Genomic DNA, 72,089 nt, shown 5'->3' with positions numbered 1-72,089 from the left:
AAGACCTGAGGTGCCCCCCACCCCAGCTTTCAGATAATTACAGCCTCACAGGAGTCCCTGAGCCAGAAGCAGTGAGGTGTCCCCAGACTTCTACCCTCCACACTGTAGAACATAAGGCTTGGTCGTTGTTTTAAACCAACAAGTTTGAAGGTAATTTGGTGTGCTTCAGTGGCAGACTTATCCAAACACCTAAACACCCTGGGCATCGTGACGTCCACCATAGGAGCTGGGTAGCCACCTGTTCTGGCACCATTTTGCAGGGGGAAAGGCTTCTGCTGAAGTGCTCACTGGGAGGCAATTTAGAGTCTTGCCATCCCTAAGCGTAGGTACTTAGAGCGCACAGCTGGGAGAGGAGGGTGGTTTGAGACCCACGTGACCGGATGACAGTTTGGCATATGGGCGCAGGAGTCAGTTTGTGCCATGTGCCCTCTAAAAGAACAAATGGGCCTCCTTGCTGTGTCCTTCGCCCCAAAGGTGACCATAAGCCCAGAATTAGCCATGATGCCTGCTCAGTTTCTGGTTCTTCCTGGTTTTGATTCTCAGCGATACTTCTGTCTGTACAGATTCTACAAAGACTTGTTCTGACTCTACAACAATATTTGGAGAATACCAAAAGTGTTTTCACGCCGAGTCTTCTGGGTTGCGTGCATTGAAAGCACAGGCCTTGGTTGGTTGTAAGTGTGAACAGCATGGGAACTCTCTCCCGAATCTGTGGGAGCCTGATGATGGAGGTTTCGGATGCTCAGTGGAGGAACTAGCCCACGTTCTTGGGCCTGGCTGCTGGTGTTGGACTCTGTAATATAGGTTACAGAAGACACAGGACCTCCGGGCTTTGCCATTTATATACACGGTAGTTGTCTGTTTCCAGAATCTTAGGAGCTAAGTCATTTCTGTTGTGAGAAAGCCCCAGTGACAATCCTGTGCTGTGTGGCTCCTGTTGCCTGAAAAGTAACTTAAAGGCATTTATGATAAGAAATAAACGTGGTTCATTTCTGGGTGCTTATGCCTGTTGAGAGGCGAGAAGTCTGGCGGGAGAGCTCGTCTTATTCCCTTTACCTCCTGTCCCCGCCTGCTGGCTCCTGACTGACAGCCACCTGGGGGAGGCTGGAGTCTCGGTCTCCTCTTCAGCAGCTGATCCTTCCTGCTTCCCAGTACAACCTGGCTCTCTTCCCACGCCTGCGCGTTCTCGTTTTGCAATAAAAGACTATAACCTGCCTTTCTAATCTTGAAGGATGTAGTTTTCTGTTTTTCTACTCAAGGCCAGGACTTTGGCAGCTGTGGACTCCAAATGTGGGGCAGATGCCAAACACTCCAAAACATGTAGATAAGATACCAAGGAGCAAACAATAGGAGTTGGCTATAGCCTGCGGACATTGTACTCTATGTTGAACAGCTGTGCATTGGGTAACTGGGCAGCAGGCCCCCCCTTTTTTTTTTCAATTTATCTGTACCATAATCTATGCAGCTAACTTCAAGGCCAAGGGTGGTGGTTAGAGTGGGTTTTTAGAATTTTTCCTAAGGGAGACTTACATTTGGATATCTAAATACTGGAAACCTACTCAAGAGGTTGGGGTGGTATGGGGTTCAAAGAAAAGTATACGGGTTTTATAGTCATTCAAGTATGGGCATCTCCCAGGGTGTTCAGTCTTAAGGACAGCACATCAGGTGGTTAGGGTGAGGGCATAGTCCCAGTTCCATCACTTTCTCAGTGTCCCAAACTAGGTTAGTAATAGTCCCAGCTTCACAGAGTTACATGGGAGCAAAATGAATTAACATCCATTAAAGCATGTGGAGCGGCGCCCGATCAACACAGCATTTCCTGCCCTTCCTATTACTGTTTTTAATCCCCAGTTCTTAGTAACGGACTCATGGTAGTGACAAGAATTTCAAATACATTACGGAGTTGGACTTGCTGTGTCTAAAACTTCTAGCCCAGTTTTGGGCATGCGGTCGAAGCCTGGTGATGGATATTTTATTTTAATATGTGGTTAGAAACAGCCATGTGGTTTCCCTCCTAATGCTTGGGGCCGTGCAGACTCACATGAAGAGGTATGCTCCCACTGCAGGGGGCCTGATACCGGACACATGGGGCCGGGACACACGGGGCCTCTGCTCTGCAGTGACCTTCACTACCCCAAGGTCCTTTGCATCCTCATCCTCAGCTAGGTTTGGTTTCTGTCCCGGTCTCCTCATAGATCAAGTGTGTCTGACTCCGACTCTTGCTCCTCAGTCTTCAGGATCCTTGAAGAAGACTGGGCCGTTGGGGACCCTGGAGCCCCATGGAGAGATCTGGAAGGCTGCCGCTAAGATCTTGCAGCTGCCTGAACCAGGTGAAGGCCCCGCCCCTTTAGTGCCTATTAACACTCAGCACAGACACCTGGTCATGGTGCGATTAAAGACTCCGTCAGCTCCGGCTGGTTGCTGCTGTCGTTCACAGAGGCCTTGGCACGTCTGTACCCCTTGTTCCCTGCCCTGACTTCTTCCCTCCGTGTGTATTTGATTTACTTCCCATGATCCTGCGTGACTTCGCTGGCTCTTCCTCTGAACAACCTGGGCAGTCTCTGGCTACCCCCAGACGTGCACATTCTGTTGATCCCACGCTGACCCACCCTCCTCTGGTATGTTCCAGATGGCTTTGCACCAAGCAAAGCGTATGTATGACCCTCTTCTCCCCTTCATCACGCTGTGTCCCTTCATTCCTCTGCGGCCGCCCTCCGTTTGATTTGCTGCTGGAGTATTTATTGCTGGGGTGATGCGCATAGTGAACACCCAGGGGCTTTTGTTAAGCGTGGCTTTGAACAGTTACTCTTTTCCCTCCTCATCCTGCATGTCTGACGTGTTTGGTCACTGGCTTACGGAAAGCTCACAGTTTGCCGGCGTTTACCCCATACACGCGCATAACGATCCCTTTTGGAGATGTTGGTTTAGTTTTATTTATTTTTTATTTTTTAAACCTCATGGGATGCTTTTCTAGTGACCTTTGGGATTTCCCGGCCTGAGGATCAGTGAGTCTCCTGGCTGCATTTACATTGCACTTGTCTGGTCTGAGAGATGACACCAGGGAGCGGGTGACTGAGCAGATGGTTCTTGGGGGAGACGAAGCCGTAAGGGCGAATGGTTGTTCGGCCTTCATTTTGTCCTTCTCTTAGAGTCTGGCGTTGGTTTCTTTCCAATTGGCTTCAACAGTAGCCTCAAGGCGGCTTCCCGAGGAAGGCTGAGTTTTGATTTTCTCAGTGACACCTGCACCACCTGTCCCTGCTACTACAATGCCTGTCTCAGCCCTCGTGACTGCGTGGACTCTGCTAAACTGAAGACATGGCGTCCTACCTTGGCCTTGGCGAGGCCGCTCTTCCAGTTTTGGCTTTGGAGCACTGAGACTGACCTTGAAATGTTCATTTTTCTGAGTTTGATCTTTTGGGAAGTCTTCTATAAGCTCTGAAACACCCCAAGACTAACAGCCACATTTAATACACTTATCTATTAGCTCAATTACTCTGCGTCAGGTCCTGAGCTGAGTGAGCCCGGGTTTGGAGGCTGCTGTGTAGATCAGTACTGCCTACCTGGAAGGCATGCAATACGTTTTTGTTGTTGTTAAATTTTCAGTCTATAAACCCGATGATACTATTATTTTAAAGATTTTTGGTGACAGACACTGCCAGACTATTTTTAAGAACTGTTTTAATTTTTAAAGATCGTTGCCTTGCATGTGTACAGGTTTGTTTTTAGAATGTAGGAATTGCCCGTGATCACAGTCCCTGCCAGCCTGCCTTTGCTGTTGAGCTGGCCGTCACTTGTGCTGTTGACAGACGGATGTTTTCAAAGTACCCCTCACACCCTGACAGCAGCTGTGACTACCTTAAGCGGTAGTAGCATCAGGAGGGGGTCCCCAGGATCTGTGGTCATCTGAGTTTGTGCTTTCTTTTAAAAAATGCTGCTGGAACCTTGAGCTCTGTCTCTGGAATTGTAGAGGTGAAAGAAAGTTAAGAAAATCTGTGGGAATAGAGGAAGAACAGGTCAAGAGAAAATGAAATATATGCCTTGGCCTCCTGGCTGAATGCGTCAATTCTCAGGCTTGCACCAAGTGGAGGCTGACTTTGGGTTTCCTGCCCTCATGGACCGCTTGACAGCTAGAGGACAAAGAGCCCCGTCCGGAAGAGGACTAACTTTACCCAGGGCTACAAATCACTGCCCAGGAAACACCGTGCAGAAGGGGACCCAGCTTTCTTTCTCCTTTAGAGTTAAATTTAGAGGAATCAAGTTTCAAAGAGATTGACACCCCACAGCCCCGGATTTCCTGATGGTTTGAGAGGCTCTGGGTCTGAAACTGGCCAGGAGCTAAAGTCTCCTCGGTTCAGCAAGAAGACATCTCCCTAGCAGAAAGCAGTTCGGCCCCCAAGGTCACTTGAGGCTGAGAAGAAAGCAGTGTCAAGGGGCCTGACTGGTCTGTGCTTCAGTGAGAAGCAGGAGAAAGTGGAGGTGGCCATGGTCAGAATAGGCTGGGCTTTCTAGACAATTCTTTTAAGAATTTAAAGAAGAGGGCAGGTCTTGGGGGTGTGATGGGGTCTTTCCAAGGGGTGTACCTAGAAGAAGGTTCTTCCCGGTCTGCACAGTGACCACTGTGCCCATTTCTCTGGTAGTTACATGTTACTTTTAAATTTCAGCTTCAGCAAGGGCTTTGTGTCATTTAGGCTTCATTAAATAAAAGCCATTCACAGTCTGAGCTGGGAGTAGAGAGGTCACGGAAGACCACCCTCTCTCTCCAGAGTCTCCTGTAATGTAGTTACGAGCCCGGCTTTCCCTCTGGAAAAGGCATCCTTGACAATGTTAACAGCTCTGACCTCAGAGTCCTAGCACTTCCCCCAAAAGTCCCTGAAATGCGAAGGCGGGACTGGAAAACTGGTGCCTAAGGCTGAACTTTGACCCTTGAAGAAGAGAAAGCGTTGAATAACTGCAGAGACATGCCAGTGTATGCTACAGAGTAAAGATTAAAAAACTAGCGAACAGAATCCCCCCGCCCCCAAACAAGCCTAAGAATGATCTGCAGTTCTGTGGTCAGCAGAGAGTGGAGGATCCCCCAGCCCCCACCCCCTTGCTGGGGTCCGGAGGGCAGATACACAGTTCTGTAGAATTTAGCCCTGCTTGGCTATTTGCCTGACCCTAGCAGATAATTAGCCAGTTATCTTGGGTCACAATGAGCCTCTCTTGGGAGCCCTCTAAATAGTTCTCCTCACCTCCAAAAGTATAACAGAGCCCATTGGGAAACCTTGGGTGGTAATCTCCTGTAAGAAATCCTGAGATCATCTACAGTTCCCGTTCGCCCGAGGGCTGGAGGCACAGTTGACGTTTCCCTGCCTACCAGCTGATTTAACAGCACCTTCAGACCCCTCTCTTTGTTTACATTCTAGGGACATCATTCCATCACAGAATAAATCACAAGACATTTCAGTCTTTTTCTTTTTTTAATATTCAGAGGCTGGAATAAGGATTGAGGAAGATAAAGCTGGCCAGATTGATACAAATAATTTCAGTCAACCGTTTGAAGGTGTTTTTTAAAATCAAAGCTTTTATTGTTACTATGGAGAGAAAGGAGTTGGCTGGCCAGAGCTGAGCCTCAGGGAAACACTGTCTGTCTAGAAACCTGATGGTGTCTGGCCCTTCCAGCCTTAGCAGGTGAGGTACACCAGCAGCTGCAGGGTAGACTGGAGCCGGCTCTGTCCCCAAAGTGACATTTCCAGGTGAAGTCTTCCGCTTCTCTGCTCGGTGCTCTGTTTGGCACGTGTTCCCGACACCCAGAGGTCCACTTCACCCCGTCTCCATCAGGGATACCCGGATGAGATGACTATGGGGATGCCGATACCTTCTAGTTGAGAATGTCCCCGGAGTCAGAACATTAGAACCAATGGTGCATAGAATATCCTTGTCCCTTCATCTCGGCAACAGCCTTGGGAGGTGGTATTATTATTCTTGGCTTACTGATGGAGCTTGGAGAAGTTGAAGGAATTGCCTAGAATCATGCAGTTAGTAGACTTGCTGGGATCCCAGACCAGATCTACCTGGTTCTTAGATTCATGTCCCTTGATTCTGGGATTTATTGCTGAGTTTTGAAAAAAATGTCTCCTTACTCCCCATTAGGGGCTGTCTCCCTGCCCTGAATCCTGGAGAACTTTGTGAAAGCCTTTCCTAACTTTGGTTGATTATTTTCCCGAGGACAGGGTACCATCATTGGTCAAAACTCCTTCAGACCTAGCAGACCTCCAGGGAGCAAAGCTTGTCCACGTGACTCATTGAAGAAATGACTGCGTGGTCCAGAAGCATCTGCTGCTAAATCTTGTTCTCCAGGGCAGACACCCTGATCTGGGGTAATGTTGCTGGCCTAACTGCTTTTGATGTTGTAATAGGAATGGCAACTCGTCTTGGGAAGGCCAGCCTAGAGTCCTGCTTGAGTTTCAGGCCTCGCCTTCCTGATGTAGTTTCTTCCAAACCCTTCTGGTATTCGGTTTCACTGCAAAAGTCACATGGTTGTAGAAGATTCTGGGCTTTGATGATTCAGAAGCTCAGTTGAAGAAAATCAGTTTTAGAAAAACTGATTTTATCATCTCAGAAAAAAAAACAGCTGTGTGTGGGGTGTTGAATGGGATGGGGGCTAGAAAGATAGCTTAGCAATTCAAAACAATTGCTGTTCTCCCAGAGGACCTGAGTTCGATTTCTAACACCCATATTAGGTGGCTCACACCAACCCATAACTCTAGTTCCAGAGGATCTGATGAACTATTCTGGTGTCTGATGGTGTACTCTGTGTACATGAGCACACACACACACACACACACACACACACACACACACACACACACGTTCACACACAAATAAAAATAATCCTGAAAAATAAAATTAAAAACATCTGAACAAAGATAACACTTTATTATGAAATTTTGTGATTTTCCTTTGGCTTTCTTCAGGGTATTTTTTTCATCTTAGAATCAGAATTCAAAGGAAAGCCAGTCAATCATCAGAAGACATGGCTCAGCCAGCTCAGGATTAGAGCAGAGAGACAGAATTGCCTTAACAGAAACGTCACTCAGACCCTGAAAGAAATGTTCTTGTGCTGAAGCTCTGGGTTCAGTACTTGGTGCTGCCACGTGTGGTCCCCGCAGCCATGGGCAAGGTGTTTGACTTCTCACACCCCTGTTCTGCGGTTAGTAAAGTGGGAGGAAGAATGCTTTCCTCATGACTCACCATGTTAGATCGAGGTTACATGTTGCTTTTCAAGGTGATGAAACCGAGAAACCAGCTCTTCCTGAAATCTCAACCTGACGGTCCCAGATTGGTTCCTCTCTCTCTCTCTCTCTCTCTCTCTCTCTCTCTCTCTCTCTCTCTCTCTCTCTCTCAAATTATTATTTTCTGTATATGGATGTTTTGCCTGCATGCATTTTTTCTGTGTACTATATGTGTGCAAGCACTCACAGAGGTCGGAAGAGGGTGTCAGATCTCCCCCGACTGGAGTTAGAGACAGTTGTGAACCATCATGTATGTGCTGGGAACTGAACCTGGGTCCTCTGGAAGAGCAGACAGTGCTCTTAGCCGCTGAGCTCTCTCCAGCCTCGAGTTGGTGTTTTTCCTCAAGGAAGGACGAGGTTGCTTCATAGGCTTCAATGCCAAGTGAATCTCCTGGGTGGTGTGTGTGTGTGTGTGTGTGTGTGTGTGTGTGTGTGTGTGTGACTCTAAATTGCTAAGCGTCCAGATGAGGCAGGTGCTGCTGGAGCAGGTGGCAAGATTTTGGCAAGTTTCTCTGTTGATGTTTAAGAACCATGTATTTAAAAGTTAGCAGACAAATGTGTGCAGTTCTTTGTACCAATTAAAAGCATTTGTCATTATGCGCCAAATAAACAAGAATGAAGAAAATTTACCATAGCAACTAAATGCAATACCTGATCCTAAACTGAATTGTGTAGTGGAAGAAAATAATTCTGTAAAAGACCATGTAACAAAATTGAAACATGGGTAGCAGATTAGACAAAAATAACTGCATTAACGTTAATTTTTTCAGCCAAATTGATGATGGTATCACGTAGATGGATTATAAATAATAAGGCAATGGAGTGTGCATTAGTTATTTTCTACTTTTTGGGACAAAATGCCTGACCAAACAATTTAAGAAAGAATGGTTGTTTTGGCTCACAGTTGCGGGATGGTCTCTCTGGGGGTGGGGGTGAGGTCTGAGGCAGCTGGTCCATCCTGGGGGCGGGGGAGGGCAGCTGGTCACACTGTAGTCAGGAAGCAGGAAGAGATGAGCACTGGCTTCCTGCCAGCTGTTCCTTCCTATGCATTCTAAAGCCTCAATGGGTGGGGTGGGGCTGCACACATTGAAGGTGGGCCCTCTTGCCTAAATCAAGCTAATTTAGGAAAGCCCTCCCAGGCACTCCCTGAGGCTTGCCCACTTGGTGATTTTTAGATCCAGTCTAGCTATTAAGGTTAACTAGTATGGAGTGTCACATTAGCAGTAGGTAAATTTGTCTAGTGGCATATTGCAGTCTATGCATTATTGCTGCCCGTCAGGGTACATCCTCTATGCATTTCACATTTGAAATGAGAAAAATTGAAAATTAACACACACACACACACATACATATTTCATATTTCCGCACATATATGACTACTTCTAAAATGCCAAATGTCCTGGCTCCCAGTGAGCCCCACTCAGGGACTGTCCCAACTGTTAACTCCCGTGTTCATATCTGTCCTTGGGATAGTACGGCCTTTCTCTCTTGATTCTCCTGCGCTTTCCGGCTGCCCCCGTGAGTCTCCTGCACGCATTCCTTGGGTTTACGGCAAGTTCCTTCACGCGCCTTCTGATCTTTTCCTTTTCTGTAGCATTTCCAGTGAGAACGGTTCCTCACCGTGCCTGGGCTGATTTCATGGATCCCCCCCTCCCCACTTTCTTGCACCCCACTGCCGGATTCATTCAGCAAGTTTAGCTTTGGTTGCGCCGCATCATTGCACATTTATTTTCTTGTAGCCCGTGACTTCCTTTCTGAGAGTGGAGAGTGCTGTTTTCCATTTTTGTCTCCTCTGTGCCTAGCACAGTGCTTAGGTTCTAGAAATGTCTGAGGAACGAGGAGAGAACCCACACGCTGAGCAGACACCACACCCAGCCATCCAAGCAGACCAGATGGCAAACGTTGGTATTTGAACACCCTGTAGAAACACAAAAACCTACTGAAATTCTGTCGTGTGTGCATATGTTTATGTGAATTACCCTCTGGATGGTCTCGGGATACCAATAGCATCTGGGAAAGACACCTGAGCCAAATTTCCTCTGTAAATTATTTCTGGCCTTTTTGCCCCATCAGACTTAAACAATAGGCTGTCAAGTTGTTAAAAAGAGGAAGCATGCTTCTTATGGGGGAAAATTATCATGCTATTATTCTGCTGTAATAAAACAAGGCAACCTCTTCCAGAGAAGGAAGCATTTAAGAAACTGTGGCCTCCAAGAACAGCGTCACCATAGTCACCCTCTAAGAGGATCAAGAGCGGATGAGTGGCAGTGATGAGGGGAGAGAGATGTCCTTAGCCTAAATAGGCTTGGATTCAGTGCAGTTCAGCAACTGAATCCAACTTCGTGTGGGGTTTTCTCCGGGTCAGGATGGAAAGATGTAGAAAAGAGATGGTTTCTGACCTCAGAGAGCTCACAGTCCAGTCAAGACAAACGAAGGGACTAAACTGAGGAGCCGCAGGACCTGGCTATTTCTCAGCACATTCTGGCTGTACCCCTTCCAGTTTGGAGACGACTCCATGCTCACTGGTTTCCCTTGAGGGCACACGATGGCCACCATAATTTCCAGCTTTATATCTTTCTTGATTAAGACACCAGGCCAGATTGAACTAGGATCCAAGTCTAGTCTTGCATCTAAATTATGTAACAATTATACATATTTACAGAATACACTGTAAATATATACAGTCTCTGACCTCAGGCATTTGTTATTTCTCCGTAGTGGGAACATTTAAAATCCTTTCACCTAGGTAATTTGAAGTGCATGTTAAATCGTTTGCTGTTTTTCTGTGCGATGGAACACTGTAACTTGTGACTCCTGTCTGCCTATATTTTGGTGCCTATGGTCTGTTTTCTTTCTTTCCACATCCTCACCGTCTCAGACACCTCTGACCTCGGTTCTTTTCTTTACTTCTGTGTGACCAGCACCATTTTCAGCGGCTACAGGCTTTCAGCTTCTCTGCGTGAGAGAGAACATGCAGCATTTATGTCATGATGATTTGCCTGACAGAGGGAGCGAGGGGAAGGGTCAAGGTGCCCTGCGTGCTGCACCAGGCTGGCCTGAGGCAGAGTGCAGATTTGTTCTTCTCTTCCCTCTACCAGTTTGAAATCATGGCTCTCAGCCGAGTCTGAGACACGGAAGGAGCTTGTGTAACTGTTCTCATTTCACCTCTCTGGGATCTGATGACAACCAGTGACCCCTGGGCCAGTGTCGGGCTGCTGTGCTGAGACAGTGATGTCAGACAGCTGGACACCGAGCTGTGGAGGACTCACAGCTGAACCTGGAGGACTCACAGCTGAACCTGGAGGACCCACAGCTGAACCTGGAGGATTCACAGCTGAGCCATGGAGGACCCACAGCTGAACCTGGAGGACTCACAGCTGAACCTGGAGGACTCACAGCTGAACCTGGAGGACCCACAGCTGAACCTGGAGGACTCACAGCTGAACCATGGAGGACTCACAGTTGAACCTGGAGGACCCACAGCTGAACCTGGAGGACTCACAGCTGAACCATGGAGGACTCACAGCTGAACCTGGAGGACTCACAGCTGAACCATGGAGGACTCACAGTTGAACCATGGAGGACTCACAGCTGAACCTGGAGGACTCACAGCTGAACCTGGAGGACTCACAGCTGAACCTGGAGGACCCACAGCTGAACCTGGAGGACCCACAGCTGAGCCATGGAGGACTCACAGCCGAACCTGGAGGACTCACAGCTGAACCTGGAGGACCCACAGCTGAACCTGGAGGACCCACAGCTGAACCTGGAGGACTCACAGCTGAACCTGGAGGACTCACAGCTGAACCTGGAGGACTCACAGCTGAACCTGGAGGACCCACAGCTGAACCTGGAGGACTCACAGCTGAACCTGGAGGACTCACAGCTGAACCTGGAGGACCCACAGCTGAGCCATTGAGGACTCACAGCTGAACCTGGAGGACTCACAGCTGAACCTGGAGGACTCACAACTGAACCTGGAGAATTCACAGCTGAGCCATTGAGGACTCACAGCTGAACCTGGAGGACTCACAGCTGAACCTGGAGGACTCACAGCTGAACCATGGAGGACTCATGCTTTGCTAACACTGAAGGGGGAAAGCGGGCAATCCTTGAGCTAGGAGGGGACATGGCCGTTCCTCTGAAGGAGGACGGGTGGGAAGGAAGTGAAGGGAGCCGCTGGCAAGGGCGGCCTGCGTGTCCGACACTGTTGATTTGTGGGTCTCGAGGTAGACAAAGGAAAGATGTCAGCTTCCTGGCATCTTTGTACCTGTAACCCCAGCACTCGGAGCCTGAGACAGAAATCGGGGTTCCAAGCTAGCCTTGGCTACAAAGGGATACTGCCTCCAAAAAACAAACCAAGCCCAAAACGTGCAAAACATTCCAAGAGAATAAAGTCAAAGCCACTGTCACAGTTAGCATGAGGGGGAGCCCCTGAGGCCTGAGGTCATGAAACGCTCCCCGCACTGAGGGTTCTTCGTGGCCAGCTTCCCTTCATCCTCTCTTAACAAAGATCCCAGCCTCAGAGACGCAGTCTGCTCTCACCTTTCGGATGGCCAGCATCCCTGCCTTACAACTTATAAAAGTGACACAGTTCAGAGCCGCACAGCTGGGTGAACGGCCTTTTATTCCCACCGACATTTGTCGCTCCCTGGGAATAGCTTCACACTTCGTCACAGGATTCAGAGTCCTGTGGCCAGGTAGCAGCACAAGAGCCTGGAATGCCTCATTGGAGGGAACCAGGGGTGGGGAGAGGTCGTGAGGAGGGTAACCTAACCACATTTCTGCGGCGTGAGCTGGTCCAAGCCGACTCAGATTAAAGCAGGCCGCGCGAGAACATTCAGAGATCTGGCTGGCAGGTACTCTGTATGTGGAACACACACCTCGTCTTAGAAGCAACCCGATCCAAAAGTAGCAGGGGAGGGCATCAGGTGGAACACTGGGAAGCCTTTCTCTTCTGACGGGGCAGCAGGCTCTCACTCACGCGCAGACATAAAGGCCGGGGGTGGAGCTGTGCACTTCCAGCTGTTCTGGAAGCATCTCTTGAGAGCCAGAACTTGAGGATGGCCTGAGCTCTAAAAACAGCAAGCAAAGCTGGTCGCTTCCCATGTGCTTTCTGACTGGCCCACCCCTCCCCAGCACCTCTTCCCTACCCAATACAATGAACAACATCCTGAAAGGCCACGGATCGCAGACTCGAGGTCTTGACTTGCAGATTCATACCCGGCTTGGGTTTTGACTCAGGTGATGATGTATGAAAGACTCTGGCCTCACGTTGAAATGGTGGCTTCTGAAGGGGCAGAAGCCTAGTGAGACAAGCAATCTAGATGTCCAATCAAGAACTCAGAGGGTCCAAGCTATGTCGGACATTTATTCCTGTAATGTGGGATGATCACCCCACATGCTTTGAACCTCTGTTTGAGAGAGCACAGCCGGTGAGTCAGGACGGAACCCTTAGCTCTGCTAACTCTGGGGGACAGCAGGGGACAGGTGTCTCCCTTCTCCTTCTCCTAAGCTTTGCAACCTTGGGGATGGAGCACGCAGATTGCCTGCCCATCAGTACTCACAGAGTTGGGCGCAAAGCCCATGGTAAGTGCCAGAAAGCTATAATTGTCTTGAAAGCGAGAGGATGTCTAGTTCTGGCTGGCTAGGGTGCATTACCCTTTAGAATGGATTGTCTACTTAATCAAGATGTGTGCATCCTCTTGGAAGAACACATCTTGTTGGGTCTCTGGATACCTGCTGTGTGACGTATGACTCCTTCTGAGTGGCTGTCAGACTGAGAAGAAATGGATCCCACGTTGAGAGACCCCGCCAGTTTGCATGGTGGGGGCCTGTAGTGTTTTGTGGGTGGCCTGCAACGTGACAGACACTCTTTCCTCCCTTTCTAGCTAACTCTTCTTACGTGAAGAGTTTGAACGAGGAAGCTGAGCTCACAGAAAAAGTCCAAGAGGGGAAAAGAGTCAAACCTATTTGGAATCAGATTCCTGGCATAGACATGCATTCTACTTTGAGCCCAGTTCCTGTGAAATCTTATGATCCATGAAGGCCAATTAAAACAGAGCCCAGGCACAGGAAGAAGCCAAGAGACATGTATAATTATGAGAACCAGAACTTTAGTAGGGGAAGAAAAAAAATAATCCAAGGAGAAGCCAAGGCCAATTATCAGAACTGCTAATTTTACCAACCTAATCATTAATGAACACCATGTTTCTGAAAAGAATGCTAAGAGAGTAATTGTATTTCAAGGGCTTGGAAACTGCTAAACTCTGAAGTTGTACAATTTGTGCAAATTAATATGATAAAAAGAGACAATTAAGGTTTATAATTAACAGATAAATACAAATGATCTGGTGAAGACAATCTCAAGTTTCTGCTCTGTCTTATGAAGCAGTGTAATTGATTTTTATAAATGCTAATTTACGGTACATGCTCTGTTAACCATTAACACGGAGACGAGAACATAGAATAAACGCAAGTCAAGGAGGGATGTGAGCCAAGGAGCTACAAGCCTACGTCTAGCCGAGGGGAGAAAACAGACGGGACACCAAGAGCTGGAATGTGGCTTGGAAAAGAGAGCAGCATTACCAAACCACAGTCTTCTCCCTGTTTCTTCGTAATCATCCATACCAACACAGCGGGGAAGGGGAAGACTCCTCACGTCCATCCGTGACTGGGGTGTAGCTCGGTTGGCAAAGTGACTGGTAAGCATCCACCAGGCCCAGAGTTCAGTCTCCAGCTCCACACAAACTGGGTGTCATGGCAGCACACTTCCAAACCCACACTTGGAAGGAGGAGTTCGGAGGGCCAGGGGTTAGTGATCATCCTTGACGACACAGGAGAGCAGCAGGCCTTGAACCAACGTGCAATACTTCTGCCTCAGCCTCCTTTGGCATCTAGGCCTAGACCATCAGGCCGGGCTTGTTGAAGGTTTTTTTTTTTTTTTTAAATAACACTTGAAACAAATCAAAACCACAAAGAATCATGCCCTGGTGAGGGTGGATATCTCATGACCTGGGACCGGGGGTGAAATATATGACTAAACTCTCATCTAGACTGGACATCAAAGGAAGAAATTGCCAAGAAGTGTCTCTGAAAATTCTTAAAAAAACAAAAACAAAAACAAAAAACAAAACAAAACAAAAAAACAAACAAAAAGACCTACCAGACCAGTGATCACTTCTTTTTTTTTTTTTTTAAAGTTTAACTGTTAATTTTTTTCTCTTTTAAAGATTTATTTATTTATTATGTATACAGTGCTCTGCCTGCATGTATGCCTGCTGGCTAGAAGAGGGCACCAGATCTCATTGCAGATGGTTGTGAGCCACCATGTGGTTGTTGGGAATTGAACTCAGGACCTCTGGAAGAGCAATCAGTACTCTTAACCTCTGAGCCATCTCTCCAGCTCCTAGTGATCACTTCTTAAGTGTTCAGCTTGAGCCAGGCAGCGGCTCAGCCTCCACGCCCAGACAGCCCCTGTGCCCAGACAGCCCCCGCGCCCAGACAGTCCCTGTGTCCAGACAGCCCCCGCGCCCAGACAGCTCCCAACTCATGCGACTGCGCTGGATAGGTGTGTCTGCCGAAGTGGGGACGTTTTCTCATAGGAAATACTCAGGCAGCTCTCTGTGGCCTGAGGTGAAAGCAGCTTCATGGCTAGGGGAGCTATATGAAGGGCGCCTGTCTCAGAGAGGCACCCGAAAAGATCATCTCCTGGGCAAAACACTGTGGGCAACAAAGAGACAAGGTGGTCAACACGGCAGCATCAGCGTGACATCGAACCTGGTGATAAAGTGAATGCTTTTGTAAAATAATGGAATGTGGGTTACACTTTATACCTCATTCAGTTGTCACCCTAGTAAAGCATTGATACAGCTAAGACTCGAGACCATGACTCTTGGGAACACTGTAATGTCTCTGGAACTCCAACGGAACTGATTCTTTCCACGAAGATCGCTGCTTTTGTAATAGTTAATTAGAGATGCGCAGACGATAGGCAGAGGAGGCGCAGCCAGATCCCCGGCCTTGGAAGCTGATAGTGGCCAGCGTGATCCACGTGCAAGCACAACTGTTTCAGAAAGCAGCGGAAGGACAGAGGGAGGTAGACGGTTCTGTCTGAGCAGTGGGAGAGGCCTGATGAGGAAGTGAGGAGCTGGGGGGTGGTGAATCAGTGGACTTTTCCCCAGTAAAGGAGCAAAGAAGAGTTACTTTAGGCTGATAAAAGGTAGACGAAAACGTAGTGCATCAGGTTTACTGGTGAAGAGGGACTCTAGCTGGACCACAGCACGGGTGGCAGAGGCTGCCGGGAGGTGAGGATGCAGCTGAAGGGTGTGTGTTCTTTTCCCAGGCAGAGGGGAGATGTAAGCCACGGGAGAGTGGCAGGATCGTGTGTGAGGCTGAGGAGGAGCTAGTGTAGCAGAGACAGAGACCAGAGGACAAGATGAGGGAGAGGAAGGTCGAGGAAGGCTGTATGGGATGCTTTAGAATAAACCACAAGACTGGTGATACTTTCTCTCTAAAAAACGACAATTTTTACTACAGAGAATAAATTAATCCTAGCTTTGAAAAATCCACATTGTATAAGAGAATGACACCCGCCTACAGAGCGTGAAACTTACTGCATTTTCAGCAGGAGGAGGGCATTCCGTTCACTGGTAAGATTTCAAAGGCTCTAGATGATAGCATTGTGCTTAATTTTGAAGTGTTTTTAAAATCTGGGCATGGTGGTACATGCCTGTAACTTGTACTTGGGGGACAGAGGCAGAAGGATCTTGAGTTGAAGGTCAGTCATGGCTATATCATGAGACCTTGTCAAAGAAATAAAAAAGGGGCTTAGAAGTAGTTTACCTTGATGCTATATTGGAATAACCTGATGCATAAATTAGTTCGAAACACATAATACTGTTTCGATGCCCTTTTGAATTCCGACTCAAGGCTTTCATAACCATCAGGAGTTTCCTACACTTCACAGCTCAGAGGTAAATACAGAGAGGCAACCGTGGGCATGTTGTTGGGTGTTGGCAAGTCTGTTTGGTCTGGTGAGCCCTGGGTGGGGGACTAAACAATGCCATCTATTTCTTCCAAATATCCTGTGTTCTCCAGAGTGATTGCACCATGGGACGGACGGTGCCAACCAGATTGGGATGGACACGTTCAAAGAGTGGGTATGTAAAGCCTGAAAAATCTCCATGAGGAACAGGAACGATTTGATTCAGGCCCCAGAAACCTCTGCGAGAACTAACGCCGTCGGCAGAGCCTTGGCAGTCTTTCTAGGGGATTAAAGGCCCTCTTACTGGTGAACATGCTGTAGGAGTCACTCGCCATAGGCAGGTGCCGTTCTCTTAGGCACTGAAACCTCCAAGTTTCACAAGGAACTATCTTACAAAAACTGTTGGGTTATCTTAGGCTGCACAGACTACGTTTTACCGCGTGCTGCTCCTCTGGGGATATGTGCCCTGGTACCACTCTCCACTAGCCACATGGAGAATGACCCAATTGTGCCTTAGATTCCTCTAAACACAATCTATCGATTTTCTTTCTCCCGCAGTAAGCAGGGTTATCTTGGTTGTTCCAAAGCAATTAGGTAAAGGAGCATTTGGCTGGACTGCCCCTTCCTCCTTGAAAGGATTCTCTCTCTTCTCTGTTATAGCCTTCAAAGCTCCAGCCCCTTATACAGCCAAGAGTTGCTTTTCTGCACCAATAAGCAAAAGCATTACAATATTAATAACCCTTGGCCACGGGCTTAGCTTCCTCCCCTTGCCATGCTTGGATGGTTCCCTCCGAGTGTGAAGTAATCAATAGTGGCCTGAAATGCATTCAGGCTTTCACACACTCCATGAAGTTTCCAAAATAAGCTAGTGGCAAGCGTTTAATTAGCTCATTTTGTTTCTGCCAAGGCAGAGGTGCAGACTTGAGGAGTCCCAGAACTGGGATGAAATAGAGCTGTTCTAGAAGTTTCCATGCCTGGTGGTAAATGGGGATGGGATTCAGAAGATAAATGATTCTGCCTCTCCTACTCTCTCTGTGGCTCTAGGTGTGTCTCTTTGGTGTCTTCTCCCAGTTGCCTTTGGCTAAAAAGAGCAAGGTGGCCCTCAGCTTTGAGCAAGGATTCTTCTATCAGCATAGCCCAATGCTAAGTGCCAGTCACCATGCTGAGTGTTGAGGATAAAAGTTGTACCAGACACTCCTAATAGGAAAAGAAAGAGACAGGCTTAGACTAGTGTTGCCTCTGGACTGGAACGGGCTTTTGGCTAGAACTGTGTGGGGAGAATCGTGTGAGTATCTCAGGGTTGGGACTGAGCCAGCGTCTGGGGCAGAGCTGTTCCTGCAACGACATGAGGCTGAGGATTATCCACAGGGTCCAGGTTCTTTTCCTCTTCTTTTTGTAGCAGGGAGAGATTTATTTTCTCCCTTGGCCCTGTCAACAATATTTATTTCTGCACTCCGCAAAGCATCCGAAGAGAGGAAGCTTCTCTTCGGATGTTTGTGTTGGGAGCTATGGGCAAGGTCTTGCTGATAGCGATCAGTGGTTTTGAAGGCTCTGTGTTTCCATCAAGATGAGTCGGCAATGAATCTCACGCACACACAGGAAAAGGCCACAGTGAACTCCAGGTGAAGAGGAAGCGGAGATTAGCTGGCCTGGAAAGACCTCCTGCTGCACAGTGGGAAACCCAGAAGGGTACACACAGGCTGAAGGTGAGAAGTCCCCTGGCCTTTCTTTGGTTCGCGGAGAACCAAACAGCTCCAATCTCCTGGGCTACCAGTCCCAACCTGGGACTTCTAAATCTGCATGGGAATCTCAATCAAGCCCCCACTGGAGAAAGAAGCGCCACATACACAGGCACCAGATCTGTCCTCCATGGCTACAGCCTCATTTGTGACTTAGGCTTTGACTTGGTTCAGAAAAGTGAAGGAGGCTGTTTACCCAGATGCCTACATAAGTAAGTAAAACCTAAAATAAGGGGTACTGCCAGGTGTGTATAAACTTGCACCCACTGAAAGATTCATGTCTGGTTGGCAAGATGGCGCAGGAGGGAAAGGCATTTGTCACACAAACCTGTGGATGATCCCTGGAAGCCACATAGGGGTGTAAGGAGAACTTACTCCTCACAAATGTTCTCTGACTGCCACATGTGTGCAATCATGTACATGCTGTGGCCTATGTACCCATCCACACACACTAATAATAAACAAAAGGGCCTGAGAGATATCTAAATGGGTAAAGGCTCTTTTTACTAAGCTACTCACTTTGACCCCCCAGGACTCACATGGTGGAAAGAGAGAGCTGACTCCTGAAAGTTGTCCATGGCTTCCACCTTCATGCTGGGGCATGTGTGCGTCCACACAGGCGCACCCCCCCATCCACCCCCATCTGCTCCCCGGGGGGGGGGGATAAAAATAATAGATTAGTGTCTTTGAATTAACAAATATGTCTCTAGAAATTTATTACCAGGACGAGTTGAAATCTACTGTTTTTTCATATTCTTTGAACATCTGTTATCGGCTTTTAGAAAATTCAGAGATGTCTTAATTAACAATAAAATATAGGAATGTATCCGTGTGTTGAAATCACAATGAGGCAAACGCGTGTGTGACCAGCGTACAGGTGAGGATGAGGATATAGAAAATGTTTTCCAAGTGTTTGACGAGCCCTCTACATTTGTGCTTCCTCGGACCCTTTGCCGAATCTTCAGTACACATGCAGTAGATTCAAATCACCCCTGGGGGCTGGAGAGTGCTTACTGCTCTTCTTGCAGAGGACCTGAGTTCAGTTCCCAGCACTGGTGTTGGGCAGCCCACAATTGCCTGTAACTCTAAATCCAGGGGACCCAAGGGTTTCTTCTGGTCCCCAAGGACACTGGCTCTCATGTGGTCACACAAAATAAATTTTAAAAAATTGTCATTGTTTTTTAAATTGATTTTCTTTTGATCACTTATAAGTATATTCCTCAGTAATATATAAATTCATTCTGTGTTTTAAGAGATCTACTGTTGACTTCTTAGTCTCAGTATTATGTTATTGAAAAATTTAAAATATTAATGCATACAGCTACATTTCATGTATTTTCTCTGTTCTATAGCATTCTGGTATATAAATACACCAACATTTATTTGAATAGACTACTCTTGGTATGTATTTGAGTTATATCTAGTTCTTTCTATGGGCATATGGCTAATTACTATGACTATGTAATAACACGTACCAAAGAGTCTCCAGGGTATGTACTGACGATGTTGGGTGGGTTGTAAAGCATGTGACTGACTTTACTCCTCCTTGAAGTGATGATTATGATTGGGAACTGGCTCTGGGGTTTCCAGTGCCATTATCGAGAGAGCTGGGGTTTAGGGCTCCCTACCCAGCGGCCCCACAAGGCCTTGGGAAGCAACAGTATAGGCAGAATGTCCTAGCATAACTCTTCCTCTTTACTCACCAGGGAAGCCATCCTCCTGGGTCTCTGTCTCTGCTGTCGAGTTCCTGGTGCAGCCTGTAGCACCCTGAGTACCCACCCTTTGGGACTGGACACTGAGCGGCAGCGAGCCGTGTCTGTTCGCCTGACACTCGGCATTGACTTCCCCCAGCTCTGCGCTTGTTCACTGTGAAATGCGGGCTTGACTTCCCGGCTCTCCACACTAGGAAATGTCCAGTTGTTGCAGGATATTTGATCACATTCTATAAAGATGTGTCTCTGTCCTTCCTCACCTGCCTAAGGCACCTCCTGATTGGTTTAATAAAGAGCTGAATGGCCAATAGCTAGGCAGGAGAGGGTAGGTGGAACTTCTGGGCAGAGATAGGAACTCTGAAGAATCCAGGTGAGAAGGATTTGCCAGCAAGATGTGGAGGAAGTCGGAAGTACAGTATAGAGGGGAGATAATGAACCATGTGGCAAAGCATAGATTAATATAAACGGGTTAATTTAAGTTTTAGGAGCTAGTTGGGAACAAGCCTAACCTAAGGCCAAACTTTCATACTTAATTAGAAGTTCCTGTGTCATTAATTGGGAGCTGGTGGTCCAAAGAGAGACCTGCTACATCAAGTCATCTTCCAAAGGGACAGCTTCAGCCCAGCTCTGACTATGTGTTCACCAAGGCATAGTATTTACAAATTTATTTTCAACACATCGTTTTCTTGGTCAATCTTGTGGCTATGAAACTGTAATGGTTGAGCTTTCATTTACATTTCCTTAATTGCTAATGAGATTGACCATCCTTTGGGTCATTCAAGTTTTCTCTTTCATGAATGTAGAGATTAGTGGCTTATTTTCTAAGTAGTTTGGCTTTCTAAAAATTGAATCATGCAAATTATTGGTAGTAATTTTGATCTCCCGGTTATTGCCAGTATTTCCTCTAATTCTGTGACTAGACTTCTTCTCCTCTATTATGAGATCTTCTGTAAACAGAATTTCCAGGTTTATATTTTTCTCCCTTTCTCTTTTCTTTGTTTATCCTTTTCTGTATTTCTGTATTTCTTCTTCGTGTGTGATGTATGTGTGTGGGGGAAGGGATGAAGAAAGGGGAGAGAGCAGGCTAGAATCTGACTTTGTGGTCTTCCCTGGTCACTCTCCACCTCGTTTTGAGGCAGGATCTGTCACCGAACCTGGAGCTCTCTGTTTGAGTTAGACCAGCAAGCCCCAGGGACCTTCCTATCTGTGCTTCCCCAGGAGCTGGGGATCCAAACTCAGGTAGTCATGCTTGCATTGCCATGCCTCCAGCCTCCTGTCAACATAATTTCTTAATTTTAATTCAGTCAATTGTATTGATGTTTTACTTTATGGTTTATGGGTTTTTTTTTTTAAATCTTATTTACAAACTCCTTTCTTAACCATAGGAAGTTCAGATATTTGCCTTAATTTTCCTCTAAAAGTTTTGTATTTTTACTGTTTGCTTTGGGGACTTTAATCCTGGAGTTGATGTTGATTTGTGGTTGAAATCTAATGTAGGGAATCTTTCTCTGTCCTGCCAGCCAGCTCCCAAATAATGACACAGAAACTTATTATTTATGAAAGCCTGGCTGATAGCTTAGGCTTTCTAACTAGCTCTTATAATGTAAATTAACCCATATCTTTATTAATCTGTGTTTTCCATGTGGCTTTTACCTCTATCCCATTTTGTGTGTCTGACTTGTTCCTCATCTGCCTGACTTCTCCATTGTTCTTCTTCCCAGCATTCTCTCTGCTCCCCAAATTCTGCCTAGTTATTGACCATTTAGCTTTTTATTAAACCAATCACAGTGACATATCTTCACATAGCATAAAGGAATATGCCACAGAAGTCCAATTTTATCTTTTTCATATTAATTATGATCCCAGCACTTCTCAACAAAATGTCTGTATTTGTGAGCCATTTTTAGAGTTACTGTTACCTTTGCTCTGTTAGAAGATGTACTTAAGAGTATTAAAATTTTACCTGTCTTTGACTAGTATATCTTCAGGAACTAGGTCACTTTAGAAGGCTAACAGCTCATTCTCAGGCTCTAGTAAGGAGCATGGAGGTGGAGAACATTTTTACCAGATGAACAGGGAAGAAAGGCAAAGTACATATTTGGCTAGAGTGAACCCCGACCTTAATTAGGTCAATCCGGTGGAAAGTACCTCGTGAGAGGTTAGTGGGGGGTTCTGGTTGGTTAAACTTAAATTGTGTTTTACTCTTCAGACTGAACTGGATTTGGAGTTGCTTAGAACCCTAAGGCCCTGAAGCTGGGCCAGCCTAACAGTTTTCCATGCATGTTAAACAAAGCTCCTTGCTGGACCTTGTGCGTGAGACTGCTCCAATGTCCCTGACTTTATAGACAGGCCTGCCATTGGATAGAACAAGCTGCCTCACCATGAGCTTCAGCATTTTCTTTGGTATTTGATCTCTGGTATTTCTACCTAAATTTTAGAATCAGCTGTTAGGTTCTGCAGACAAATAAACAAAAGGTTAGGGTTTTATTTTGGTGGCCTCAATTTGGGAAAAATGGATGTCTTTACATAACTGAATTTTCTAACCCATGAACATGATTTTTCTCTGCTTTTAACTAAAAAAAAATAAAGATTTATTCACTAAAGTTTTGTTTTAGATACCTTTCTGTTGCTGTGAGAAAGTACCGTGACCGAGAGCAACTTAAGGAAGAGTTTGTTTTGGCTTGTGGTTCCACAGGGAGAGTTCATAACGGTGTTGGGGGGGGCGGGGAGGTGCATGGCTCTTTCTTTCTCTCTCTTTCTTTCTCTCTCTCTCTCTCTCTCTCTCTCTCTCTCTCTCTTTCTTTCTTTCTTTCTTTCTTTCCTTCTTTCTTTATTTCTTCCCTTCTTTCTTTCCTTCCTTCCTTCCTTCCTTCCTTTCTCTGTCTCCTTCCTTCTTTCTTTTTTCCCTTCCTTCCTTTCTTACATTTTTCCTCCTCTCCCTCCCTTCTCCTTCTCCCTTCCTCCTCCCCTTCCTTCTCCTCTTCTCCCTCCCCGCAAGAGTCACCTTACTTACGTTTGTTCTCCCACTGACCTGCTTCCACAGAGATTAGGGTCTGATGATATCTGTCCTGTTACTCAGTTTGTGGTTACTCTCCTGATTTCACAAGTATGTGCTGATTGCAAATGACACTTGCCCAAACTTTCCCAGTAGGTTGTAATTCACAGGCTGTGAGTGGTCACCCTGATCTTCTTTGCTACATGAACAATCTTTTTTTTTTCCTTTTCACTTTTTCTTTTATTGAAAATGGAAAATAGAAAATTTTCATACAATATATTCTGATTATAATTTCCCCTCCTTTCTTTCTCCCAGTTCCTCCCCACCTCCTCTCCCTTCCAGATCCACCCTCTTTCTGCCTCTCATTAGAAAGGAACAAGCTTCTAAGAGATAACAACCAAGCCTGACAAAATAAAATATTATAAGATAAAACAAAAGCTATCACACTGAGGCTAGATAAAGGCAACCCAACAGAAGGAAAAGAGCCCCAAGAGCAGGCACAAGAACCAGATACCCACTCATTCGCATACTTAGGAGTCCCATAAAGATACTAAGCTGAGAGTTATAAAATGTATGCAGAGGACCTGGTGCAGACCCATGTAGCCCTGTGCTTGGTGCTTCAGTCTCTGTGAGTTTGTGTGTGCCTTTCTTAGTTGATGCAGAGGGCCTTGTTCTCCTGGTGTCCTCCATCCCCTCCGGCTCTTAAACTCCTTTGGCAGAACCCCTCTTTCATGGGGATCTCTGAGCTCTGAGGGGGGGATTTGGTAGAGACACCCCATTTAGAGATGTGTGTTCCGAGGTCTCTCTCTCTATGCATTGTCTAGCTGTGGGTCTCTGCATCTGTTTCAGTCTGCTGCAGAAGGAAGATTTTCTGATGATGGCCGAATAAAACACTGATCTGTTTGCCTGGCCTGCTCGGCTGGGAAATTATATTTTCAATCACATGACAAAAGCTGAGAATAAAGTAGAAGAGGGACAAGACTATGTACTCTCAAAGCCACCCCCAGTGACATGCTTCCTCCAGCAAGACTCCGCCCCATGAAGGTTCTGCAGTCTCTGCAAACAGTGCTCCTGACTGGAGACCTGAGGCTATGAGACACGTTCCTCATTCCAACCAACAGGATTATAAGGTTGATAATTTTCTGCCATAAAGATCTTTTAAATCATGCTATTAAGAATGGCATTTTAATACATTTTCACCTCTGGGGCTGGAGAGATGGCCCCATGGTTAAAAGTGCCTGCTCCTCTTGCAGGAGGAGACTGGAGTTTAGTTCCCAGCACCCACATTTGGTAGCTCACGATTTCCTGCAACCCCAGCTCCATGGGATCCAACTCTCTCCTGGCATCTGCAGGTAACTGCACTCACGTGTACATGCCTCCCCACACCTCCACATAATTATAAACATTAAAAAAATTCTTAAAAAGGGATTTTTTTTAAAAAAAAATTACTTGTTTTTGGGAGGCAGAGCCAGGTGGATCCCTGTGAGTTTGAGGCCAGCCTGGTCTACAGAGGAAGATCCAGGAAAGGCCCAAAGCTACACAGAGAAACCCTGTCTCAAAATACAACAACAACAACAACAACAAAAAAAAAAACAACAAAAACAAAAACAATTTACTTGTTTGGGTTGACAAGTAGGATGAAGTTGGTTTTTACATAGTTTCTTGTAACTTTTAGCCATTTGCCCTGTGGAGTTTTGCTTTCCACATCCACAGATCTCTTGCCAGCACACATGGTGATGCTGCTTTATTTCCTCTTCGCCTTGCCTCTTTCTGCTGGCTGGTGTTGAACAGAAATGAGAGTGATCGGAACACTTGTCTGTTTCTCATCTTAAAGGGGACGCTTCTGGCACCTCATCATCAGGCCGCTGTCTGCCGCTTGTTGATCATCATAAGCATTTCATTGCATTGAGCAAGTTTTCATTCATTCCGAGTGTGTTACTGTTCTTTTTTTTTTAGGAAAAAAAAAGTACGAAAGCTCACTTTTCTGACACGACTTGCCCACCAGAATGCACATGATTGTGTTGTCTTTCTCACTTGGTAACATGAGCAGCTGCATCCCTCACGTATTTCTAATGTTAAGTCTCCCTTTCCTTCTCTGTTGGGGTTGTATGATACTGCGGATTGGACCTAGGACCTCTCACATGCCAGACCATCTTCACATTCCTGAGATGGTCACCCTTGTTATGATTTTCATGTGTTATTTAAATCAGCTTGCTAATTAAAGTATTTTTGTATTTATGTTCACTAGTATAACTGGTGTGGGATGTTTTTTTTCCCCCTTGTTTTTAGAGTTTGATGTTGAGAAGGCTTTTTAAGGTTTTAAAGATTTAATTTTCTTAGAGAAGTTTCAAGTTCACAGCAAGATCGAAAAGAAGGCACAGAAACTTCGCATATACCCGTGGTCCTCCATCCATGGATAGTCTCACCGCTATGGACATTTCCCACCAGAAAAGCACATTTGTTACATTTGATGAACCTATATTAACACATCAATCACCCCAAGTCTGTGACTCTCAGTTGGCCTTATATGTCATAGAGGAGGTTTCGATGTATGTGTGCTGCATGCATCTACTCTTCTTCAGGTGTGTGGTCCTCTGTCTAGAGTATTTTACTGGCTGGGTGGGGGTGGTGCACACCTTTAACACCAGCAGTTGGGAGGCAGAGGCAGGTGAATCTCTGTGAGTTCAAGGCCAGAGTGAGTTCCAGGATAGCCAGGGCTACACAGAGAAACCTTGTCTTAAAAAATAAAATAAAATAAAATAAAATAAAATAAAATAAAATAAAATAAAATAAAATAAAATAAAATAAAATAAAACCGAAAACAAAACAAAGAGAAAAGAATATTTTACTGACCTAGAAAAATCCTTTGTGCCCGGACTGTTCATGTCCTCCAGTTCCTTCCTTCTGGAAATGCTTTTTAAGTTAGAATAGCGAGACAAATCAAGATGCAGACTTGAGAAGAAAGGTGAGTTAGGCGAGAGGCTAGAATGCAGGATTTGAGCAGTGAGGGCTCTTACATGGCCAGGAATTCGGCCCTGAGTTTCTCAGCAATGAATTTAAATCAGTTTCACAATTCACAGAAATCAATGAACTAGAACCGAGGAAGCTGTTTAGGAGCAGAACAAGATTTTTATGAGGTGTCCCAAAAATGGTCCACAGTGATAGGAATTCTAGCCACGCCCCCACGACCTTCCATGCCTTGGGGAGACACCTAGTCATTTCCCCGTAGTCATTCCGAGTAGTCATTTCCAGGGCCATACGTCCTACTAATCCATGCACTGCGTGCTCACGTAATTTGCACGCAATGTGACCACGTAATCTATGCACATGCGCGTAGCCACATGGGCCCATATGCGCATGCCCCGGGGTAGTCCATAAAGGGTAGATCCCATGTACCCTCTCCCGTCTCCGCACATGTCTTTCAAACAGGCCTGATCACATCCTTTCCTGTCCCTCCCTACTCCTAGTAAAACTCTCATAGTGGGTTTTGCTGTGAATTAGGAGAGAGGCTAGAATGCATCTCTTTTTCCTCGCAGGGTAAACAGCGCAGCATAAAACCAACACACAGACTGCTCGGTGAAGTTGGATTACCTGAGATCTAACCCCATTTGACAATTTACTGTGTCCTTTGTACTAGGTGCCTAATCTCTGAGTTTAAGGTCATTATGATATCTACGCATGGCTGTGCGTCACCGCTTAAATGACTCAATACACATTAATTACTTTGCAAAGTGACTTTATTTTATTTTATTAGGACTCAATAAACACTAACCAGTTTATTTTTGATACCGAAGACAGGGCAAACATCTCACTTGAGAAAAAAGCTATTTGATGAGGACAGTGATCCCAACAAAATCCTTGAAAGGATTGTTATTAGTCTGTCATTTTGAGCATGCACATCCTTCAGGCAAACTTTCACAAGTGATGCTTTCCGGCTGGAACTTGCTAAGTTTTGGGTGTAGTGAATACCTGCAATATACATGAATACATATATTATCTTGGGGAAAATTAAAATCACATACCGCTAAACTATTGCTTTGACCCTAAATTATGAAAGGAGTTTAAGTACCCGAATTAGCTGTCTTTCTCAACACTGTGACAGGATGTCTGATGTCTGCATCTTCATGGAGGAGAGGCTTATGCTGGCTCACACTTCAGAGGGTCCCGGACAGCAGAGTGGGAAAACATGGCCAGGGCAGGGGACCTTTAGCAAGAGGCTGCTTGCTCACATCTCAAGACCAGGAAAGGAGAGAAAGGGGGAGAGAATGCCAGAGCTTATTGGCTTTCTGGAATTTGTCCTTCTTTATGTGGAATGGTGCCACTCACATTCAGAGTGAGTCTTCTCACCTCAGTGAATCCTCTCTGGAAACATCTTCGTAGACCCACCCCAAGGCGTGCCGCACTGATGCCCTAGGCATTTCTTAAGCCAATTAAGTTGACAATCCACAGCATTCTAATACCTAGAGGAATTAATTTACTGAGTTAGATAATTGACTGCGCCACATTCCAGGAGAACAGTTGAGTAAATGTGAGTTAACGCACTTGAGTTTACTATGCGCTGAACAGCCACAGCAGGCAGACACTGTTATCATCCGGGTCCCACAGAGGAGCTCTGTACCAGTAAGTGGCAGGGCTGAGATTCCCAGGACTGAAGTCCAAGGGTAAGTGAGATGTCCACACCAAAAGATGAATTTAATTTAGAATAGCTAACCTGTGGGTAGCCCTTCTCTGTGGTAGGAATTTTACACCTGGCCACTATGCTCCAAACGACACAGAGTGAACGTTTTTAATTTTGCCTCAGAGCTATCCTTGCACTGCAAGACTTGTTTCCTAAGGAATGTTAGTGAGTCTGAAGAAATCTTGTCGCTCCATTGGAGGTCCTGAAGGGTGTCTGGCAGAATCTTCTTGTGCTTACTACACAGCCCGAGTGCCGAAGGCCTTCGCGATGCTCAGCTCTGCTGTGGAAGACACAGGATCATTTAAACATGATGATAAAGGGAACAAAAAAAGGTAGACTTTGGATTGAAGCAGGTGAGTGTGGAGAGGAACTGAAGAGAACTGTAAAGAGGAGGTGCTCTCCATGTGCATGAAGGAACTCAACAGCAGTCTCATGCTGTGAGGGGAGACGATGCCCCTCCTCCTGAGTATCACAAAACATGGCTGTGTCCTCAGGAGTCATGAGGTGTGAGCTGCTTTTGTCTGGATGTTTCCACTGTAAAGCGACCACGATGTGGCTGGGTAGTTTGAGTCTATCTATCTGTGTCTTGTTTTTTCCCTTCTCCCTGACACATCTCTAACTTTAACCATCGGTGTCTACAAATGGAAGTTTCTGTGAGCAGGTGTTGGATACTGTTTGAAAAACAAGCAATGCATTCAGTTCCTTCACGTTGCCACACCGCTCTGCATCCAGAAGTCCCTTGGTCCTTAAAGGTCAAACACCAAGGACCTTGCCAAATTCAAAGAAAGGCAACCAAAGACTTCAAGCGTGTCACTTGGCAAAACTATCCCCAGGTGACTTCTCACATCTGGTAAGCCAAGGTCACATAGTCCAAGGTGGAGTACTGGCCAGTTCCTGGAATTATGAGACATTTAAGATTTTCTGGATCAGGTCCCCTGGGTCTAGGTGGGGCTCGGTAGTGAGTCACGTTTACAGAGAATCAAGACCTAGCGTTAGAAAGTGTGGTTCCTGGTAGCTGAGGGTTTGAGTAGCTTGAGGGTCTTAAGTATCCTTCAGTCCTGAAAGAACCAACAGGAAAATCACTTTCTGAAAGTAAGTGTGAGAGCTGGCCCAATGGCCTCAAAGGAAAGGCAAAAATACGGTCTAAGTAGAGTCTCTACAGGGTAGAAAGGCACATTGTTATAGCCGAGGCTCTGAGTGTTGACCCATGTGTCCTTCAAGAAAGGACAACATGGTCTTCTTGTTGAAGAGATCAGACAATGGATTTGAGACTGCTGACCTCTTTTGTCATTTTGAATAAGAAGTCCTGTTGTCCTGGCCTGTGTTGAGACTGAAACAGACTTTCTTGTGTGTGCCCGTGCTGCTTAATGCAACTGACCAGGAGAGGAATGGTTGGTGAGTGTGTGTGTGTGTGTGTGTGTGTGTGTGTGTGTGTGTGTGTCCAGCAGAGACTGGAGAGGCGGCTCAGTGGTGGTTAAGAGCATTGGCTGGTCTTGCAGAGGTCCTAGGTTCAGTTCCAGCACTCACCTGGTGGCCAACAACCATCTGTAGCTCCAGTTCCAGGGATTCTGAAGCCCTTTTCTGCCCTCCATGGGTTACTGCATGCATGTGGTATACTGACATGCATGCAGGCAAAACACTCACACACACACGAAACAAAAATAAGTAAATCTTTCAGAAAATAGCTGCCATTAACCCTCACAGTGAAGGCAAGAGCCCTACAACAAGAGGAGCTTCCTTTGGCCTCCCTAACTGAGGAGGAACACAAAGACCTGAATAAAATATACTAGATGCTGACAGGAATGTGAAGTCCAGAAAGGGCTCCTTCTTTGCTCTCCTCCCTCCAGAGTGAGATGAGGAGTCAGGAACATCAATGCCCCCTGCTTCTCCCTGTCATGAGCCTGTCTGCCTTTCCAAGCGGCTGCTCTTGGCATAGTCATTCATATTCTCCCTTACTAACAATTTTAATTGTTCTGTTTTCTTCCACTCAGTTGGTTGCATACGTGCCTCTTCTCACACGAACTCTGAGCCGTTTGAGAGCAATTCTATTATTATAAGAAAGGCATTCCATTTCTCTGTGTTTATTTATATCTCTATGGATTTATGAGCGCTTGCTTTTTTGTTCCATGAATCATAATTCATTACTACTATTATTTATTTTGATGCTCAGAATATCTCAGACTTGATGAATTATTGCAGACCTTTGTCCCAATACTTCATTGTGTACTTAACAGAATCAATATTAGGCTGTCTTGAAATCTCCTTTGCCAATGAAATTAGTCCAAAACGGTTCACTTTAGCCTCAGGCAGATTTTTAGGGCAAGGGCAGAAAGCAGCCACATTCTTTGCCAAAATATCACAAAGAAGGTCACTAGCTCAGTTGTTAATGTTCTTTCCCTTTGAAACTCTGAGCCGTGCTCCAGAGTCTACATGGCTCTTAGCACAACTGTCTTCCAAGCTCCTACCAGGGTTGCCTGTTTACAGTGATCAACCACTTTTCTAGATCAAAGACCCAAAGCGTTCCTTTTGTGAAGGTCAGGCCTATCCCAATAATACCCTACTCCTGGTACTGACTTTTTTTTTTAATTAAAAAAAATTTTTTTAATTCATTTTACATACCAACCACAGATGCCCCTTGCATCTCCCCTCCCCCTGGTACTGACTTTTATCTTAGTTACTTTTCTATTTGCTCTGACAAAAGACCATGACCAAGGCAACTTATAGAAGAAAGAGTTTCTAGGGGTTTACGTTTTCATAGGGTGAGTCCATGACCGTCGGGGCAGGAAGTACGGCAGCAGGCAGGCAGACATGGCACTGGAACATTAGCTGAGTGCTCACATCTTGAGACACACTCATGAGTCAGAGAAAGAGAGCTAGATGGGAATGGTGTGGGAATTTGAAACCTCAAAGCCATACTCCTAATCCTTCCCAAACAGATCCACCAAGTGGGGATCAAGTCTTCAAACATATGAACCTATGGGGACTATTCTTATCCAAACCACCGCATGCCTTGTCTCTGCTGGTTAATTATGTGTCTGGGACATCTCCAGGTGCCTCTGCCCAATCAAGACTTGGAAGCTTCCTGTACTCCTGGCTCCCTACCACTCCTGGACCTCTGTCTGTTATCACAGCCATGGGGACAAGCCAGGCTGCTGGGATCCCAGAGCTTCTGTCGTGAGCCCTCAGCTTCTGCAGGGAACCCTTGACTTCTGCTGGTACTAAGGTGCCAAAAACTCTGGAAGGCCAAGTACAGAGATGCTGGTCCCATTTAAAGCTATTGTTTTTGCTTTGAAACTGCTAAATGATTTGTAGAGAGTTATTTTTAGGCATCTTGAAGGCTCTCACCAAATTTTTAGCCACCAGGTTTGAAAAGCATTTTTATTTATTTGGCTTGTTGCATGTCTGGGTCGAGGCACATATCTGGAGGTCAGAGGATGACTTGTGGGAGTGTGTTCTCTCCTCTTACCATGTGGGTCCCGGGGTTTGAAATCACAGATCATTAGCAATGCCTTTATTCATTGAGACTTCCCACTGGCTCACCAGTTTTAGCCATAGGTTATTAGCTCTTTCCTATCAATTATTATTATGATAGGTGCAAAATCACTAGGTATTCTACTTTAACAGAGAAGAACATTCCGATTAATATTTGTTTACATTCACTTATAAAATTCTGTATAAATTCCTAATCCTTCATTTATTCTGCGAGTTATAATTTATTATTATCATCAATATTTTGGTGGTGAATTGTCTTATATTTGGCCAGTAGGGACCTCTTCCAAGTTGACTCTAGTGGATTGTTACTTTTTTTTTTTTTACATCTGCATTATTATTTAAGCTTCTTTTTGGGCAAAGACAGTTATAGTTCAGTTCATATTGTACTTTTCTTGCCTCTACTCTGGACATATCTGTTTCTCCAAAGAGTAATGATGATATTAATGGAGAACAGAACATAGAAACCAAGTTGGAGCCTACAGATGTACTTGTTGCTACTGATTTATTACTGTTTTGTCAACAGATAGAGCAAAGTAACAAACAAATGTGAGTGTGTCTGTGTATATTTACATTTCATTAATGCACATATGATGCTCATGTGGACACACATAAATAATTATATGCTCATATTTTATAGGTTCTATCATTTATTTATGTTTGTGTGTGTGCGCACATACATGGAAGTCAGAAGACAACTTGTGGGAATCATTTCTCTCTTTTCATCGTGTGGGTCTGAGGGATGGAACTCTGGCCTTCAGGCTTGGAAGTGAGTGCATTTCCCTCTGAGTCCGTGTTTCAAAGCCTCTAAAAAACTGGGATAACTGAGGGAGACGAGGGGGTGGTAGGCAGAGAGGAAAGAACTTTGGAATCTCCCTTACACTTCTTGTTGATTAATATAAAATCCAGTGGGGAACCGTCAATGTGCCTTTGAATCTGGCAGCAGAGGCAGGTGGATCTCTGTGGGTTTAGGCCCATCCTGGTCTACGTAGTAGGCTCTAGGCCAGCCAGGTATACAGAGTGAGACCCTATCTTAAAAAGAAGTCCTATCAAGGCAGGGTTATATTTTAAAAATGATAACATAACTGGACATGATGGCTTACACTTGCAATTCCAGCACTTGGGAGACTGGCAGGAGGGTCCTGTGAATTTGAGGCCAATCTGAACACATGAAGAGTTGCAGGTCTTACAGAGTGTGACCCTGTCTCAGAAACCCCCATAAGAATAAACACCACATTCTTGAGTCATAGAACACGGAGGTGTTAAGACGGTACTGTCATGGAAGCTTCATATCTGGCTAGCTTTCACGGGGCTGGAAGATACCACTGGGTAGAGAAGTAGCCATCAGTCTTGCACAGCCGTGCATTCTGTGAGCTCCGATAATGACTGCCCAGGCAAGACACGCCCACTGCCCAGGCAAGACACGCCCACTAGTGGACTGTGGTACAGACATCACAGGAATAACCAACTACATTCTGCTTAGAGTTAAGGTGTTTCACGATACAGAACCCATACCTGGAACCTTTACTGGGCCCAGAGCTCACCTATGTCTACACATAGGAGAGAACTGACTACTATTACACCGTCAAATGGCCACAGGATTAAACCAACTCCTAATGACTTACCATTATACTCAGGGATTAAGGCATCTCTCAACCCTCCTCAGAGACGCTTCTCTTTGCAGTAGATAATGAGCAACACAGAGATTCACCACTGGCCAAAGCGCAGAGAATAAGAGTCAGAAGAATATTCAGTTCTAAGTAGAAAACACACACACACACACACACACACACACACACACACAATAAAAAAAAATAAAAAGTACTCATACTTCATGAACTAGAATTTTAAGAGAATAAAAGATCTTTTATTTTATTTTATTTTATTTTATTTTATTTAAGACAGGGTTTCTCTGTGTAGTTTTGGTGCCTGTCCTGGATCTTGCTCGGTAGACCAGGCTAGCCTAGAACTCACAGAGATCCGCCTGGCTCTGCATCCCAAGTGCTGGGACTAAAGGCGTGCGCCACCACAGCCCGACATAAAATATCTTAATACAGGTGAACAATAGGAAATATAAGGTTAAAAAGTAAAAATTAAAAGTATTAAAAACAAAAATATTTTAGTAAAATAGGTTTCAAAACAAACTAATAATAACAACAATAATAATGCAGAAAGACCAGAGATAAGATTGAGAAGGGAGAAGAGAAAGTCTGCAGAGTGTAAGGGAAGAGAGTCGAGAGTCTGTGTGGAGGATGAAGAAGGATGACCTCTTGCCAATCCCAAGCCTTTCTCAGAGTCAAGCAACCCCCTTTCGACACTCAAGCTCCCCTCCCTGTGAAGCTAGAGGTGGCATTCGGCACTCCCCCTGCTACAGCTGAAGCAAGTGGCATTGTAGACCCATTGCAAGAGCCATGTATATATGGAGAGAGAGAGAGAGAGAGAGAGAGAGAGAGAGAGAGAGAGAGAGAGAGAGAGAGGGAGAGAGAGGGAGAGAGTGTGTGTGTTAAGATAGGGGCAGCTTGGGGAGATGTTTTTCTCCCACCCCCACCCCCACCCCCGTAGATCCAGGGATTGAAACCAGGTCATCGGGCTTGAACTGCTAGCACTTTTACCTACTGAGTCATTCTGACAACCCATATGTTTAATCTTAATGGACACATAGTACTTAGACATGTTTATGAGACGCTGAGTGACATTTCAACAAATGTATGCATGCTCTAATGAGCAAAACAGGTTAGCTGGCATATCTGTATCCATCCACTGTGAGTTTTCTTTTTAACTGCATTTGTGATTGATTGCCCAAGATGATCTGGCGTAGAAGTGGTAAGACATGACTGTCTAAGTGGCCAATGAGGTGTAGGGAGAAGAGTGATTGCTTTGATCTGGAAGACATGGGACTAGTGCCACGTCTTAGTTCAGGTTACTATTGCTGCGATGAAACACCATGCCCAAAAAGCAAGTGGAGGAGTGTGGTAGTTTGAGTGTAATTGGCTCCCATAAGCTCCTGGGGAGTGAGTGGCCCCATGAGGAGGTATAGCCTAGTTGGAGTACGCTGCGTAGTCTTGTTGGAGGAAGTGTGTCACTGTGGAGGTGGGCTTTGAGGTCTCCTATGCTCAAGATACCACCTCGTGTCACAGACACTTCCTGTTGCCTTCTGATCAAGACATAGCCAGCACCTTGTCTGCCTGCACACCACCATGCCCCCGCCATGATGATAATGGACTGAACCTCTGAAGCTGTAAGCCACCCCAATTAAATATTTTCCTTATAAGAGTTGCTGTGGTCATGGTGTCTCTTCACAGTAATAGAAACCCTCACTAAGACAGGGAGGAAAGGGTTTATTTGGCTTACACTTCCACATCACTGTTCATCACTGAAGGAAGTCAGGACAGGAACTCAAAGAGGGCAGGAACCTGGAGGCAGGAGCTGATGCAGAGGCCATGGAGGGGAGCTGCTTACTGGCTTGCTCCATGGCTTGCTCAGCTTGCTTTCTTATACAACCCAGGCCCACCAGCCCAGGGATAGCACCATCCACAATGGGCTGGGCCCTCCCCCATCAATTGCTAATTAAGAAAATGCTCTACAGCTTGCCTACAGCTCAATCTTATGAAGGTATTTTCTCAATTGCGCCTCCCTCCTCTCTGATGACTCCATCTGGCATCAAGTTGGCATAAAACAATCCAGCCCATGCCAGGATTCTGCTTAATGTACTCTTTAATAAGTCATTTATTCTTTTAGAGCCTCATATTTATTAATTTAACAGACATGAGTTACAATTTTTTTTTGTTTGTTTTTCGAGACAGGGTTTCTCTGTGTAGCTTTGCGCCTTTTCTGGATCTCACTCTGTAGACCAGGCTGGCCTTGAACTCACAGAGATCCACCTGCCTCTGCCTCCCAAGTGCTGGGATTAAAGGCGTGCGCCACCACCGCCCGACTACAATTTTTTATCAGTATTATATCAAAGAAAAGACATCAAAATTTGCATGGTAGATTCTTAGTTCAAAATTTCCTATTGTAGATACACAGACAGATGAGAATGAGAGAGAACCGAACTCTTTCTAAAGAGGGAGATGAGAGAAGAGCACACACCATACAGTCAATGCGTCCTCAACCCCGAGGTTGGGAAAGAGTGGGCAAAGTACTGCAGGACCAAGATTCATCAGATTTCTTTTTTAACAGTCACTGAAGCCAATTCAGCTGGGAAAGCTGAAGAAGTCAGTCAACAATGGATGGGACCTGGTGATTATCCAGATCATGAATTTAAAAGAGGAAGAGGATGAATCCCGTCTGGCAGGAAGCCTGGGGCCTTAGTCACTGCTCTGGTGTGAAGATGCTTCTACGGGACTCTCGTCCAAAGGTGCCAAAGCAAGCCTGGGTGTGTGCACATCAAATCTGCCCTTTCCCGCATCACCTTATCAGTGCATCAGGGCTCTTGGATCTGCATACTAGACCAGGTTCTTGAGTCTGTCAGCAGGATGGCCAGCCACCCAGACTCTGAGTACATCACATCTAATCAAATTAAAAGAGATGTTGGAGAAAAAGAACCTGGTCATCAGTGGAATGATACAGAAAGAGAAAGCTTCCTTAGACCCCAGAGTTGAAGGCATGGGCTCAGCAGAATGAGAGGCCGGGCATCTGCCCTGCAGATGTAGCTGACAGGCCCCACCGAGCAGTGGGTTTCAGACTTCTCCGTCTCAGGACTGGTGGCCCATGCTAATTGTGGGAAGTTATTTGGTTAGCATTCAAAATCATGTTAATTGAAAGAGGCAGAGATGCAGGGGAATGGCTGCTGGGCTGAGGGAGCAGAAGGTCTGAATCTGCTCTGCCTAAACCTGTCCGTTGGCTCCTGTTGCTCTGAATGTCCAGGATGCCATCTGTGTAGCCATCAAGTCCTCACCTTCTGCTCCCTCCGGTCACCTTCCGTATTTGGACTTGGGCTCCGTGGATGGAAGAGGCAGAAGCACTGAGGCTGGTTCCCACGAGGCTGTGTCCCAGCTGGTGAAAGGGAAGAAGAGGGTGTGGGGCTCTCTAGACAGTGCTCATTCTGTGGGTCGCTGTGTAGGAGGGTCTGCCGATGCCCACTGTGTGGGAGCACAGGCGGAGAGCTTTGGTATTATTATGAAAGTTCATGAAAATCAGGGCTGCAAGTAGTGGACCTGCCTGTTTTGCTATCCATGTTTCATCCAGAGCTTGCCTTCAGCTGAATTCCTGACTTGTTGGTTTTGGAGGGTGGGCTTGACATAATTGTGGGTTTTTTTTGTTCCACTTGCCTTATGAGGCAATGGTAGGAGGAGGTCAGAGGACTTGGAAGTAACCTAAGCCATCCCTTGATATCATTTAGATCAAGAATGCTCATTTCAGATTTCTAGCACCTTTTGCTAAGTTTCTATGGTTATGTCCCAATATGGCTTCTCACACATTAGTCTTGACTCAGTTTCTCTATAAGTCATTCCCCCATGCTCTACTTTTTAACAAACTTAATTCTGTCTGAACTAGGAAGGAGTAAAGGATGGATGCAGACCATCAAAGTATTGGCCAGACTGACTACTTGGTTTAGCCATCATCATTTTGGTGAGGAATATAATAGGCAGATGCCCCAGTGAATGGTGGGAAATACAGTTTCTAATCTCTGCTTTCCAGAGCCTACAGTTTAATGGGGAGATAGAAGTCTTTGTGTGAAGGCATGAGAACAGGAGAGTTAATGCCAACAGCAGGTGACACAGGTAGGTCTTAGAGGGTCTTATTAATAAAATCAATACCTGAGCCAGGTATTGGGGTGAACACTGGAAGGTCAGAGAGACAGAACAAGCCACAGCTAACCTCACCTGGCCAACTTCCCAGCTGATCTTGTTTCCTCAGACTGGAAGCCTCTAAGTCCTCATCCAGAATGAATCTCAGTTGAACTGCTGCTCAAAACCTAAAAGCTTAACCAGCCAAATGCTTAACCAGCCAAATGCTTCTAGTTTCTGGTCCTCACACCTTATATACCTTTCTGCTTTCTACCATCACTCCCTGGGATTAAAGGCTTGCTTTCTGGGATTAAAAATGTGAGTCACCATGCTTGGCTGTATCCTTGAACAGATGGATTTCTGCCTCTGGAATGCTAGGAGTAAAGGCGTGTGCTACCACTGCCTATCCTCTATGTTTAATATTGTGGCTGTTATATCCTCTGACCCCAGATAAGTTTATTAGGGTGCACAATATTTCGGGGAATACAATACCACCACAGGTAGACTGCGGTCAAATGTCTAATGGGTGGTGTAGAGGTAGCATAGGGAGGGCATCCTGACGGGGATGGAATTCAGTCCTACCCTGGTGGTCAGAATGAATACTACCTTCCCTGTGTACTGTGCCATATAGTCTCCAAAATATCTTGTTCTGGGTCATGTTTAAATGATGTGTTCTTCAGGGAAGGAGGTCAATTAAAATAGTGGGTCCTGATCACAGGACCTGGGCTTTTCCAGTCTAGTGGCCTTTCCAGTCTAGAAGGCAGAAGGAGCATCCAGAAGCTAGACACACAAGTAGGGACGGAGACATGGCTCTGTAGCAGTGGTTCTCAACCTGTGGGTCAGAGGACCCATTCACAGGGGTCGTATATCAGATGTCCTGTATATTGGATATTTACATTACAGTTCATAGCCATAGAAAAATTTACAGTTTTGACATAGCAACAAGAACAACTTTATGTTTGGAGGTCACCACAACATGAAGAACTGAGTCAAAGGGTCACAGCCTTAGGGAGGTTGGGAATCACTGTGCTATAGAATTTTCAAAGTGGAGGTGGAGGTCCCCGTTAGGGTAGCAACTAACCCAAGCCGGGGAGCAGAATTAGCCGGCATTGTAGCTGCTCTCCTCTCAGATGGTAGCCCGTGGCTGGACCGATGCTGGAATGGTCTACAGATGGCTTGAAATAATTCTCAGCTCACTTAGAAAACGATCTGGACTTGCTGTCAGGACACAAACCCCCAATCAGTTTGCTGCTCTTAGAGACTGAGAGACAGTGTGCCCTGTGGATGGATGGCGCTTCACGGGACTCAGCTCCCAGAGACTTGATGACTTTATCTCGTGGTGCAGGGTAACACAGGATTTGTGGTACTTGGATGTTTACCAGTTTTTAATATTCTGTGCTGTCTCTGAAAGGGGGCTAAGATGGTGTGAAGGGGCGGGAATCGGTTCCTTCCTCTGCTTTTCCTCATTTGTGTGGCCATAACTAAGGCAGCTAACATCTCCCAGCTTGAGTTTCCTGATCTTTTGATTGAGCATACTGATATCTCCTTCTTGAGAGGTTGTGAGGATTATGGGAATTAATAAAGTATAAGGGCCACCTCTATTATTTCAGTGCTTATGTTTGAAGTGGTCAGCTGAAGACCTAGAAATACGGAGCGCTGGTCCTGCAGCATGGTCCTCAGAACCACTTTGGAATACGAGTTAGTTTCCCCATCCCTGTTTTGTGGGAAAGCTCCGAGGAGTCTTGGGTAACTTTGAGGCTGTGAACATGAGTGATAGAGGGATGGAGGCACTGGAGAAGAGACTGTCTCCTCCCTCCCCCGTCATCTCAGCTTCCTTCCCCCACAGTTGACCAGGGTTGATAGGTATATATTTATACAGCAGAGAAGAATGAGAATTGGGAAGAACCTTTCTAGTGTGACAACATTTTAGAAAATCAAATGCTGGTGAGCTGGGGCCGGCAAGCAAACTGTGTACATTTTATCCCCGGAATTGCTTCAGGAGGCTGCTGCCAGCTGATGTTAGAACTGTGACAATGATGCTGAGCTTCTTTTTAGGTGGCAGTAGCCTGGTAAAGTTCTTACGGAAGGACACACCTGTGGGAAGTGTCGCTGGTCAAAAATCGTTGGATAGCACTTACTGATTTCTTTGGTCCCAGGCCATTGAGTGGTTGTTATAGTGATGTACCTGGAAAGTGGCCGCTGTGACAGGTGCTTCCTGACTGTGTTCTGATTCTTTCTCTTTCCCATTCTCTACCCACACACCCCATCTCCCCAAACGCTGTCAAACACTGCACTTAAAATGCCACTTTTGCCTTTTCATTGTGATTCTTTTTCGAGAAGAAATGGGAACAGCCATATAAACGCTGTTCCAGATGTCAGTCATCTTCTAGCTTGAACGGAAGAGCGACATGATTATTGAACCCTGGTACATATTTGCCGAGCTTCCCAGACACACCTGAAAGCTTGTACTGATCTGCAATTACATATGTCCCTTGCTCAAGTAGGTCTCCCTGCCCCCATTTTTTTTTTTTTTTCAAGCTTTACTTTCTGGAAAAGATCTCAGAGAGGAATGCCTGGGAATGGGAAATTGGTTGTTTCGGGAGGCCTAGTAGATGAGTTTGCATCCTAGGAAACTGAAAGATGCTGAGCAAAACATATCTCTAGCTTTCACCATCATCCACCAGCTTTCAGCAGACTGGGCTCTGTCTCTCTCACAAAACGCGGGCGGAAGTCAAACCCAGATGGTTGAGAGTCTGAGTCCCCAGGCTCCGCTGAGCCAGGGGTGGCCTCCTGCTCTGGCTTGTAGCGCCCTTTTCTTGCCTTGCCTGCCTATTTCCCTGGAGATTTGCCTTACACTGGTAAACCAGGCCTCACACAGCAAGCCTCTTGTTGTGCCAAAGTTGGAAAAGAGTCTGCCCAGCCAGCCATAGACATGCTAACGAGCTGAGACAAATGCTTCCCTTTGCTGATGCTGAGGGAGCATATTTTTACATTTCTTCATAAAGAGAGAGAGAGCGCGGGGTGCAATTGCTTCCATGCTGCAAGGCTCCCACTGCTTTTCTGGCCACCATGGGCATGGACGGACATGCTTTGCATAAAGGGCGGGGAACACATTTTGTCTAGCTAATGGGACCAGCCTCGGGCTAAGGCAGGACTTGCACTATTCCATGCAAAGTAGGTACTGTGTTGTGGCTGGTGCAGTCCTGTTCGCCAGGATCCTTACCTTGTTTCTATTTGAGTAACTTGCTCTCCCCTCCTGAGCATAGCTTCCTGGTCCCCCTCCCACCTCCACGTGGCGGGGGGGGGGGGGGGGAGGCCGGGGGGGGGGCGGGATGAGGTGGAAGAAGGTATCGATACTTTCCATTCTAACTTTTCATACTCTGGACTTTCATGATGTCCGAGGAAATGTTGTCTTACATTGGTGTCTAGTGCTTCTTAAAGACTCCAGGCCGTGACTTTGCTAGGGCAAATAGAAGTTCCCAGCTTATAGTCAGTCACTGATCAACTGTCCTTGGAAAAGTATTCTTGTGGACTAGGTTATTGGATTATTTGTCTAATTACATCACATCTTAACAGACTAAAGGGGACATTTGGGAACAAGAGAACCCGGTCATCAGTGGAATGATACAGAAAGAGAAAGCTTCCTTAGACCACAGAGTTGAAGGCATGGGCTCAGCAGAATGGGAGCCCGGGCATCTGCCCTGCAGATGTAGCTGACAGGCCCCACTGAGCAGTGGGTTTCAGACTTCTCCGTCTCAGGACTGGTGGCCCATGCTAATTGTGGGAAGTTATTTGGTTAGCATTCAAAATCATGTTAATTGAAACAGGCAGAGATGCAGGGGAATGGCTGCTGGGCTGAGGGAGCAGAAGGTCTGGATCTGCTCTGCCTAACCTGTCCGTTGGCTCCTCTTGCTCTGAATGTCCAGGATGCCATCTGTGTAGTCATCAAGTCCTCACCTTCTGCTCCCTCCGGTCACCTTCCGTATTTGGACTTTGGCTCCGTGGATGGAAGAGGCAGAAGCGCTGAGGCTGGTTCCCACGAGGCTGTGTCCCAGCTGGTGGAAGGGAAGAGAGTGTGGGGCTCTCTAGACAGTGCTCATTCTGTGGGTCGCTGTGTAGGAGGGTCTGCCGATGCCCACTGTGTGGGAGCACAGGCGGAGAGCTTTGGTACTGCTGTGGAAACCCTTTGGTTCTTCCAGACACGCTGACAAAGACACTAATTCAGAATGTTATTTATCTGAGAAAAGTTTCTAGAAAGTGATCTCATTCATTTAGTCTTTCTTTCATTCAGCACAAGTACATTGGACAGTACTAAAGAGAACAGAGGTAGAAACTGGGCCAAGAGTTTAGGGACTGAGGGCCTCAACTTGTGCCCTTGGCCAGAAATTGGGAATGTCCTCGGTTCTGTCCCGGCTAAAGGCCAGAGATGCCAGAAAAAAATTCTTGTTTTGATCGGATTTCTTGTTAACTTTCTTCTTCTAAGCAAGCCTCTTGTCTGTGGAGGCTGTACATATATGGGGTGCGCTGAAGTGCTAACCAGGACACTAGTTCCTTCTGGCGAACAGCGTTGACATCAGATCTCTAGATTTTCATGGTGAAGATGACCTGTATCTGTTCCCCAATTTCATCCTATCCCCCACCCCCATTGATTTTAGGGTCTCAGCACTAGAGGGCAGACTATTCCAGTGGCTTTGGAGGTCATTGAGGATGAGCTCTTCCTTCTCAGTCAGCCCAGGGCCCCACTTCCTCTTTCCCTGGGAACATTAGAAAATGAAGCAGAAGCTTGGGTCTCCTGGTCAAAAGATGGAATTTACCTCTGGCCTCAGGTGGAGACATGGCCTTTTGATCGGCTCCAAAGATTAATATTACTTACTATTGTTTCCCCCATAACAATTAGTCCAGCTGAGCCTGTCAGTCCTCTGGCCAAGACTTCCCCTCCCCTCCCACCCCCAGGAAATCTGACTCACTTGAAGACATACTAAGGAGATGGAAAAAAAAATGATTAGCCCGTTAATGAGGCAATAAACTTACCCTTCCGAATTCCTGCCTCATGTGGCCCTTCAGAGAGCTCCCATCATGTAGCAATGCCAAGCCTGCCTGCTCCAGAAAAGTGTAAATCTTCCTTTTTCTTCTTTTTAACTCTTTTTTCTTGTAGATACTGGCCAAAGCCTGGGCATTCTTTCCTTGACAGTTTAGGCATTGTCGTTTGGTCTCTGAAGCTTTCTCCACACCCCTGCAACATCCTCTTATTCCTTCACGGCTGTCCACTGGACAGCTGCTTCCTGGCTTCCGTTGTGGAACCTGCTTGCTTTCCCAAAGGACACTACCAAAGGCACGGCTTTCTCTCTCCCTCTTCCCCATTTCCTTCCTCCTGGCCACTGCCAAGACTTGCAGCTTGCTCGTTTGGGTGTTTCTCTCAAACTCAAATGAAATTGCCCTTGAGGTTCCTCTGAGTCTGTTTCTAAATTCCTTTATTTACAAGATTAAGAACTCAAACCAGGATTGTGAAAGAGGCAGAGGTAAACAAGAGCGAGGGACGGAGGTATGGCTCCGTGGGTGGGTACCGGCACCTACCGGTCACCACGTTAGATTTCTGAGGTCCATATGATAGAAGGAAAGAACTGTCTCCACAAAGTTGTCCTTCGATGCTATCCGTGAGCACTCTGTGGTACACACACACACACACACACACACACACACACACACACACACTGATGATGATGAGGATGACGACGACAAAAAGCACCAGTTCCTGGCTCTCAAGGAGTAAGTTGGTCATCCCAGCGGCATTGTCTATAGTACTACTTAATGCCATCCACGGCAGAAGCTCGCCTTGAGATTTTGCTTCATCATGAGGTTCAAGAGTACCCTGTCAGGCTGGAGAGATGGCTCAGTGGTTAAGAGCACTGACTGCTCTTCCAGAGGACCCAAGTTCAATTCCCAACACCCACATGGCAACTCATGACTGTCTGTAACTCCAGTTCTATGGCAAAACACCAATGCACATAAAGAATAAAAAATAAAAATAAAGAGTACCCTGTCTCTTTTTGAGGAAGTGGTCTATATCCTCTTCCTCAAGTATGGTCTATATCCTCTTTCTAAGTATGAGAACTGTGTGGCTTTACACACTTCTCTTTCTAGCCTGTGACTCAGCCACAAAAATCCATTCTAGCTATCTTAGTCAGAAAGGATGTTTAAAATGAAAGAATATACATTCAGGATCTGGCTGTACCGTTGACTAGCTCAGGGGCCTCTGGCAAGTTTTGATCCTTTTCCAGGTTCACTCAGCCTACCACTCAAGGGCTGTGGGGATAATCAGACTCTTACAAAAGAGTTGGAACCCTTGAGTTTGAAAAGCAGATGGGAAAGAAGGACAGTCCGGAGAGTGAGCCCTCTCAATGCTAGGCCAAGGCAAGCGAGATGTTCAGTTACGTCCGTGTTTGGTGGCACTCTCTAGGCCTGGAGAAAGCTTCTGGTTGGCCCAGCTGCAGTTGAAGATTTGTCCCATTCGTGTCTGTGGTGGGCAGGCTAGCCACTCTGAACTGGAGAAGTTTAAAGTAGGAACAGAGGGCTAGTAATGGGGTTCTTGGGTGCTAGATGGCTTCCCAAATGGATGTCTGAAAACGCAGAGTAAGATCAACCCAGAGACCAGGAAGACGGGCTTTTCTGCCTTCTCTTGCTTTCAATTTGGAGGCAACAGTTCTGTCTCCATTTCTCACTCTTGTACAACATCCCTCCCGGGAGATTACTCAATGAGCTAGACCCTGACCTTCTATGTTTGGATTCAGTCTCAGCTATCTTGTGGCTGAATATCAACACTGGGTGTGACATCCTGAAGCAGGGTGTGATAATCCTGAAGATGGGTACAGAGCATTGCTGGGTCTTCTGAAGAGGGGGTGTGTCTTCAGGATGACAGTTTGTGGGTCTATGTAATTAACAAGAAAAATGCTTTCCTCCTAGAAAGAGGGGTGATCTGCTCTCTCCTGTAAACCAGGCTACCCTCCAGCACAGCGTGCTCCAACACTGTCCTGGTGAAAATGGGGTGAACTTCAGTATTTTTCTCCCTGATGAGTCCTCAGGTTCCCCGATCTGTTTTTAGACTATTCTTGCCTCCTGGAAAGACCTGTCTTAGTATCCAAATGCATCAGAACTTAATGGTATTACTTTTTTAAAAAAATGTGTTTTCTGTTGGGCAGTGGCGGCGCACACCTTTAATCCCAGCACTCAAGGGGCAGAGGCAGGCAGATCTCTGGTTTTGAGGCCAGCCTGGTCTACAAAGCAAGTTCCAGGAGAGGCAGGGATACACAGAGAAACCCTGTCTCAAAAACAAAAACAAAAACAAAAACAAAAACAAAAAACCACCACAACAAAAAACAAAAACAAAACAAAACCAAAAACCAAAAACCAAAAACCAAAAACCAAAACCAAACCAAAACAAAACAAAAACCAAAAAAACAAACAACAACAAAAAGGTGTTTTCTGAGGGAAACCACATTGTTCTAGAGAAAACTTGGATGATATACAGACTAGAAAAAGACAGAACCCCATTGTTGCATTTGTTTTTCATGTTATATGTGTTCAGTGGGTCTAAACTGGAAGCCTGTTTTTTCCACCGTTCAGGTGGGCCAGTTACTCCACCTGTTTAAGGCCCAGGTGATGTTGGGGAAATAACATCAGTCCCCTCATCAGACTGCAGTGAGGATTAAGTGGAAACTGAAAAGCACATATGGAACCTCAGTCCCACACTTACCTAGAGGTTGGCCAGCGTTATTGTTTTTAAAAACATTATCCAAGACCTGTGATGGTGGGTAAGCCGGGCACAGATCCGCCCGATGTAGCTTCCAGTCTTAATGCCTTGGGAGCCAAGGAGAACAAACTATGAAAGACTAACTCGAGACACGGCTGTACTTTACAGAGCCACAGCGTTCTGAATGTGACAGGCTAGGGGTGAATATGACCCAAACCCATTTTTGTTGAGAGGAATATGGAGGTTCAGCAGTGAGAGGCAGATCTATCCTGAAATGGTTCCTAAATTGTTTCAGGAAATGGGATGCCAAAGATCTCTGACAGAGAACTTGGAAGTTGTCCTGGGTAGGTCTGTCCTTACTTCAGGCAGAGATAAAAGTTAAGGGTTGGTAGCTCACATGGGTGAAGCATCATTTCTTTCAGAAGCTCTTTCTTGAGAAATCTTGGGCTCTGGCGACCTCCAAAGACAGTGAAGGAGTTGCACATGAAATCTCTTTTTAAAAAATTATACATACACGCACATATACATATGTGTGTATGTACATATGTATATGTGTGTATGTATATAACTGGATGAAAGTGTGTGTGACTAATGAATCAAACGTTTCAAGGCAGTTCGATGGGGAGAGTTGTTCAAACATGGTGGGGCTGGGAAGGGACCACTGAATCTGAGTAACAGTTCCCTGAGCCTGAGGTGGGGGACATGATCAATGAATACGAGGATGAATGGGGGTCACCAGCCTGACAGGAGGGCCAGATAAGCAAAGGTGAAGGAAACAGAGTGGAACCGTCAATGAGCAATCAGCACTGCGATTTTTAAAGGCGATCCTGGCAGCCGGGAGATAAGGAGGCAGTCCGGCCAGGGGCTGGAATTGGGTGTGAGGTTTAAAATTTCCCCCAAAGAAAAGTGGATGCAGACCTTCACAGACTTTTCTCATACGGTGTTTTGCAACCACCATACTCAGAACTCCACCGGCAATGGGGAGGGCCCCCCTCATGGGGAGGGCCCCCCTCATAGGGAGGGCCCCCCTCCCTCGGGGCTGCTGCCCGGGAGGTTTCCCAATCCAGTTCTCCAGGAGAGCTGCGCTGTTCACAGGGTGATCTGCACAAGGTGCCGAATCCCGGGGACCCTGATTAGAGCAGATGTCGCTGCGGGAACTGAGTCTAGACATGGAAATTGTGTCCCTAATCTCTCAATCCCGCTTTTTTTTCTACATTCTCTGAAGACGCTGTTTCTGTCAACATTCACCGTGGGAGCCAAGCCGGAAACACGTGTGCAATCAGCAGCGGCAGCATCTACAAAGAGTTATGAAATCCGTTCAAAAATAGCCTGCTTGCCCCATAGGCATGCAAAGCAGCCTGCCAGCCAGGGCGGACGGACGTGTCTCGCAGCAGATTTTCCCCAGCATTTGAAATGGCTTCCAGTGACCTGCCATACTCAGGGGCCAGGGAGCCCAGTGCTGGTCAGAAACACACAGAGGGCGTCGGAGCCCATGGACAGAGCCCCTGGCGCCGCCGCTTCGGGCATCAGTTCTTGGCTCCTGCAGAGGCTGTGCACAGCTTCTCCAAACACACCAACCTCTTGTCCTCAGCTCCAGTGGGCGACATTTATTTGGGCTAAAACTCTGAGGTCACATAATGTTACCTGAGGCAAGATGACTCCTTCAGAGGGAACATTTTAATCCAGTGCCTGTCTGAGAGTTAGAAAAGCGAGTAGACTGGGGTGTTCAGAGCATCAGGGATGGTGGGACTTGCATTTGTGAGCCCACAGTCTAGAGGGTGACGGACTCAGGAAGGAGGCTTGCCCTGAGCTGAGCAGGAGTTGTCTGTGTGTTCTTTCCCATACAGCACTTACTGCTGGGTGGCCCTTGGCTGGGTCTCTCCAGGCCTCTGGCTTCTGGCTTCTCTAGAGACAGGGACCGCCCTCTCTCCCTGAACTTCACCCGGAACGGGGAAAGAGCACCACAAAGCGCTAGGCTTCGCTTCCACACCTGTCCTTGAAGGTGGGATCTGGGCAGTCGCAAGTGATTGCTAACAAAGCGCGATCTTGGGGGAATTTCTTTTTAAATTTCATATGTACAGTGTATTTTGGCTATTTTCAGGCCCATTACTCTTTTTCATGCTCCCTTCCTCTGCCCCGACATGCTTCTTCCCAACCAGCTCCTCCCCTATTTTTACATCTTCTTGTGTGTGTGACTCACTGAGTTTAGTTAGGGTTGCTTGTGTGAGTATGGACAAGTGTTTATTCACTAGAGCATGGACAACTTAATCATCAGTTGGGAAAGAAAACGAATTTCTCTATACCCCCACCCTCCACATTATCCTCATACAGCAACTGTATCCATTTAGCAAAGCAACAGTAGTAGGAGCCCCCCTGGTGCCCTTGATCTTTTCTTGATTAAATTTATAGTACAATTCCCTTCTGTGAAGCAGGCCTCAAAGCCAAGCTAAAAGTGGTTGGTTACCCCCATAATGATGTGCCACCATTGTACCAGCATACACATTTGGCCAGCTCAAAGTGCTCACAGCTAGCTACATTGTTGACTTTCCTCCCTCAGTGGCCTGCACAGCACATTCCAGTGCCTTGAAAAGCTCACTAGCAGAGAGGAAACTTTTAACTCTATTTCATCTCCATGTCTCTATGTCTTATAGCAAAGGATTGGGGTGTGTCTCAATAATAGGGTCTTACCATTTAGTTCTGGGCAATCAAGAGCAATAGCAACAGTTTGTATTATTTGGAGGGTATTTGAAGTCTCCCTGACCAACAGTTCCCCGGGTGGGTGTCCCATACCCGGCTTTAGCATTTCCATTTAATAACCTATGGATTAGGAGGAGAGCATTACCCACCAACACAAGTGTCTCCATTCAAAACCTCTTTTCTACGTTATATTTTTAATAAGGCTACAAAATAGTAAGTTTCCATATGGCTTTTTCATACATCCTTAGTTTGGGTTAAACATTCTCTTACCTCCTTCTCTCCCCATCGCCTACCCCCACTTACAACTTTCTGCACCCTGAGGGTGCGTTTTGGTCAGCACAGCTCTTTGGGACTAAAGAGGCAGTCCAGTGGGAGAGACTGCTTGTCTGGCCGTCAGGAGGCCCAGGCTCTGAGCCAGGTGCCACGCTGTCTTCTGCATGGTAATGGCCCGTGGCTTTCCTCAACTGGGCAAGTCAAAGATCTAGAACCCAAGTAAGGCCACCAGGCAGTTGTGATGCTGGGCTAGGGCAGCAGGACTCGCTAAGGGAGGGACAGAGGGTGCGGACAAGGCGCAGAGAGGCCAGTTCTTCATGGACGCCGAACCCTCTCCTGCCCCGGTCCCCACCCTTGGCTTCCCTTCCCTGTTCCTGGCAGCTGGTTGGCACTGGCCCCAACTGAGTTTCTGTTTGTCACACTAACTCCCGGGTTTCTGTGAGGAAGGAAGCCTCACTGGGAGCAGCAGAAACTTACCTAGCGTGAGGTAGAACTTGGCTTGTTTTTCCAGATACCTCACAGCTTGCCTGGGACTCAGGAAGATGATGTTTCACACCCTCTTGTGGGAAAGCAAGCAGACAGTCTTGCAGAGAGATGTGGGAGGGTCAGCCAGACCTGAGCAAAGCACTAAAATAGGCCATCCTATGCAAGGACCAGCCAGGTACTCACTGGCCAGTGTGTTACAATCCAGAGTATGCCTGTTTTTCAGGGGACGTCTCTTTGAACTGTATGGCCTTTGTCCATTCTTTCTTTCTTTATCTCTGGGGATTAAACACAGGCCCCTTTTCATGCTACCCAGTTGATCTATCACAGCCCTGCCCCCTGCCCCCTGTTTTAGAATTATTTTAGGGAAAAGAAAAAGAAAGTACTGATTTTTTAAAAAAAAAAATGAATTTGTTTCTATCCCAAAACCAAGGTTGGGAGGAAGCAGGATGGCTGCCCTGCGTCCCGCCCTGGGAGTCGTCATTGCTGAGGCTAGGCCCTGACATGGTGTCTGCCATATTCACATGCTCATTTTCTTAGCATCCACTGTGTGCTCTGGGTCTCTGGAGATCCTAACCCCACTCCCCATCATACTGGCCCTTCGGCTGTGGAAGACACAGCCTGTCCTTCTGGATCCTTCCCACAGGCTCTGGAAATACGGAAGGCTATCTGTTTGTGTGGGATATCGCAGTCGTGGAGTGTCCAAAAACTCATGTTTCCAGAAGACTTGAAGGTTTTGCCTTCAGTGTTTCCTTCGTGTTCCAGACAGCGAGGGCAGCAGGGACAGCTGCCTCCACCAGCTTGGCTGGAAGATCGGGCAGCTGCTTGCTCTGAAAATAGCAGGGCTTTGTGTATAAATCGCATCACGGGTAGAGACTCACGTACACACCCTGGCGATGCAAACGTGGCTGGCCTCGGAGGTGCTTTCAGGTCCCAGGCCCCGGAGGTGAAGCTGGGTGTGCTCTTGTAGTGAAGGATGAGCAGAGGAAATCCTGCCGTGGGAGGCGGTTATCTCAGACCACGAGCAGCAGGGGAGGGGAACTCCGGGGGCCGCAGGAGCCGTGGGCCTTAGGATAGAAAGAAGATGAAGGAGCAAGTTTATCGTGTTTTTGTTTTAAAGCCAAACCTTTGCATTCTTCCCTTTAGCTCCAAAAGCAAAAATGGAAAATATTTAGGTAACCACAGGAAAAGGAAAACCTGGATATCGGATGCTGGCAGGGAAGGACCAGGCTCTCCTCTGTTTCCGGTGCCTGTGGTATCTACCTCCCTCTGGCTGCCCCCCTTGCTTCTTGACTCTTGCTTCCCAGGGTTCTGTTTCAGGCCCAGCCTGGCATGCACCAGGCTTGTTGGTCACGTGTAGAAAGTTCCAGATAGTACCTACAACACCTGTCCATCTATCCACTCATCTCTATTTGTTTTTCTTTAAAAGCAGAGTCTAGCCAGCAATGGTGGCGCATGCCTTTAATCCCAGCACTTGGAAGGCAGAGGCAGGTGGATCTCTGTGAGTTCGAGGCCAGCCTGGTCTCCAAAGCGAGTTCCAGGAAAGGCGCAAAGCTACACCGAGAAACCCTGTCTCGAAAAAACCAAAAAAAAAAAAAAAAAAAGCAGTCTAGCCAGCAATGGTGGCACATGCCTTTAAACCCAGCACTTGGAAGGCAGAGGCAGGTGGATCTTTGTGAGTTCCAGGCCAGCCTGGTCTACAGAGCAAGATCCAGGAGAGCCAGGATTGTTATACAGAGAAACCTTATCTCAAAAAAAACAAAAAACAAAAAACAAACAAACAACAACAACAAAAAAAACACCAACCAACCAAACAAACAAACAAACAAAAAACTACCCCCAATCAACCAAACAACAACAACAATAAAATAAAACAAAAAACAAAACAAAACCAAAGAACCGCCCCCCACCCCCAGACCCTGAGTCTATTAGGAAGGCCATTTTGTGAGGCTCACAGAAAATCTGTCTCAATGTATTTCCATGTTTCCATCCTGCCCTGCGGCTAGGACACTCAGCAGAGCGGTCCAGAGTTCTCTGGCCTACGAGAGAGGTGGGCTTAGCTTTGAAACCCAGATATGCTTTTTTGTGGAGCCGTACCTAAATTCTTAGCCTTCAAGAATAGACTGAAAACAGTGCTTAGCTTTTTCAGGACTCCCGTGAGGTTTCATTAAGAGAGTGTATACATGCCCTGGCCAGCGAGGTCTTCCAACGGGGATCTAAAGGGAGGGCCGGCGAATGAGAGGGACAAGAGACACAAAGAATGAGAGCAAGACAGGACGTCTGATCAAGCTCCAACATTTTATTTTTCTCTCAGGGCATATATAGGTAGGCAAAGGGGGTTGAGAGCAGGAAGGGACTTAGTAATGGGGGTCGCAAGCAGGAAGGGACTTAATTATGGGCTGTTGGGCCAGCAGGAAATGTTGCTCTGCAGGTTATCTCTCTACCCTTGCCTAACTGCCTAATTGCTTGACTGCAGCTTGTTTACCTGATATCTGAGAAGAGGTTCTGGTATCTGTGGGAAGAGGTTCTGGTGCTGTGGAGACTTAAGCAAGGCCTAGATCTAAGAAGGGAGGAGAGAAACCTAAATATGGCAGCATGTGTGTCAAGGGTCGCTTAGGCTTACGGCTCCCGTCATATACAGACCACCAGAAGTATATTAAGACCCTACAAAAGGTGGTCCACCGTTTGCCTGACGCTGTGGACCTCTGAGACTCCTAGTAAAAACAGAGATGGAGGAGGCACAGAGAGAGAATGGGCCTGGCCACAGTGTACACCGCCAGCTCCTCATGCTCAATAAGTTTGCTCTTGAGTCACACACAAAACATCTGCTCTGGCTGAAGCCGGGTACCTGTGGGGGGCTGGGCTGTGACACTCTCATTTCCTGTATCAATCTGAAGCCTCGACAGAACTGGGACTAAGAAAGCAGTCCTTAATAGAGGCCGAAGTTGGAGCAATGCTTGGTAAAATGGGGTGGGGAGGTGGCTTCGTGGGTAAAGTCCTCGCTGTCCGGGCGTGAGGACCTAAGCTTGATCCCTGGAACCCATGTCAAGAGTGGGACCCCACGGCTCACGTCTGGAAGCCCAGAGTTCCTGCAGTGAGATGGGAGACAGCGCAGGGCTCTTCAGAAGCCCCCTGCAGGCCGGCAAGCCTGGAGCTGTGGCGCAAATGGCAAACCAGAGAACAAAATCAAACCCTGCCTAAAACAAGGGAGATGATGAGGACTCACACGATGTTGTCCTCTGACCTCTACATGGGCACTGTGGTGTGCACACACCCCAACATTACAAACGTGTGTGTACACATACACACCATGTATCCTCGGAAAACAAGTCGTTAAATAAATCTATAGAACCGTTATTCCCCGGCCAGCTCCTTGTGCACACTGTCTGCAGGGAGTATCATCCACTTAAAATCTTCCCTTAAAAGATGACAGCAAATGCCATTCCAGAAAGAGCCTCCCTCAGAGGCGGGGGACCCGATGGCCTCATAAAGAGCTGAATGGCCAATAGGTAGGCAGGTGGGAGACAGGTGGGGCTGGCAGGCAGAGAATAGACAGAAGAAAAGAGAGAGGGGAAGGGAAGAAGGAGAAAAGGAGGAGAGGAGGACACCAGGGGCCAGCCGCCCAGCCACCCAGCCGCCCAGCCGCACAGCCGCACCAGCTACAGAGTAAGAAAGAAAGAAAGGGATACAGAATAGAGAAAGATAAAAGCCCAGAGGCAAAAGGTAGGTGGGATAATTTAAGCTAAGAAAAACTGGCTAGAAACAAGCCAAGCTAAGGCCAGGCATTCTTAAGAAAGAATAAGTCTCCATGTATTTATTTGGGAGCTGGTGGCAGGCCCCTAAAGAGCCAAAAGAATGAAGAGTAAACAACAACAACAAAAAACAAAAACAAAACCAAAAAAACCAAACCAAACCAAAAAAAAAAAAAAAAAACAAAAAACAAAAAACCCTACACTTTTACATTTTGATTCTTAATAAGGCTGCTCAAGTTTCAGCCCTCACATGAACATTCTGGTTAGAAAGGGGCAAATCAAACCTGCCACTTCCTGCTGGGCACGGTTTTCACTTCTCCTTCCTTTCCACTGCTCAGAAGCTAATCACCAGGGAGCACATGGCTTCAGGGAAGGCCTGGGTAACTTGATCCCATGTAGCCATACGCTCAGCTAAGATTCAGAGCTTCTATTATCAAAGAAAAAAGAGAGTGAGTATTGATAGATCACCAGCATTCTCTACCAATGTCATAATCCTGAGATTTTTGAAAAACAAATAATAACTGCTACTTAGGGAACTATCACCATGCATTGAGCGAGCCCTCGGCCAAGTCCTTTAGATGCATTATCTTATTGAAGGCTCATGAGCCTGTTAGTCAGGATCAGAATTATTGCTACCACGTCAATCAAACTTTCGTGGGATTGAGTTTCCTGGCCAAAGCTGTGCTGCTGTCATAGAGGGTCACAGAGCCCGGGCTTGAACTCAGAGCTAGTGACCCAGACCCCCTTCCCTTCTGGACTGAATTTATAGTTACTGCCTTCTCATTGGCCAGGACTCTTACAGGTAAGCAACAGCAGCCAGCTGCTGAGGAGTGGAAGAGGAAGAGTTTGTAGAGTCCTGGTGGTTTGAGGTCGGTATATCAAGTCAAATCCAGGAGCAGGAGAAAGTGCCGCGCCTCTCAGCGTTCCTGGTTTTGGTAAGAAAACAGCTGATGTCTTTGCCCTGAGCAGAGAGAGAACTCAGTCCCTGTCCCACCAGCTCTAAGTTCGGAGTCTGCGTGTCTCTTTCTGACTGGTGTGATCAGACGGCAGCCAGGGCCTGGTTACCACAGAAAAAGGAAAAGCCAACATCTGGGAAGATGTTCTTACTGCCACTAAAGTTCATGAAGCGAGATTATTGCTTTTTTTTTTTCCCTTGAGACAGGGTCTGACATCTTCCAGGCTGACCTTGAACTCACTATGTAGTCAAGGATAACCTTGAATTGTTTTTGTATGTGTATATGCATGTTCATAGATGTGTACGTGTGTGCACATAGGGAGTACGTGTGTACAGGTGCACGTGTATGGAGGACTGAACTCTCCACTTTATGTACTGAGGCGTGGTCTTCACTGAAGCTGGGTCTTGCTTCCTCTTCTGTGTGCTACAGTCACAGGCTGGCTGCATGTCTTCCTGGCTTTTACATGGGTTCTTGGGATCTGAACTCTGGGCCTCACACTTGCCAAGCCAGTGCTTTTCCTCCTGGGTCACCCACCACACCTGGTATTTTCATCCTTTTGCTTCTTGAATGCTAGGATTACTCAGGTGTGTGCCATCACATTTGGTTTATTCTGTGCTAATGACTGAACCCAGGGCTTCTTTGTGCTGGACAGATACATTATTGTGGGATCCCATTTTCAGGTTCCTTGTGGCTTTACCCAGCAGGTCTTCATAGAGAGGATGACTGGACCATGGATCTGAGTGCAGGTATCTGAGATGGTCTGCACTTGGCTGTGCTGGGGGAGGAGGTCTTTTGCTCCACCCCTTGGTGTTTCTATAAATACCCTGGGGCAGAGACAGTCGGGCCCATTGGGATAGGTTCCAGGCCCTCTTGAGGTTATCCTGTATTTTCTATCTGTTTATCTCCACAATCTAAATCCTTCTAGCTAATATTTCCTGCTGCTCCCACTCAAGAGCACACTGGGAAATGTGAGGGTGGTAGGTAGCCCCACCCAAACAGGGACTGAAGACAAAGGAATAATAATAATAATAATAATAATAATAATAATAATAATAATAATAGTAATATTTAAATTTATTACAGAGTGCTTGGTGAAAGTGAGAGTGGGACCTGCCAGGGAAAAAGTGGCCGGTCCAGTGTTAAAGGAAAGAAATGAAAAAGGGTAGGGGTTCTTAACCTTGAGAGAAAAACAAAACAAAACAAAAAACCCAAAAAACAAAAACAAAACAAAAAAAACAAAAATGGACTAGAAGGATGTCTGATGCTGCAGCGCAAAATCTCCTCTATCAAGATTTCATCTTTCTCTTTCTCAGTTTCTATCTGTGAAAAATAAAGAAGGTAGAGTGTAGCAATTTAGTGCAGGAAAAACTTGGGAAGTATAAAGTAGCGTAGAAAAAAAATTACTTAAGTGAGGCAACTAGACAGAGAAACTAAGTCTTCAATCTAACTTTAGGGGCTATGAACACAAACTGGGAAAAAAAAATCTATCATCTTTGAGCTTTACAGGTAGAAAAAAAAGCTCTTTTTTGAGCTTACTGGGCAGATAAAAAGATTCCTCTGGAAGCTTTTGGCCTAGGGACAGCTGAAATACTAAGTCCAAGTGACAGGAGAAAGTGATTTCTCCCTGAGGCAAAAATGTCGGTGTAAGAAGCCAAAAAGTTTAAAGTTCAGAAGTTTTGGGAAAAGTTGGTCTTTCTCTCTTGGAAAGAAATCTTTCTCTTAAACTAAAAGCTTTTCTTGAAAAATTTGGTAAAGTCTCTTTCTGAAAAGCCTTAATCTTTCTCAAACTAAAAGCTCTCTTAAAAAAAAAAACTTAAACTAAACCGGGCAGTGGTGGTGCAGGCCTTTAATCCTAGCACTCAGGAGGCAGAGCCAGGCAGATCTCTGTGAGTTCAAGGCCAGCCTGGTCTACAGAGCAAGACCCAGGACAGGCACCAAAACTACACAGAGAAACCCTTTCTCGAAAAACAAAAAACAAAACAAAACAAAACAAAAACCCACCTTAAACTAAAGCCTTTCAAAACTTTCTCAGAAGGACAAAAATTAGAATCATTTGAAGATATTAGTATGGGAAATCACCTGTGATTCACTCTAAGGAACCTCTTAGAACAACAAAACCTAAGTTATGCCTTTCTTTCAAGCCAGAAAAATCCTCCCTGCAATGAGGGAGGCAAGGCTTGAGTTCCCAAAAACCTCTCTTCTAAGCTCTGTCTCTTCAGGCTAGTAAAAGACAGTGGTCAGAATCCCCTGAGGAAATGCTTGGAAGAGTGTGGGTGAAGAGCCACAGGGAGCCTGATGGGGCTGGAAACTGTTTGCATAGTAGAAGCAATAAAAGCCAAGCCTTAGAGCTGTGGCTGAGCTGAGGCATCAAGGGTTTTGTTTCTGAGTGAGTGAGCATCTATCAGAATGAAAAGGTGCTCCTAATCGCTCTAGTACAAAGATCCCCTGAAGCAATGCAAACTCTGTTAGCATTGTAACCTTGCTTCTGACCAATAACCGAGAGGTGACTGGCCAGTGTCTCTGAGTTGGAGTGCATTTCGGGGATACTAGGGTTCCTGCAGTTGTGAAAAGCTTCCTGGAGTGTGAAGCTGAGGCAGAAGGGTGCAAGACCAGGGAGAAAATTTCACAGGGAGAGCTGCTGAGAGCTGCATGTCTGGAACCCCACTCCACCCCACTCCAGCTTAGACAGTTACCTTCTCCTGGTGGAAAATTGTCTGGCGAGCTGCCAGCTGAGAAACAGCTGTTCCTTACAAGGTTTTCCTTCTCTTTTCTTTCTTTTTCGGTTTGCTGTAACTGAGATATAACTCTTGATAGAGTTTTTGTAGAAGATCTGAAATGCATAAAGTACTGTTTAGCAGCAGAACTCACCAGATCCCAGAGTTAAGAAAGCCATTAAAGAAATACTCTTGTTTCAGAAGAACTCTCAGAACTATCAAAGCTGATTATAAGCTCTGCACTTTAGAAATGGTTTGTGTGTTTCCTATCTAGTTAAGAGAATCTTTCTAATAGAGATAGTGATGATAATTAAGTATAAGAAGTAGAAAATTATTCTGTTTTGTTAGAAAATGTTAAATCTTTAGGTGTTAAGTTAGATATACAAAAATAGATCTATTGAGTTTCTTTAAGAATATCTAAGGTAGTCCTATAATAAGCTTGTAAGAAGTATTATGTAAGTTCAAATAAGAAGAATATAAGAAAGATGCCAAGTTGTAAATGTAAGTTTAAATAAGAATATAAGAAGTAAATATATAAGTAAATGTAAGTTTAAATAAGAATATAAGAAGTGTATAAGATATATGCTAGGGTAGCCCTATAGAGTTTCCTTAAGAAGTACAAATAAGTATATGTTGATATGTTATATGTGAATTTGTAAAAAAGTGTAAATGTTGAGTGTGAGTCTATGCTTAATGTATGTGGTGAAGAACCTGAGACACAGAAGGTAGTGTCCTCGCAGACTGGGTGGTTTTCAAAAGCTCCAGAAGCTGCCAAGAAACTAAGAATTGTGGATGCCAGAACCAGAACAACAAGGCATCCCCACCTGAGACCAACTGGAAAATCAACGCAACACAGAAAAACCTGAGCTACAGCAAAAACGGTGCAGTTTTAAATGCTACTGTAACTAAAAATGTCTTTGGCTCGAGAAGGAAAGCTGCAGAGACGCTTGTTTGAACTAAAATGGTCAGCTGCAAAAGGTTTTGGGTTGTAAAATGTTTCTTCATATTTGGAAGTGAATGTCTAGGACCAGAATTTACTTTTTTTGAACTTAAAAAAAAAAATGAGTTAAAACTACAAAAAGGTTTTGGTTATGGATTTCTTCATATTTGGAAGGCTGATACCAGAATTTATTATTTGAATTTTGGGACTTAAGAAATAAAATGAACAATAGTGATTTCATTGTAATGGGACTAGGAACTGTTTTATGGAACTGTTTATATAAAAATGAAATTACTTATAGAACTGGTTTTGTGTTAAATGGAACTGTTTAAATGGAAAAGTTTGGATTGTCTTCTACCTAGGCTTGAGATTTTGCTTAAAAAAATTTATAAAGAAAAGGTAGAAGTAATATTCCTTAGGCTATTTAATTTAAAAAATATTTTCTTGTTATTTGAGTGTATTAATGTTATGTTTTGTTAGTAAGAAATGCAAATGGGTATACTAAGATTACTTGTGGTGGTATTGTGTTCCCCAAAATATTGTACACTCTAATAAACTTATGGGGGGGGGTCAGAGAACAGAACAGCCACAATCTTAAACAGAGGTTAGGCAGTGGTAGCACACCTTTAATCCTGCCACTTGGGAGGCAGAGATCCATCTGGATCTCTGTGAGTTTAAAGCCATACTGGAAACAGCCAGGCATGGTGACTCACACCTTTTATCCCAAAAAGTGAGCCTTTAATCCCAGGAAGTGATGGCAAAAAGCAGAAAGGTATATAAGGCATGAAGACCAGAAACTAGAAGCTTTTAGCTGATTAAGCATTCAGGCTTTTGAGAAGCAGTTCAGCTGAGATTCATTTGGATAAGGACTCAGAGGCTTCCAGTCTGAGGAAACAGGATCAGCTGAGGAACTGGTGAGGTGAGGTAGCTGTGGCTTGTTCTGCTTCTCTGATCTTCCAGCGTTCACTCCAATACCTGGCTCCAGGTTTGATTTTATTAATAAGACCTTTAAGATTTGTGCTACAATTACTTTAAAGTGTAAAGAGTTTTATTAAGAAACTGCTTTCGGCCGGGCGGTGGTGGCGCACGCCTTTAATCCCAGCACTCGGGAGGCAGAGCCAGGTGGATCTCTGTGAGTTCGAGGCCAGCCTGGGCTACCAAGTGAGCTCCAGGAAAGGCACAAAGCTACACAGAGAAACCCTGTCTCGAAAAAACCAAAAACAAAAAAAAAAAAAAAAAAAAAAAAGAAACTGCTTTCGGATGTTTTGTCAAAGGTTTTCAAAGTGTTAATGGTTAGACTGAGACTATTGCTTTTAAATATGGGTTTGTAGGAATTGTGTAAGTTTGTTTTTTTTCTAACTAGGTTTAAGATTTTGTTTAAAAAAATTATAAAGAAAATGAGGAGTTATGAATGAATAAGGTTGAATGTATGTTTGCAGAAATTATGTTAATCTATTGATATTAATGCACCCTGGTTTGGTGAAGTTAAGGAAATATTTAAGTTTGATGTGAATACATCAGAAGTTTTTCCTATGTTCTGTTAGCAAGAAATTCAAATGGTTCTATTAAGAGTTTAAGTTGTGCTGGGCGGTGGTGGCGCATGCCTTTACTTTAGTCCCAGCACTTGGGAGGCAGAGCCAGGTGGATCTTTGTGAGTTTGAGGCCAGCCTGGACTACCAAGTGAGTTCCAGGAAAGGCGCAAAGCTACACAGAGAAATCCTGTCTCGGAAAAAAAACAAAACAAAACAAAAAGAGTTTAAGTTGTAAGACTGAGAGAACTGTAACTATGTACTGAAATATTTATGTTAACCTGTTAATGGGAATGATGAAGCTAAGGGACTCTTTTTAGGTTTGCAATTGCATTAAGAGTTTTTTGGTTTAGAAAGAGCTGGATGCAGCTAAAGACTGCTGTGGTCACCTTGGACCCAATCCAAAAAAGAAATGCCATCTTTATCACTCTCTACTCCCATACTGGGAGGTGTGACAGCCATGGAGATTGCTGTAAGCTATTAATGAGGAGTTGTTTTTTATATAATAAGGAAGGGGGACCTGTGGGAGCCCATTTCCAGGTTCCTCTTGGCTTTACCCAGCAGGTCTTCATAGAGAGGATGATTGGACCACGGGCCTGAGTGCAGGTGTCGGAGATGGTCTGCACTTGGCTGTGCTGGGGGGAGGTCTTTTGCTCCACCCCTTGGTGTTTCTATAAATACCCTAGGGCCTATTGGGATAGGTTCCAGGCCCTCTTGAGGCTATCCTGTATTTTCTATCTGTTTATTTCCACATTCTAAATCCTTCTCTCTAATATTTCCTGCTACTCTTACTCAAGAGCACTCTGCATGAATGCACTCTGCATCCCCAGCATCATAGAAAACCCCGCGTGCCGGCATGTCCCCGCAACCCCAGAACTCATTCCATCAACTGAGCTGCATGCCCGGCCTTTCTTCCTAACTTTATCAATAAATAAAACAATGGAAGTGTGGTCATAAGTGGCAATGTCACGTAACTCGGTAGTAGGTTGAGCATTAAGTGTTGAACGGTAAGACCCGAGATGAACTGGAAAATGAAAATGACGCTGGATGTGAATCAGCTGATACCAACCATTATGTTGTAGAGTTTGGATCTGATGTTTCTAATTTAATTCTAGCATTATTTTTAAGTTTTAGTTTTGTAACCTTTTGTGCCTAGAGTAGCGAACATTCCGCTCTTTCAGACACCCTGGCTTCTCTCCTGGTAGACTCACACGGCATGAAGAGGGTCCCTTGATCCTCTCTCCCTTCCTTCGCTTTCTCAATACTTTACCAAAAAGAGAGAGTAGAAAGCTTTTTTTTTGGCGGGGGGGAATCTCGCTTTCAAAGGTGATACACTGTCTAAACCATTTTCCACACACTCTACCCACCCCCACCCCCTTTTTTTGATAAGAGTGTAAGGAGGGCTATGATCACTCAGACGGGCAACAAATGTTTATTGAGTGTGTAGGAGGAGGTTCTGCTGCAGAATGGACTGCATATATCACAAGGGCAGCGTGTCTTGAGGAGCATGGAGCCTGATGTATTACTTCTTGAGGAATCGAGACGTGAGGGAATTCATGCCAGCAAATAAATTGGTCACCTATGCATTCTTCTGGTTTGTGTCTTCTCCACAGGGATAGTAAATATCGCACAAGACTCTCTCTTGTTTTGGAGTCTGCTGCTGCCTTTCCCGTGGCCTAATCACTACCCGTGCCTAATCTTGCGGTGACTTTGGACTGGCAGGTGAACCCAGTCTCTCAGTTTGCCGAGAATGACCAGGCAAATTTGATGTCCTCCTCGTGACAGGACTCTAAAGTGTTGGCACTGTGCTGGGTGGGAACCAGTGCGAAGTGCCTGTAAACTGAGTTCTAATTTATTCCGCCCAGTTCTCCTGGCGCTTGGATCCAGGCTGTACACACACGGTGGGCCTGAGGCTAATGATAGGTGAGAATGATCGTCGTTATATAAAACGTATTGAATGTTTACTCTGGGCCACTACATTGTCAAGTTCTCTACTTCTACTATATTTCATCCTCACAGCTACTCACAATATTTGTCGTTACTCTTAATTTATGAACTGGGAAAACAAGGCTCAGGGTCACACTTCTGCTCATTGGCAGAGCCGGGATTTAAGTTGAGGTTCTGCTCACCTGTGCAGATAACCTGGGGAAAAGCTAATTAAAACCTGGGCAATGGTGCATACCTGTGCTCGCTGTACTGGGGAGACCAAGGTAGGAGAATATTGTGTTAGAGCCAATCCCGTCTCAAGAAATAAAACAAAGCTCTATATATAGCCCTTTATTTCAAAAATCCATAATGTGTTTTTGAAAACAGGTAAACCTTAATTTGTTCAATATGCTTTTGAAAAGTTGAGTCTACCTGTGAATATGAGCGTCCTCGGGGCCTGGAGCACATCTTTAACAGTACAACATTTAGTGCTTTGCACATAGAAGAATTAAGCAAAATATTTGTTGAATGAGTAAAAACAAATAAAACTATTATAGATATTTATTTAAATTTTTTATTTAAAATGATATTGATTGTGTTTGTGTATATGCCTGGAAGAGTGTGCCACAAGCTCCCATGTGGAAGTCAGAGGACAACTTCCTGGAATTGGTTTTCTTCCTACCCTGTGGGTCCCAGGGCTTGAACCTAGGTCATCAGGCCTGGCAGTAGATACTTTATCTGCTGAGTCATATCATCCACCCTCATTCAGATTTTGAATGTACTCAGACTAGTCTTTTGAAGAGACCCTGAAGGTTTGCCAGCAGTATGTAGATAAGAGTTGTTTAAAGTTATTTGCAAGTGACACTGATACACAGACAGACATCTGACTCAAGAGTGATGGGGAAGAGACTTTTTTTTTGAGACAGGGTCTTACTATGTAGCTCAGGTTGTCCTGGAACTCACTTGTAGACCAATCTGAGCTCAGACTCAGAGATCCACCTACATGCCCCTGCCTCCTGAGTACTGGGATTAAAAGCTTGTGCCAGCACATCTGGCCTGAGACAATTTATTTTTTTAATGCTTTGCAATGTTCTGAGTTTGAGATTTAAAAATTGCAGCTGCATCTGTCTTCACGTAGGTTTCCCTTGAAGCTGCGTCTTAGAACAAGGACTTGGGGTAGTTGGTTAAGGATGCTGTTGTTTTTGGCTCTTTTGAGGGGCCCACCACCCAGCTCCCAAATAAATCACTCATGGAGGTTTATTCTTAATTATGAATACCCGGCCTTAGCTTGTTTCTTGCCAGCTTTCCTTAACTTATCCCATCTATCTTTTGCCTCTGGGCTTTTCCTGTTCTCTTACTTCTGTAAATCTTACTCTTACTCCATGGCTTGCTGTGTAGCTGGGTGGCTGGAGACCTCCTCCTTTTCTGGCTACTTCTTCCTTTTTCACTTCTCCATCTTTTTTCTTCCTCCTTTTCCCAGATTTCTCCTTCTATATATTCTCTCTGCCTGCCAGCCCTGCCTATTTCTCTCTCCTGCCTTGCTATTGGCCGTCCAGCTCTTTATCAGGCCAGTCAGGTATTTTAGACAGACAAAATAACACAGGTTCACAGAGTTAAACAAATGCAACATAAACAGAAGTAACACACCTTAGAATAATATTCTAGGACAGGATGCGACTCCAGGAAAAGAGTCACAGGAGAAAAAGAAGGCTGGGGACAGTGAGGGGGACGCCCGATGTCAGATCACACAACAGGCTGCTGTGTGAGCTGTGGCTGTGGTGACTTGCTCAAGGACAGGGAGCTGGCTCCCAGTCCTCTTCGGTGTGAACACACCACCTTCCCAGGCTCTGCTGTCAGAGCCCAGTGTGGCCCTCACACCTCTGAAAGGCCGGAAGTCTACAGGTGGAAGTCAGGTTGATGCTGTGAATCTCTGGCTGTCAGCACCAGCTGAGTCAGAGCCCCTGGACCATCTCCTACAGCGGTGTTGGAAACCAGAGGTGGGGGTGGTCATGAAATACAGAGGGGAGCATTAACTGTGGTGTCAATTTTGAGAAGCCAGTGAAATGATTGAACAACAACAACAACAACAATAATAACAAAAGCAAAGAAAGTTTTGTGAGGCCAAACCAAATCAGATTTTCTATAGATGAGTTTTTGTTTTCCATGCACCTCTGGTGTGCCCCAAGGTATAGGTTAGGGTCCCCAGCAAGCAGACCTGAGGACAGAATGTGAGTGCGGGTAGCCTACTGGGGTGTGTCCTTAGGAGCTGTCACTATGGTGCTATTAGCATACTAAGCAGGTGCATGCTGGCCTCCAGGCTCCCTCACCAAGTACTTGTCTCAGAGTCCACCTTGGCTCTTTCCAGCTCTTCTTCTTACCCAGCCTCCTGCTCCAAACTCCTTGAGTTCATGGGCTTCCTGGCTGGGGTCCCCAGCTTCTCTTTCCCATAGAACCCCGACATCCAGGCCTTGCGCTCTCTTGGTCCACTAGGTCCCCTCTCTCTTGGCCTCCTCTCCCCTCTCTTCTCTCTTTTCTTCCTCTCTTCTCCCTCCCCCCTCTCCCCATGGCCTGATCCTATCCGCTGGCCATGTTCAGTCTACTACTTTCTCTTCCTGCTCTAGACTCCTCCAGATGTCTCTGGCTGGACTTTTCCTCATATCTACAATAAAAACCTTCCCTTAATCACACCTTGGAGCAGTCATATCCTCTATTCCCACAGCCATGATTCAGTCACAGGACTTTAGGCAAACACTGAGGGATGAAGCAAGGAGACTGGGATTTTATATTCAAGCCCTCTCCAGTCCCGGACCCTGGGTGCTCCTGGGGGTACTTACACTTGAGTCAGGCATCTGGGAGGCAATTCTAGCAAGTTGCTTCGAGTTGAGTCTGTCAAAGAGAGTAATGGAGACCTGGGTGGTATGGTATAATATCTGCTCGACGTGACTTTTATAGATGTTCATGTGAACGCCTGGACCCATAACGATGCTGAGATATTAAAACCTGTGATGAAAAGCAAAGATAATGGAGGAAATTTCCCTCCTCCCTGTGAAAAGCCAAACTGAAGACACAAGAACTAAAACAAGGTGGTGTTCTCACTTGTCAAATGAACTTAGAACTGGACCAGTGTTGTGAACAAGAAGGTAGACACGTGTCGTTGGGGTAACAGAAGTTATATTTTGTTTTGCTGAGGGTCACCACACAAAGTTCACATCTAAATTCCTAACTATGGTCCTAAGCCTTTCTCCCTTAGGCTGCTTACCTGTGTCACACATTTTAGCTGGAGGTCAGGTCCAGCCTCTAACCGTAGTCTCTGATTCAAGGGTCAGGAACCTGAAGGAGACTCTCCAGCCGTAGGGCAGATCAAGGTGGCATCTCTCCAGATGTGCAGAGCGGAGCATTGCTCTTGGTCTCTGCTTACACACTGTCCAGTGGGTACCATGGGGTTCTAGGACTGTGTCTGGTTATCTCAAGTGGGGGATGTCACTGGGTTCTGCTTATCAGGTGCAGAATGGGGTTCCTGACTAAGCTATTCTTATATGTCTAAAAGACTTTTTTTTTTTTTTTTTTTTTTTTTTTTTTTTTTTTACTGTGCTCATTACAATCAGGAATTATAAATTGGTGGCCCATTGGCCAGATCTATCTGAAAAGTCTGTTTAGATTTTATGAACTACTTTAAAAGTCCAGGTTTCTGGCTTTTCTTGAAACTTTAGAAGAGTTTGTATTTTGGGGCCCACATTGATTCACAGCAATTTCCAGATATAATAGAACGGGCTAGAAGGTGCATACCCTTTTTGGGTGCATACCCTTTCTCTGATATCTTATGGTTTCTATTGCTTTGAAGAGATACCATAACCACGGCAACTCTTATAAAGAAAACTATTTAAATGGGTGGCTCATATTTCAGAGTTTCAGTCCATTATTATCCTGGCCGGACATGGCAACATGCAGGCAGACATGGTGCTGGAGAGGTAGTTGAGAGTTCTATATCTTGCGTAGGCAACAGGAAATAGTCTGTCTCACTGGGTGTAGTTTGAGCATATAGGAGACCTCAAAGCCTGCCTCTACAGTGACACACTTCCTCCAACAAAGCCACACCTCCCGATAGTGCCACTGGTTTTGGGGGCCATTTTCTTTCAAACCACCACATCTACATTCTTACTCAGGCCACTTGATAATTGATGTTACTGTCCTAAACACACTTGGCTTTTCTCCCTGAGCAGTGAGGGAACCCTGGTCTAGCTATGAACCTCTGTAAATAGTCAGTGTACCACTGACATTGAATTTACTTCCTAATAGTATCATGTAGCTGGAACCCTTGACTTCCTAAGCAGCAATGCATCTCTTCTTGCAGATTCCATTTGTGCAAGCCAGACATCTCTTTGCAGCTAGCTCTCTGGTTTTGGAAATAAGGTTTTCAACACCCTGATCTGTCCTCTGAGTGTGAAGAATGCTTTTGTCAGTTGTGGGAAGAACTATAAAGGACTTCTGGCCATTGGAATACAGTTAAGTCTCAGTGAACCCCCTACCAGGCTAGATCTCAGAATTTCCTGTGCTATTTATAAAAATAAACATTCTCTGCTTCTTCCAGTTTCAGTAGATGTGGTCCTAGTAGGTAGAGGTCAGAATCTATTACTATTATTATTTTGATCATATTAAGGACAAAGCCTAGGGCCTTGCGAATACCAGGAAAAAGGCTCTGCCCCTGAGATATGTTTCCAGCCCAAGAGTCTTTCTTTTTAATCAATTTCTCTAATTATTTCTGTGTGCAACTAGGTTTAGGAGCTGTACTGGTCCTTGTTGGATGCTCTTTGTAGTTAGTGTCTGGTTGATGGTCTTACAAAATGTCTAAAGTCCCAAAGTGCAGGGGTTGTTTCCCAGACATCTCTATCCATCATCCGCATCCTTTTGAGCTAATATTTAGCACCTGGAAGTCTCACACCTCCAAAGAATGTCTTGTGAATGATGATTGGAGACATGGAAGAGCACTTTGGAGCAGCTTTCTTCTTTAGAATGGGAAGGACACAAACCTCTAGAATCACCCAGTGGAAGCTTCCTTGGCTTAGTTTATTTTATAAATATGATGTCAACTCTACCAGAGACAGGAAGAGTCCCAGCTTTATCTTGAGAGGTTCTGCCTTGGGGACATTAAGAAATAAACGAGTTCTTCTAAAGAGAACTTATACACTTTTCACCAAAACACAGTTTATTCACCCACCCGAAGCAGAGCCTGGGAGTTATTTGTACAATATTTCAAACACAGAAAATTGACTCCATAGAAAAGGAAATGTTCTAAATCATGTTGAAATCGTGCCTTAAAATATAAACCTTCTAAGAAAGAAACCAGAAACTCCTTTCACGCTCAGAGGTAGACACCATGATACAAATTTAACCCATCATGTTATGGTTTATTTCTCAGGTGCCCTACTACCAAAGATCCCAAAGAAGAGTTCAGAAATCATATGTCTGTAGAGTGCCCAGGGAATTAGAATTCTGAGGGTGGGGGAAGATCCAGACAATTTTGATTCAAAGAAAAGCTTATATTTTTTTCTGTTTCCATAACCTGTCTTTCCTGAGTACCCTTCGAGGTCTCCTAACTGATAGGATCAGGACACGTCAGCAAGGCTGTGGGGCAGTGGTATAGAGATGCTAGGCTTGAACTTGACTGACTAAAGCTTACCCAGTCTGAGGTAAAAGCCCCAGATGAGCTTGGAATTCTGTCCAGAATCTTGAGGTTGCCAGGGCCCCTTGTCCTCTAGGGCTTGGGAGTGTACTCAGGAGTGCTCCAGGAGTTATTCCGGCACCCATGATGATTTCTGTCCCGAAATAGACTGAGATTATGAAATCTTTCTTTTTTGCCAGTGCCTTGTTGCTACTTTCTTCTTTTTTTAAAAAAAAAAAAAAAAAAAGATTACAATGTAACAACTATTTAGTGTCCCACAAAGAAGGGTGGTCCGGAAAGGAAACCAAGAATGGTGATGTGCGGTGTGCTGCTGTAGGACCCTGCAGGAACTTTCAGGGTTTGCTCTCGGCTGCAGGGTATGCAAGCTGAGTGGTGATCTCAGGACTTGAAATATACATTGCGCAAAGGAAACAGCCACAGGAGTGAAGTTGGACTGTGAACTGACTGGATGACAAACAGACATAGCCGAATTGTCCTCTGCGAAGCTGGGAAGTATAGCCCTTCACTTTCTTCCCTGTTCTCTGTCTGGTAAAAGCGACCATGGCTGTGTCTACATTCTATCATGACCATATCACTGACCTCCTGGTGCTGTTGGCTGGCCAGGTCCAGCCAAGCAAGGAATCTTGGGGGTCAGGGACCTAGGGAACCCCCAGAACTAAGGCTGGATTTGGACACAACTCTAATTTGGGAGATTAGATCAGATCTTGATTTAATGTCTATGTAGTTTGTTGTGAAGAGTCTATAGAAGGAGGTGGTTCTCCTCAGTCAGGGGTTAGTAGAATAGGGAAGACTTTTAAATCTTCAGAACAGCGAGGGGCCCGGGAGGTGAGATCAGCATGGCTGCTGCAGGGGTGTGCCCCTGTTACCCCAGGCTTTCAGTGGCGACCTCTCCATTTTGATGGCAGTGCCAAATCTTGCCCAGGGTGTCTGAACAGAGTTGTGGATGAGAAGGCAGTTGGCGTCCTGGCCAAGGGAGCAGTTTGACAAAGACTGATGACATTTTGCTAAGAAAGCATTTTCAAAATTATTATAAAGAGTCATTTTTAAAAAGTGTAATTCTGCAGACAGGTGATTTCTAAAATGGGAAGACATGTTTTAATGCTGAAAAGATTCAGAATTAACTATGGAATTGGTGTCTTCTTCTCTCCTCCTCCTCTCCCTCTTTCTTCTTTTTCCTTTCTGCAGTTTTAGAGATGGGATGCCATGTTGACCAGGCTGGCATCAAACTTTATATGTAGTTGAGGATGACCTGATGACCTTTGAACTCCTGATAACCCTGCCTCTGTGCCCAAGTGCTAGAATTATAGGTATGCATCACCATGCCCAAGTGCTAGAACTGGAACTTACATGAAGACAATGTTTTCACTGTGAAGAGTCAAGGACATTGAATAGTTATTTTTTTTTTCTTCTTCAAAATGGTCAAGGCATAGTCTTCAGCCTGAAAGGGATGCAGGAAATCTGATGCCATGATGATCAAGGTCTCACCAAGTGCTTTTCTTTGGCCACCGTTTTCTTGGTTATCACTAAGACAGATGAAATTCTAGACAAAGACTCATTTGTAAGGCAAACTAACTATCTCTCATCTCATGCCTATAAATCTAGCAGCCTATTTAGCTGGTGAAAAGAAACATTTGAAGGAGAATGATGTAATTTATAGTAGATGATCAGATGAGATAAGTTAACTCAGAGATGTTTCTTGGAGAAAGCCTACTGGAGCTCACTGTTACTGGTCCTGGGTCAGTGAAGATGTTCTCTGACCATGGGATTTGACCTTCTTTTTTTTTTGGTTTTTCGAGACAGGGTTTCTCTGTGTAGCTTTGCGCCTTTCCTGGGACTCACTTGGTAGTCCAGGCTGGCCTCGAACTCACAGAGATCCACCTGGCTCTGCCTCCCGAGTGCTGGGATTAAAGGCGTGTGCCACCATCACCCGGCAACCTTTTTTTTTTTTTTTTTAACAATACCATTCAGTTCTACATAACAGCCACAGATTCCCTTGTTCTCCCCCTTCCTGCCCCCCTCCCCTTCCCTCCAGCCCCCCCCCCATTCTCACCTCCTACAGGGCAAAGCCTCCCCCAAGGACTGAGATAAACCTGGTAGACTCAATCCAGGCAGGTCCAGTCCCTTCCTCCCAGATTGAGCCAAGCGTCCCTGTATAAGCCCCAGGTTTCAAACAGCTAACTCATGCAATGAGCCCAGGACCTGGTACCACTGCCTAGATGCCTCCCAAACAGATCAAGCCAATCAACTGTCTCACCTATTCATAGCGCCTGATCCAGTTGGGGGCCCCTCAGCCTTTGGTTCATAGTTCATGTGTTTCCATTCGTTTGGTTATTTGTCCCTGTGCTTTATCCAACCTTGGTTTCAACAATTCTTGCTCATATAAACCCTCCTCTTTCTCGCTAATTAGACTCCTGGCGCTCCACCTGGGGCCTAGCTGTGGATGTCTGCATCCAGATTCCTCAGTCCTTGGATGGGGTTTCTGGCACAACTATTAGGGTGTTTGGCCATCCCATCACCAGAGCAGGTCAGTCCCGGCTGTCTCTCGACCATTGCCAGCAGTCTTTTGTGGGGGTATCTTTGTGGATTTCTGTGGGCCTCTTTAGCACTTTGTTTGCTAAAGAGGGATTTGACCTTCTTGGAGGAACCATGGGATGAGATGAGGTACTGGACTTCAGGAGATGTCTAGAAAACTCCAGCCTTTTCACTTTGTATTCTAGAACGCTGTTGTATGGGATAACATTGAAATAATAGTAAAAATGAGTTAAAATCCTTTTTTTTTTTTTTTTGACATTTGTAATCCAACATAAGACTTATCAAGCTCCACACTCTGGCTTTTGAAGGTGTAAAATTGCCAATATTATTAGATATAGATAAACACTGGCTAAGGTGACCATCTTTTTATCTTGCCATTCATTGGGCAAAAGCTGTGCTAAGCACATTGGGAAATAAAAGAAGGAACTGGAGGCTTTTCCTCGAGTGTAAGTGAACGGAGTTGTCTTTGGGCTTTTGGTTCAGACTTGCTTCATCTCGGCACCTAGACTCTAAATTTCCCAGAAAAGTTTACCTTCCCCCTTGTCTCAGTTTGGGTTTCTATTGCTGTGATGAAACACCATGACCAAAAGCAAGTTGGGGAGAAAAGGGTTTATTTGGCTTACACTTCCATGTCTCTATTCATCATTGAAGGAAGTCAGGACAGGAACTCAAACAGGGCAGGAACCTGGAGGCAGGAGCTGATGCAGAGGACATGGAGAGTTGCTTACTCCTCATGGCTTGAGCAGCCTGTTTCTTATAGAACCCAGGACCATCAGCCAGAGATGGCACCCCCCCTCTAGAGGCCAGGTCTTATGGAGGCATTTTCTCAATTGAGGTTCTGCTGTGGGATGTTCTGTATGTCCTGTGGGAGCCCTTCTTGGGTTCCTCGTGGCTTTACCCAGCAGGTCCACATAGAGGATGATTAGGACCATGGGCCTGAGTGCAGGTGTCTGAGATGGTCTGCACTTGGCTGTGCTGGGGGATGGTCTGTATGTCAAGTTGCTCTGATTGGTCAATAAATAAAACCTGATTGGTCGTGGCTAGGCAGGATGTATAGGCGGGACTAACAGAGAGGAGATATAAAAGAACAGGAAAGCAGAAGGCTGGGGCGGAGAGACACTGCAGCCGACGCCATGACCAGCAGCATGTGAAGATGCCGGTAAGCCACCAGCCACGTGGCAAGGCATAGATTTATGGAAATGGATTAATTTAAGCTATAAGCACAGTTAGCAAGAAGCCTGCCACAGCCATACAGTTTGAAAGCAATATAAGTCTCTGTGTTTACTTGGTTGGGTCTGAGCGGCTGTGGGACTGGCGGGTGAGAGAGATTTGTCCTGACTGTGGGCAAGGCAGAAAAACTCAAGCTACAAATGGCGCCCAACGTGGGGCTAAAGAAAAAAGGGAAGAAAAAAAAAGAGAGGGACTAAAGAAAAAGGACAAATGAACAGGGATAAAGGCCGGTGTTATGAAAAAAAAAATATATATATATATATACTAAAGACAAAGTCCCTTAACCAAGAGGCGCTCCAATAAAGTGTGATCTGAGAAGAATCCTCGCGTGGTGGTAAAGAGGATTCAGAACTCAACACACTGAGCGGTGACGTCGGTAAGTTCTCCAGGAACGGTGACGTCGGTAAACGCCCCACAGTTCCTAATTCTCTCTCTCAAATGAGCGGCAGCCCCCGGTTTGAGTTACTGGCGGGTTCCTGGCGTGTGCGCTTAACCTGCAGTAAGGCGGAAATGAGGCCTTTGCAAGTGGCACATTAAGCTGTGTGGTGGATTTAGCCTTTGCTAGTTACAAAACAAAAAAGGTTTCTGGGCTACACGCTGCTTGGATAAAAGCATAGACTCACGATAGCTCCCAGAGCTGGTGGAAAATGTACCACCGCCATGTTGGGAAGCTGAAGGGGGTGGAGCCAGCAGCCACAGAGCTGTTTCAGGCTTAGAAGGCTACAGTTTAAAGCAATAAGTTTGCAATAAGACAGATTCAGATGGAACAAGACTTTAAATGCTTTACAATGTGTGTAAAAATGTACATAGGCTTGGAAGAGAGAGGAAAAGGAACATAGACAGTTATATAAAGAAATAGAAAGTTTAAAAAAATAAAGTCTTTAAAGAGAAAGTAAAAGTAATATAAAAAATGAGCCATGTAAAGATGGATATCACACAGAGAGTTTGGATTATATTGTCTTTGGGATTTTTAACTGCAGAAAAACATTTGATCGTAAAAGATGTTGAGTTAAACCAATATGTATATATTAAAGATATCTTGACTTTAAAATTTGGATATAAGGATGTGTTACTTTGGAAAGGAGACTCTGCTTTTGTTTCCACAGAAAGCCAGAGGCTATGGATTTGTTCCAGATTAAGACACATCAGGTTTGACCAGCCAAGACCCCCTGAAGGTCTCTGATGACACCATGGCCCAGATGATTCAACATCCAGAATTGTTTCAAGGCAACTGGCTCAGACGATACAGCCTCACGGACTACTCCATGATCCTTAAATATTCTTTGCGTCCCCATAAGATACAGCGCCCCCCTCCAGCAGGAAGTAGTTAAGAGAAGCTACGCCCAAATTCCCAAATATACCAAGCTGGCTTTGGAGATGTGTAAAAGTTAAAACCTTCCTTTTTAAAAAAAAGAAAAGGGGAAGTGCTGTGGGATGATTTGTATGTCCTGTGGGAGCCCTTCTTGGGTTCCTTGTGGCGTTACCCAGCAGGTCCGTATAGAGGATGATTAGGACCATGGGCCTGAGTGCAGGTGTTTGAGATGGTCTGCACTTGGCTGTGCTGGGGGATGGTCTGTATGTTGTTCTGATTGGTTAATAAATAAAACCTGATCGGCCGTGGGTAGGCAGGAAAGATAGGCGGGACTAGCAGAGAGGAGAAATAGAAAAGAACAGGAAGGCAAGAGGCTGCAGCCGCCGCCATGACCAGAGACACTGCAGCCGACGCCATGACCAGCAGCATGTGAAGATGCCGGTATGCCACCAGCCACGTGGCAAGGTATAGATTTATGGAAATGGACTAATTTAAGCTATAAGCACAGTTAGCAAGAAGCCTGCCACAGCCATACAGTTTGAAAGCAATATAAGTCTCTGTGTTTACTTGGTTGGGTCTGAGCGGCTGTGGGACTGGCGGGTGAGAGAGATTTGTCCTGACTGTGGGCAAGGCGGAAAAACTCAAGCTACAAGGTTCCCTCCTTTTAGATGACTCCGGCTTGTGTCAGGTTGACATAAAACTAGCCAACACACCCCTCCACCAGTATCCACCCCAAACTCTGTGTGCCACTGCTCCAGGGAACAAAGCCATTCATTCTTGCTTCTTGGGGGGGGGGCATCAGATTCATTTCTTCCCATTTTGATGACGGTAAAAGGGATGCCAGGTGAATTGTAAAGGTCACTTTGGAGATAGTTCCTGATTAAACGATCTTCAGACTTCAGTGCAAGTACCAAATAGAAGAGCGTTATAAATGGCAGCTGCAGGCCGGAAGGGATGGCTCGGCTGTCCGTCAAGAGCGAAGCTACAGGGCGGGAGGGATGCCTCCGCCGTCAAGAGCAAGTACTGCATTTGCAGAGGACCTGCATTTGCAGAGGACCACACTGTAGGAATCGCACCTGCCGTTCATTCCAGCTGCAGGGGCATCCGATGTGCCCGACCGACCTCCTCCGGCACCCACATGCACCCCCTTCTTATTGAAAATAGAGAGTATTTAAGAAAACAAATATTAGGAACTCGGCTGTAATCAATGCTTCCTAGAAGGGTGTTGGAGTGTGCAGCACGGTGTTTCTGTGGTTAGGAAAAGGAAGGGGGTATAGTCGTCAGTGAGCTAGCGTCTCCTGTGACAATTAAGCCCCTGACTTTTCAAAGTGAGTCTTAATGCTGTGTACCGATTATCTCAAAAGCTGTGGTAAGAGAAAAGAGATGCCATCAGGAGATAGATGCATTTGGTGGCAGCCTTGAGAGGGAGGTAGTCATTTTATAACAGAAAAAGAAGCCATGGTATTTAAGAAATGGTACACCATCCCGTTGGAAGCTTCCTCCCCTCCAACATCATGTGAGGTTGCCTACAGGTAGCTTTTAGTGAAGAGGTGGTTAGCATCTTTAGTCAAGAATGTCTGCTAATTTATGCTGGTGTGATTAAGATCTTTATTGGAAAATTGAGCAATATCAGGATCAATAGCCACAGCCTTTGAGAAGGTGACAAACACTCAGAAGCCCCTCCAGGGGGGTGCCATGGGACTGGGAACAGTCCAA

Source organism: Peromyscus leucopus, chromosome 14, assembly GCF_004664715.2.
Source record: "Peromyscus leucopus breed LL Stock chromosome 14, UCI_PerLeu_2.1, whole genome shotgun sequence".
Taxonomy (NCBI): domain Eukaryota; kingdom Metazoa; phylum Chordata; class Mammalia; order Rodentia; family Cricetidae; genus Peromyscus; species Peromyscus leucopus.
This window is presented reverse-complemented; position numbering follows the sequence as displayed.